At 40.6% G+C, this 66,857-nt stretch overlaps 2 protein-coding genes across 2 annotated transcripts; both read right to left on the bottom strand.

The window, feature by feature from the left end:
• Positions 1-22,998: 22,998 nt before the first annotated feature.
• Positions 22,999-23,596, bottom strand: LOC120359373 (the record flags this gene model as incomplete). The annotated part of the gene is given in 2 exon segments (XM_039456591.1): positions 22,999-23,311; positions 23,313-23,596. Coding segments are annotated over 2 exon segments (552 nt in total), but the record flags the coding sequence as incomplete, so codon positions are not given.
• A 2,425-nt stretch (positions 23,597-26,021) lies between these two features.
• On the bottom strand, positions 26,022-27,296 carry LOC105206921. The gene has a single exon (XM_011176373.3). It carries the CDS (start codon positions 27,294-27,296, stop codon positions 26,022-26,024), a length of 1,275 nt encoding a protein of 424 aa, XP_011174675.3.
• Between the last annotated feature and the right edge of the window lie 39,561 nt (positions 27,297-66,857).

Here is a 66,857-nt window from a genome sequence, read left to right as displayed (position 1 = left end):
GTTCTGGACGCGGCACGCGGACGGACGAATGACGATGACACTCAGGCGGACGTAACAAAGGCTTATATTTACGCGCGGACGAACAAACGGAAAGTCAGAACGCGCGGACGAACAAAGATGGAAAGTCGAACGCGGTGATCGGAACGGTCGGATTTAAACGCGATATTTACAGGCGGTGTTTATTTACAAGTGAAGGACTCCGAGCCGAGTTTCTCGGAATTCGGAATCCCTGTTGACGTACTGGTGCCGTGGCCTTGCCGAAGGCCGCAGCCACGGCCGGTGACGTCGCGCGCGCGGTACGGCCGTACTTTACCTCGAACCCGGTCGCGACGCGTGGCGGTTAGTACCGCGAGACTATACGGTGAAGGCAATCGACTCACGCCAAGATCGCTTGGTGGAGGCGCGGAGCTCCACATCCCGAGTCGTGAGTCGATGCCGTGGCAAGACAGCGGATCGGGAAAGTGCCGGCTAGGATCTCCTGGTGGAGCCCAAGGTGGACTTGAGCCCGTGAACCGGCGGTCTGGGAAGCGGATGGCTAGTTGTCAAGATCCCTTGACGGAAACTAAGTTCTCTTAACTCCGACTAGCGCTCAGGATGTACTTCTTCCTCGGACGGAAGGCGAACGGGCAAAGAAGTCCCGGCTATCGGAGCGGCGGCGCTTATATAGCCGAATCTCGTGGGCAGGGACGGTGCGGGGGTACGGAGCGGTGCAATTACGGAAGGGGAATCCCCGCCACTCGAGATCGGCAGCGATCGCTGCTTCGGTTGCTTTAAGGAGCGCGCGCGCGCGCGGAGATCTCTCGCCGCGCGGATGCGTATACGCGCGCTACGCTGGTTTTGAAGCTTTTGTTGGCGCTGTGCGCCGGTTTCTCGCAGTCTGACGGTTGTTCGGCCGGACAGCCTGGAACGGTGGACTGTCCAAGGGGGGCGCGAAAAGGTCGGTTTGTTACAAACATAGTTAACATGACAATTAACATTCAGTGTTGAATGGATCATCGGTTATCGACATTAAAGTTTAATGATTAAACTTTGTATTCAGACGGTTTGTGATTTTAGCTATTAAAAGAAAAGTAATTACAAAATAATTTCTTACATATATTCGAGTGCATGATTATGATAAATAATGCATTCTGAATACATTCTGTTATACAATATACAGGATGAATAAAAAATCCCTCTTAAATAGCTGGTAAAATAACTATTTCTGAAAAAAAAGTTTCAAAAGTTGTAGAGTTTTAAGTGACGCATTATACTTCAATGATGATGAGACCTTGGATATCATTATTATGTTACGTAAAAGTTACTTTGAAATTTTTAAATAAAAATACGAATTTTTTTATTACAGTTACAGCTGTTATAGCTGACGTCGAAATCTTTTCAGATTATCGTAATGGAATCGTTCTAATCAGTACTTTTGGAATTACGAGGCTTGAAAATTATCTTACCGCTGCTTAGTGGATCAAAAGATAGAAAAGAGAGGACATGATATATAGAATCATCACAGAATTAAATTTTTTTAATGAATACTATATATGGAACATTATTTATGAAGTAATCCACCCTTCCTTCTCAAAAAAGTTTTCCGATCATGTTGAAATTTGTAGCCTTATCAAAAGTGAAATCGTTGCCCAAAGCTTTTAGGTGACAACAATTGAACCCTATACTAATAGAGGCCTGAATTTTTATTATTTAGGCCGTTGCGTCTAATTTCAAACGTCGATAACTTGCAGTAAACTATTCCAATTTTAAAAAACAAGTAAAAGTTTTGAAAACTCTTTTTACGTTTTTTAATATTATGGAATTAGATTTAAAAAAAAATCGAAACTTATGTAAGATTTTTGAAAAACAAAAATAAAAATCGGTTTTTCTAAAATTTAGACATCTTCGATTTTTTTCGCAAATATCTTAAAAAAATAAAGAAAGTAAAAATCATTTCCTTTAAAATGAGACCATGATCAAGATGGACAGCCTTTTAGTTTTCAAGATAGAGCTCTTTATAAGACCAAGCGCGTCATCCACGTTACCAGCTCGGGCGCTGTTACCAGTTCAAGCAGATAATTTAATCAGATTCATTGTTTGTGGCTAATGACTGTAGGTTGACTTTTTCATATATTATAAACATATGTATTTATTTATATACATATCTTGATAGTCACCTGTCTGTGTTGTTGCTGTAATGTTGCCGAAAACAAAGAGCATTAGTGTTCAGCATATTTAGAACAAGGTGTGTGCCTCATTTGCCTTTGATTTGACATCATATGAATTCAGCACGTTTTGCTGCCAATATGCTGCGTATTTGCTGTCAACAGTTTATCGCTATACATAAAGAGCAACATGAGAGCAAGTTGCCGACAACATGTGCTAAGTCATAAATTTTAGCAAAAATTTAACAACATGTTAAAAACGGTTAAATATATGTTTTGTACCCTTTTTTTTAATATATAAAAATAAACAAGTTAATTCTTCTTTCTGCTGAATTGTCACCACCCTGCCAAAAATGTGCGATAAAACCAATTAAAAAAAAGTAATCCAAATCAATCGAGATTTCTGCACCAAAAATACAGTATTAAGACTGATTGAAAATAAGATCGGAATCCAGATAGATTTATTAAAACAGAACACATTAATGTAAACGTAATAAATGTTTAGTTTACAAAAAAGTATTTCTTGTATCTTTTTCGTTAAAAAGAATTAAATTTAAATTAAATATTTAATTTATGTACAAGGTTAAATAACAATACAAATCGTTATTACATATAAAAATATAAAATTTTATGTTGACTAATGTTCCACACACACGTCACGTTTGAAATAATGAGAGTGAGTATTCGTCTCAAGCCTACAACAAGCAAGTCCTAAAAGCTTACGGAAGTATGAGCTGGGGTGTCTGGCCCCTAGATATAATGTCCGTGGCCGCACTCAACTCACCAGAAAATCTCCCGCGGCGTGGCCGCCTAGCGGTGACGCCAGCACTCACTTGTTAAATCTATTTCAATCCAATCTGATAGCCAAGTAAATAATTAATTTACTCCTGTTTATTTATTACATTACACACGCTCGCGCAAACACACAATCACATACGCACACGCGCGCGCACACACACAAATCATTTTCGACATTATGTTTGCCTACAAGATAATAATTAATATATTTAATGTTTTTAACAAATACATGACAAAAGCACAGCATCATTTTCTTTTTTTATTGTCATCACGTTGCTTTTATGTTGTTAAAAATGATTGATAAAGCAAAATGTTTTCCACGAATAGAAGTCATTTTGTTGGCAACAGAATAAGCAACAGTTACTCTCCGTTTGCTTTGAATCTGCTGACATAAAATGTCTTAAATCTGTTCTCATGTCCTTGAATATATAGGACTATGCGTTACGTTTTCAGTAAATACACAGTAACTAGTCAAAAATTCATGCTCAGCATTAAGTTGCCTGATTTTGCAAAACATGCATGACTATCAGGGTATACAAGGTATCTCGTAGCGCTTCATAAATATTTCAGGAAACAAAAAAGGATGAAATTTTAAATTAAAAGTTTCTTCGCCAATTTTGGCTTAAATCATTATTTATCGAGTTATTAACGATTAAAGTTGGTCAATCAGACTGCGCTCAGCCGAAGCGCCCAGAAGTATAATGCCCGAATCACACTAGCGATTGGCGATTGCGTCTGCGTTTGCGTTTTCGCTTGCAATTATTTCTGGACCAAACAGAAAGAAACGACTGGCGATTGCGATTCACGATTACCATTTAACCGTCCGTCTATTTCTCATAATATTAGACGCAAACGCAACCAATCACAGAACACGCTAGTTGTCACGTGATTAAGTGTTCATGTTTGGAAGGTTTGGAAGGAAAATCAACACGTAAAATATTCGCAAATATTTGTTATCATGCCACCGAAGAAAACTGCTGATATATTTTTGAAAGACATTGAATTTACGTTAATTGACTTAATCGAATGTAGACCTATTCTTTGGGATTCTACTTCTGAGCTCTACAAAAGAGCAGATTTGAAAGATGCAACTTGGGAAGAAGTAGCTTGTTCCTTAGGACCTAATTTTTCAGGTAAATATTAAATGTATTATGAAGAAAAAACAAATAGAGAATTTATTTTTATCAATAGCTAATACATGATATGATATATATAATACATAATTGTGCTTAAATGAAAATTAAGAGAGGTTATGTGTACAAATAAACTGCACCTTTTTAAAGTAAAGTTCTTCTTTGTAGGTTCTATTGTAGCAAGTAGATTTAAAAGTGTAAGAGATACTTTCATGTCAAATTTGAGAAGAGTAAAATAATCCAAGAGCAGCGGAAAGGGCACTGCAGAAATGTACATTCCAAAATGGTATTTATACCATTGTTTAAAGTTTTTACACAAGACACTAGTTCAAAGTGCTTCCATCTCTAATATCACTACTTCCTCGAAAAAATTTGATGATTGCATGTCACAAACAAAGCAGATTTCAAGTGAATTATTGACACAATGTCTACCAGAACAAGAAGTTATTGAGGAACCTCCAGTCTTAAATATTTATTACAATGATTTTATGAAAGTAAGTTATTATTGAAATAGCCTCTGCTTTGAGTACATTTGTATATTTTATATGAGTAATTAGTACAATAAAATTATTTGTAATATTTGTTTATCAAATTTTATTCCTGAAATTTATTACAGAAATTTATGATTCAAGCAACGAAAGAATCGACTGATAATTTTACAGATTTATCGGGACCCTCTGTAAATGTTAGCACAGGAAGTTTTAAATAGTTGTTAATAGTTAGTAAATAGTTGTTAAATAGTTGTTATAAACTTTCAGAATATTAACTTTTTCTCATTTCAATCAGCATCTTTTGTGCGTCAATTTTTTCAGCCTGTGTCTACTCCTATCGAAACAACTTGCAAAATGTAACTTCTATCTCAACAACATCAACAAATCCAGTATTTACATTATCTTCCAAAGTGCAAGATAACGGGAATGAAATGTACACAAAACGAGGATCAGTTAAAAGAAAGAATAATGATTATTTATTAATGGAAGAAGCAGTTGGTGTTATTAAAAATTTGTGTCAATAAGATCCACCTCATTCACTTGAATCTAACTCATCTACTGACTCTGCACATAGTACATTGGCGATACTTATTGCAACAAGATTGCGTGAAATGATGTCTGATCAACGTAGACAATGTGAAAATGAATTATTAAAATTGTTGTCTCAGTTTTAATACGTATAATACTATTTTTATTATAACATAATTTTTATATTTGTATAATTTTATATACATATTACTCATACTAAATTTTTTATTTTCCAAAAGCAAAATCTAAAGAAAATTAGAATCCAAATATTATATTTTATTTTTGTTTGCAATAACATTGAACATTTAATGCTTAATTATTTACTAGATTTAATGTAATTAGATATTTTTATGTGTAAATATTTATACAAAAATATTTTAATATATTTAGTTGAAAAATATCTAATTAAAATAAATCTTGTAAGTAACTACGTATATTTCTAATATATATAAAATGTTATTTTTAGGTTTTAAATTTATAACATATATTTTATTTGTTTAGATTTGCAGAAAAATATAATTGGATTAAAAGATAGAGAAACCCTTTAAACATAGAAGCTTTTACTCATGTAAATTGTTTTACCAATATTTTTGTATCTAAAAAAAATAATAAATTATTTTTTTATTTAAACGATAACAATATTATTTATTTATATGTATTTAATTTTGAAATACATGAACTACATAAAATAAAAGATGGAAAAAATTCTACAAAACATTTGCTACTGAATGGCCTGATCTTGCCATGATACTCTTCCAACATTATTAAAATAATTGCATAAAGTTTCTCGCATTTGTATGGCAACAGAAGTATGACAATTGCCTCATTTATGTTGGAAATTCAATAAATCGTGTACTTGTTTCCGCCATTCTCCGTGTTGGATCTGATCTGTCATTTCATTTTCCATATCAATGTATCCTGGTGGAGTATACATTGCACGGCCTACACTGTGAGATCTCAGCATATTATGGAGACAACAAATTGCTAGTACAATGTTACGAGCATATCTGGGTCATATCTCATAGGGGATCTAAGTATGTTGAATCTGCTAGCCATAACTCTAAATGCATTTTCCGCACATTTAGCTCTAGGTAATCTACAATTATTGAATATAAAACGCAATTAAGAATATAAAATGCAACTAATTTATAACAAAAATATGTATTTCTTTACTTCTATTTACCTATAATTATAAATTCTCCTTTCCCTTCTATCTGTACATTGTTCCTTAGGAAAAGGTATAAGCACATTTGTAGATAGAGCAAATCCTTCATCTCCTATGATCACATAAGGAAAATCCTGTTCGGTATTTGGTAGAGGATTTGGTGGAGGTACATTAATATTATTTTTTTCCAAATGCTTTAAATCACATTTGTTCTATTTTCCTTTATCAGGTACTCGTCCATTTGTGCCCACATCAACATATATAAATCTGAGTTGAGCATCCACAAGCCCCAAAAGCACAATACTAAATTATTCCTTATAATTAAAATATGAGGAACCAGGTTTAAATGGAGGATCAAGCAGACAATGTTTGCCATCCATGGCACCCAAGCAATTTGGAAAATTCCATCTGTCCATATAATCATGGGCAATTACTTTCCAAGACAATTCACTATTGGAAAATTTAAGATATTGTTTTTGTAAAACAGAAATTAGAGCACGAGAAATATCCTTTATAATTCCTGATGTAGTACTTTGTCCAAGGCAAAAAGTATAAGATAGTGATTCTTGAGTTTTGCCTACAAATAATAATAAAATTGTTACATAAAAGAAAATAGAAAAAAACAGGAAAATAAACTAAAATATTACACTAAAATAAAATGGGTGGGTGCCGATAGCGCACATTCCGATAGCTCACCAACCAATCATATTGACTTATCTAACCCAACCTACGGAAAATCTCTAGGCATCTGCCATTGTGAGTGGTTTGTGTGCTATCGGGATGTGCGCTATTGGGACCCACCCAAATAAAATATTAATACTAAAATAATTTGTTTGAAATAGACTTGCTTAACAACCTGTTGCCAAGTGACGTAATGTTAGAGCAAGTCTTTCTGCAGGTAAAATGCTTTCCTGAAGATGAGTGTTTTGTCTTTTAATTAATAGACTCATTTTTTTCACGAGATCTTCAAACATTTCGGAATTCATACGAAGACACCTAAAAACATTTGTATTATTTACTGAAAGTGATTACTTAGTAAATTATAATTAATTTACATTTTTCTATTCTATTGATTAAACATAGAAGAAAAGCATATTTTCCTTTATGTAACAATTCATATCTACCTTCGATATTTATTTGGATCTTCTAATTGTAACTCTGTAAAAAGGTTACTGAAACAACCTTGTTGTTGTCTCCTAGCTCCCCATGATTTAATCCACACTCTCTTTTAAGAAATCTTTTTTTTTTCATATTGTAATTTCAAAATTACAAACAAGAATAGCATATATTTTCTTTTTCCTTATGTATCGATCCATGTTTAAAAAAACTCAATCGTTTGATGTTTGCACTAGTGTGATTGAAAAACATTTAATCGTAAACGCAAACGCAGACGCAATCGTCAATCGCTAGTGTGATTCGGCCATAACGTGCCGTAGCGTTTCTTGCGTTTATTGTAAATATTCTCCTGTTCAAAATTTTATCTTAATTTTTCATATTAATAAATCAATAAATTAATTAATTAATCAATCAATCAATAAATGGGTAGATAAATAATTAAATAAATAGATAAATGAGTAAGAATAGATTAGAAATTTGACCAATTTTTGATTATTTTTGATTTTTATTTATTATTTATTTATTTGTTTGTTTAATTCAATTATTCCCAGCAAACACAGAAAATAATAGTTATATATCTTGTATGTGTCACGTTACATAACGAATTTTTACATTCTAGCAATATTATAGTTATGTAAAATTAAATTCTTGATATTACAACATCATAACTTATAACAGTCATATAACTACCATTTATTAAGTTTATATAACAAACATTTTATTTTAATAACATAACTGTTATAAAACTAAATTATTATTATGACTCCTGTATAACAAATATGATACAACTGTTATGTAACTGTTATTTTTCTTATGAGTGGGAAATTACAACTAACATGGACATTACATGTAACGTGCATATTATATTGCGTGTTACTTCCGATTTTATTCTATTATTGCTGTTATGCAACTGTGTTTGCTGGGTTTAATTCACTTGTTCATTCAATTACTTTATTTCCATGGCTAACCTCGTAGCGATGGGGAAAAATTAACTATGAGATGTTTGTCAAGGATATAAAAAAAGATTATTTGAAAAAACATTATCAAAATAAATTGTATAATAAATAATTTGTTAAACATCTTTTTCAGAAAATATTTTGACATGTATCACGCACGATTATTTTGTTTTATTGTCGTAGAAACCGATAAAATTAGTCAATTTTATTTAAAATCAGTTTTTTAAGAAACTGTTTAATTTGTTTGAAGAGAAACTGTTTAACAAATTGCTTTTAAACAATTTATTTTGATTATTTCTTGTTAGCATCCTAATATTGATATGTAACGTACAATTTTATCTTTTTTTTTTACAATCACGATATTATTTTAAATCAGAAATTAAAATTTACAAATAGGTAATTAATTAAATTCTCAATTGTCATTTTCATCTTTTTGTTAAACAACAAACAATTTTTTGTTAAATTTAACATACATATTTTATTATGTATCAAACAGTTCACCCAAATTTTTTTATTAATTTTTTACATAATATTTGTGTTATTTTTTAACATATGTATTTATCTTGAGTTCAATTAACAAAAAAATTTGAATGAACTGTTTGGTATATAATAAAATATGTCTGTTAAACGTAACAAAAAATTGTTTATTGTGTAACGAAAAAATGAAAGTAGCAATTGAGAATTTAATTAATTACGTATTTGTAAATTTTAATTTTTGATTTAAGATAATAACGTGATTGTGAAAAAAAAAAGATAGAATTATACGTTACATACCATTATTAGGATGCTAACAAGAAATTATCAAAATAAATTGTTTATAAGCAATTTGTTAAACAATTTCTTAAAAAACTTATTTTAAATAAAAAACGGACAACTTCATCGGCTTCTACGACAATAAAACGAAATAGTCATGCGTGATACATGTCAAAACATTTTTTGAAGAAGTTGTTTAACAAATTATTAAATAACTAAATAAACAAATAGATTAAATAATTGAATTAAACAAACAAATAAATAAATAAATAATAAATAAAAATTAAAGTAATCAAAAATTAAATAAATTTTCAATTGTAAATTATTCTTACAAATTTACCTATTTATTTGATTATTTATTTATCCATTGATTGATTGATTGATTGATTGATTGATTGATTGATTGATTGATATGAAAAATTCAAATAAAAATTTAATCGGGAGAATGTTTATAGTAAACGCGAGGAGCCCCACGGCACGCTACGCTTCTGGGCGCTACAACTGAGCGCAATCTGATTGATCAACTTTAACCGTTAATAACTTGGTAAATGGTCTGAGCTAAAAGTGATAAAGAAACTTTTAATTCAAAATTTCATTCTCTTTTGCTCCTATATTTATGAAACGTTACGGGACACCCTGTATACTCCCACACAGAACAAAATATGCAATAGATATTTAATAAATATCTGCATATCTATGAAATATCTATATCTATTATGGATATCTATTAGATATGCATTAAATTGCCCACATAACCATATCCATCAAATATCTACTGAAGATATCCACTGGATATCTATGTGTTAGCCACATATCCATATCGACCAAATAACTACAAAGGATATTCATTGGTTATCTCTGTGCTGTTCACATATCCATATCCACCGAATATCTACTGAAAATGTCCACTGGATATCTACGTGTTATCCACATATCTATATTCACCGAATAACTACAAAGGATATTCATTGGTTATCCCTGTGTTGTCCACATATCCATGTCCATCAAATAATTACGGAGGATATCCACTGGACATTCACGTGTTGTCTACATATCCACGTCCACTGAAGAACCACGGAGGATATCTAGTGGATATGCACATGTTGTCTACATATCCACGTCCACTGAATAACTACGGAGGATATACACTGGATATCCAGGTGTTGTCCACATATCCATATCCATCAAATTGTTTTTGAGATTGTGATCCGCCCTATTAGATCAATCATTTTGAATTTTGAAAATCTGTCTTCAAATTCATAATCAGCGACCCAAATAACACTCGGATACAAATTTTCAAAACAATCGATTCGATACAAATAAATGTGACACAAAAGGTTAAAAAATATAAAAAATTCAATTTGCTCTATTTCAGCAAAAAAAGTTGGATTACAGCATTCAAATAATATGCGTTGGAAAGTGTAAGAATAACACTTCGATGTGACATCCAGCTGGATGCTGAAAAAAATTGTTAGACGTTTTATAAGTCGTAAAAAATCTCATTTTTTGCACCTTTAAGTTAGAATATTTCAAAAACTTGACGTGATACTACTAATATAATTTTTAACAAATAATGAATAACATGCATTTGCAACATTTTTTAAATAAATTGTATTGATATAAATTGTATTAATCAATATTTTCATTTTAAATTGCCGCATTTTGACTTATGGCTTTAACCATTCGTTCGACACTCTTATAACGACATTACTAATAACATCCAGACGACTGCTTGATATCGTCGAGTGAACACGTGTTATGTGATCGTAACCTAAAGACGTGTTTCTTCGAGTAATTTTAACGCATCAAATGATTGCAGTGATTAGAGTAGTGTAGGATCAGAATTGATGGTAGGTTGAATATGAAGAAACTTCACAATAAGTTACGGTCGCAGCCCGTTTTGGACTATGCGGTTCACCAGCCGCCATGATACCCTCTGCTCTCCGGCACGCTCGCTCGCAATACATTCTTTCTTCCGATTTCCGTCTCAATACGATCAATACATCGAGATCGTGCGCGTAATTTAAAGGGGATATCTAAGGATCACGTCCTACACTCGGCCATTCTGAATAATCATGCGCCCCGCATGACGCACCATAAAAAAGAACAATACGTCTATCGGCTCTTACGCTTAAATTAGTATCACAAACTCATAATATAGAAAAAAAAACATTGCAAATTAGTTATTACTGGAAATAAAATTAACAAACATCACGTTGCGTCTAAACGACAACTATTTGGTATACAATACAGCTATTAATACTATAATTTTTATTTATGTTTAGCAATGTTCCACGCCTTGATATATTCTGCGCATGTAGAAATATGTGCGGAACCTTCATGATCTCCGACCTTAGTAATAAGTATCGTTAGGTTTTATTTCTTCGATACGGTATGGACCTAAGTATTTTACTCACAGTTTTCTTCCTGGCCCAAGTTGCGTTTGTTTTATCGCAACTAGGTCTCCTACACTATATTTATTTGCTTCTTTTCTCCTAAGATTGTATGTTTTACAGTTTTCTGTTTGTACTTTTAAAATTTGCTCTTTAGCTTTTGCTTGCATTTGCTCGCGTTCTTCCTTAAATTGCGATTGAAATTTTTGCTCCACTAATTCTTGCAATTTTAAATTAGTCTTCTTGCGCATTTTTACTCTAAGCAATAAATCAAAGGGAGTGGAATTTATACTACGATTGTACATGGAATTTAATATTTGTTGAAGTTTACCCGTATATCGGTGTCTCTGTGAAGTTAGCACCTCATTTTTCTGCACCGCAAGTTTTTATGCAAGTTCTATTTGCACCCTCAATAGTTCTAGAGTTCCTGATAGTTTATAACAATAGTTCCGTCGAAATAATATTAAAAATGATAATTTGAAAATATGAGGTGCCAACTTCGCGTGGCACCTCAAGTTTTGAAAAAATTGATTTTGACATTGGAATTCTATAGTTCTCAAAGAGTTCTAGAGTCCCCAATGAGTTTAAACTATAATTCTGGTCATTAAATATTTCAAAAAAATTTTTTAATTTTTTTGTCCCCACCTCAAATTTCAAAAAAATTGTTTTTGACTATGGAATTTTATAGTTCTCGAAGAGTTCTAGAGTTCTCAATAGGTTATATTACCAGTTCCGACCTATATACATATTTAAACAATTGTTTAAATCCGCGGGCTGGCACCGCACTACAAGAGTAAAATATTATCTTGTTCACAGTTCTGGACGAGTTCTTGGCATTTTTTGATAGTACCGCAATAGTTCTAAAGTGTTCTGTAGTTTTGTCAAGAGTTCTCGCCTCTAACCATTTTTTTACTAATTTTTAAACCCCGAGCTGGCTCCGCACTGTAAGAGTCTGTACTCTTGGTGAACTATTTGATGAACTATTGGTGAATTATCGAAAAATGCCAAGAACTCGTCCAGAACTCTCAACAAGGTGGTACTTTACTCTTGCAGTGCGGTGATAGCTCGCGGTTTAAAAATTAGTAAAAAATGGTTAGAGGCGAGAACTTTTGACGAAATTGTAGAAAGCTTGAGAACTATTGGTGAACTATCGAAAAATACTAAAAACTCTTCCAGAACTCTCAACAAGATGATATTTTACTCTTGCAGTGCGGTGCCAGCTTGCGGTTTAAAAATTAGTAAAACAATGGTTAGAGGCGAGAAATCTTGACGAAACTACAGAACACTTTAGAACTATTGCGGAACTATCGAAAAATGCCAAGAACTCGTCCAGAACTCTTAACAAAATGGTACTTTACTCTTGTAATGCGGTGCCAACTTGCGGTTCAAAAATTAGTAAAAAAATGGTTAGAGGCGAGAACTCTTGACGAAACTACAGAACACTTTAGAACTATTGCGGAACTATTGAAAAATGCCAAGAACTCGTCCAGAACTGTGAACAAGATGGTACTTAATTCTTGTAGTATGGTGCCAGTCCGCGGGTTTAAAAATTGTTTAAAAATATATATATAGGTCGGAATTGGTAATATAACCTATTGAGAATTCTAAAACTCTTCGAAAACTATAGAATTCCATAGTCAAAAACAATTTTTTTGAAATTTGAGGTGCGGACAAGAAGTTTAAATTAAAAAATTTTTTAAAAATATTTAATAACCAGAACTATAGTTTAAACTTATTGGGAACTCTAGAACTCATCGAGAACGTGTAACGACCTGTCTTTTTCCGCGCACGGCGTGAGTTCGGCGGACGAGGACGCGGACTGAGGTCGCCAAGAGAACTAGACTGTGGTTATTGGATAAAGAGGCGAATCTTTATTTTGCGAACTGTTGGTACAATATAAAAACGTGGCGTTCTGGCCACGGCGCGCGGACGGACGGATGGCGGTTCGGCGCTCGGACGGACGTAACAAAACTTAGAATTTACGCGCGGACGGACAAACGGAAATCAGAACGCGCGGACGGACAGACGGTATGTATACGCGAGATTCGGAATGGTCGGATTTTAAACGCGGTATCTTACACGGTGTTTATTTACAGGTGCGCGGGATTCCGAGCCGAGATTCTCGGAACTCGGAATCGTTGTTGACGCGCTGGTACTGTGGCCTTGCCGAAAGCCGCGTCCACGGCCGTAGATGACGCGCGCGCGATACAGCTGTACTTCGGCCCGATCGCGACGCGCTGCGGTTAATACCGCGATGTTCGGCGGTGGTAATTGACTCACGTCAAGATCTCTTGGTGGTGGCGCGGAATTCCACACCCCAAGTCGTGAGTCGATACCGAGAAAGGACGGCGGATCGGGATGTGCCGACTACCAGGATCTCCTGGTGGAGCCCAAGATGGACTTGAGCCCGTGAACCGGCGGTCTAGGAAAGCGGATGGCTCGTGTCAAGATCGCTTGACTGAAGCTAAGTTGCTTAACTCCTTTGAGCACTTGGAATATACTTTCTTCTCGGACGGGAGATCGGACGGAGAAGAAGAGCCTCGACTCTAGGAACGGCGGCGCTTATATACCCGAGTCTCGTGGGCAGGGACGGTGCAGGGGTACGGAACGGTACGGAATCGGTGGGGGACTCCCCGCCACACGATATCGGTCCAGCGGCCGCCACTCCGGTCGAGCGCGTGCGCGCGGAGATCTGTCGATGCGCGGATGCGTAAACGCGCGCTACGCCGGTGTTTGCATTCTTATTGGCGCTGTGCGCCGTGTTTTCGCTGTCCGGCGGTTGTTCGGCCTGGAACGGTGGACGGTCCGAGGGGGGAACGGAAAGGCGGTTTATTACAACTATAGAATTCCAATGTCAAAATCAATTTTTTTGAAACTTGAGGTGCCACGCAAGTTGGCACCTCATATTTTCAAATTATCATTTTTAATGTTATTTCAGCGGAACTATTGTTATAAACTATCAGAAACTCTAGAACTATTAAGGGTGCAAATAGAACTTGCATAAAAACTTGCGGTGCAGAAAAATGAGGTGCTAACTTCACAGAGACTATATCGGTACCATTTGGTAGATCCTTAATCGACAACTTGGAAAATACAGATACAATCGTCCTTTAAATTACAAAAATATAGTAAATTACTAGGAATGTTTCGGTTTTACTTAGCTTTCATCAGTCTATTAAATTCAAATATAATACAGTTAGAAGTTTATTTCTTTACAAAAGAATTTTTTTCTTTTTGGTTTGAATATCTAAATAACAATTTTTCCTAAACTATCTTTTAAAATTGTCGTGTGTGTGTCGCATACCGTCTGTGATTTTTTTTGATGGCGAACGGGCAACCTTGTGCATCAGATGTTGTGTGTGTGTGTGTGTGTGTGAGCGCGCGCGCATATGTACATAATAATTGCAATGCCATATATGTATGGCTAGACAAAGAGACTGTTGAGGACTAGAGCAAAAGAGCACATTAATAATATAAAACTTGATCCTTCAAAACACTCAATCATAACAAACCATAGAATATTTTTTAACCATTCTTTCAATTGGAAGAAAATAGAAATTCTTGACAACGAAGAAAATTACCAAAAAAGATTAATTTCGGAAATGATACATATAAAACAACAAACAAACGGACTAAACTCACAGAAAGACACAGAACTCCTTCATGATCGTTATTTTTGTTTACTTGACTCGCTTAAAGATAACACGAATATACGTTAGTGACTTCTGCTTCAACGGTTCTGCCTCACTTGTGCTCCGTCTGTCTCAGCAATAAGACCGTCGACGATGGCGAACATCTATATAATTACTGTTGAATACTTTTTCAAGTAAGCCTTTTAATTTATCTACAGCAAAAAAATTTACAATTCATATAAAACAATAACTCCATCGTCAACATACAGAGAACAAAGGTAGCGAATACTACGCTTGTAAAATAAACTTACACATAAAGCCGTGAGTGATGTCGTAAGTTTTCATCATGTAAGGAAAAAAAAGTTGTGCTGCTTGGAGAACTCAACACTTGCAGACACACACACACTCACACACGCACATACACACACACACACACGCACACGCACACGTATACACACACACACACAGTATCTGATGCATGAGATTGCCCGTTTGCCATCAAAAAAATTACAAACGATATGCGACACGCACACGATAATTTTAAAAGATAGTTTAGGAAAAATTGTTATCTAAAATATCTTTAGATATTCAAAACAAAGAGGAAAAAATTTTTTTGTAAAGAAATAAACTTTTAATTGTATTATATTTGAATTTAATAGGCTGATGAAGGCTAAGTAAAGCCGAAATGTTCCTAATTATTTATTATATTTTTGTAATTTAAATTTTGAATTAAATCGCTTATTTAATTTGGCTTGTTAATTTGACCGTTTAATATTATATTCTGTGTTTCTTCACAATATAAGCGTTTTCCTATGCTTTTTTTTATAATCGTTCTGTTTAGTAAGTCTGAGGACCTACATGATCTGCGTGATAGGTATGTAATGGAATATCCATGGCTTGGAATGGGATGTAAATGTCCCTCCTGTTTACCTTCCTTACGATTCATTAATATGCACGGTACGCAACTAGCAATATACTGTACGACTTTACTCTTTAACTCGCGTATAAAATAATTTTGACGAATAAGTTCCTCCGTTTGCTTTGCAGATACATGCCCTCTCTCATGCATTGCACGAATAACATCGATTTCTAACGCTTTAGGTACCACAAGTAAACTTGGCCATTTTGAAATTTATAAAGTAAATTACCGCTTACGTGATAATTATCATGAGGTTTTTCTTTCGATAACTCTATTAATGCTCTAGTCTCGACATCGCTTTCTTGTTGCTTCTTGATTTGTGGTACGATAAGGTTTTCCGATATCATCATAGTGGGCGGATCCCGATAGCGCACGGGACCGATAGTCCACCACCACTCACAGTGACCAATGCCTAGAATTTTTCCGTTGGTTGGGTTAGATAAATCAAGATGATTGGTTGGTGGGCTATCGCACCGTGCGCTATCGGATCCCGTCCCGTCATAATAGGGTGTCTGCTTAGCGCATCTACATGTCTCATACGTGTTCCCGCTCTGTGTTCTATGACGTAATTGTAATCTTCTAGTAATAAAGCCTATCTAGCGACACGGGTAATTAACTCTTTTTTACTCATAGTATGTTGAAAGGCCGCACAATCTGTGATTATTTTAAATCGTATTCCTAACAGGTACAATCCAAATTTCTTAAGTGCCTTTATTATTGCAAGTAATTCTAGTTCGTAGCTAGTATAATTCCTTTCCTCCTTCTTAGTCTTTTTACTCATATAATGTACTGGAAGTAGTAAATTATCATTAGGTGAACGCTGTATTAAGACAGCTCCGTATCCGTCTATGCACACGTCTGTGTGTAACTCAGTTTCATGTTGCGCATGATATATTTTTAGTTACTGGCTTCTGAGTTAACAATCCTTGCGGTTCTGGATAATCGACAACAGCCTTAATTTTTTCAGGTGAAAGATAAATTTTACCTCCCTCGATAACGCGACCCAAAAATTCTATTGACTTCTTAATAAATTGACACTTTTTAAAATTTATATGTAGTCCGTGATCACTAGCCGTCTTTAACACTATTCGTAAACAATCTAACGCTTTTTACTCATTAGCCGCAGGCACAATTAAATCATCTACATAGAGTAAAACTATCTTTTGTTTAATAAGCTCTCAAAAGGCTGCATTTATGTATCTCTGAAATACTCGCGGTGTTACATAGTCCAAACGGAACTTTCAAAAATTGGTGCTAATCGCCATGTGTGATAAACGCTGTATATTTTCGACTTTCTTTCTCTACCGGCACGTAAAAGAATCCATTTTTTAAGTTTAACTTATTAAATATTAGTGCGTCTTCTAGTTTATCTAATATGTCTTTAATTAGCAGTAACGGTTGTCTTTTTCAATTGCTCTATTAAACTTTCTATAGTCGATACACAGGCGTGGTGATCCATCTTTTTTTTTACAATTACCACCGGGCTTGCATATTTAGACGTATATTCCTCCACTATGCTCTCGTTAAGCCACTCCGCCACTTGCTTCTTGACAACGTCACGTTTCGGCGCGGGTAATCGACGCGGTTTTTGAAAAATAGATTTTTCGTCTTTAGGTATAATACGCATGTTTACGTCAGTCGTCTTGCATTTATTAATCTGATATGTCTTAACAATCTCTTCGACTTTCTCGCGAATATTCGGATCAGTACAACCGATATCTAACGGCTGTTCCTCAATTACGTTAATTTCTGCTAGAAATTTAGTAGGCGACGTCTTGTAAACCGTTATTCCATCTGAATTAATAGTCAATTCCGCCGTAGCTAAAATATCACTACCAACTATAAAACTCATATTTGTGGCTTTATTCGGAACTACATGTATGGTACAAGGAAATTGTTTGCGATCTATCTCGATATCAGTCTCAAAGCTACCTAACAAACATACCTCGTTTTTTCCGAAACCCGACAAATAAATAACGTTACTCGACAATTTTATATCGGGCTTAATTTTATTACAAACGTCTTCGCGCATCACAACATAACTTGACTTCCAGTGTCAATTAATGCCTTTAAATGCGTATTGTTTACAATTATTTGTTTAGACATTCTGTCCGTCGCGGGCAAAGTAATTGTATCAACTATCGACGTTTTTTTATCCGTATTAGTCTCGGCCATTGTGTTACATTGAATTGCCATTGTGTTACATTGAATTGCCGAATTTTGATACTTGAAACATTTTTTTACCTAATTCTTCCTTTTTACAGTCTTTAGATTTGTGTCCTCTTCTACAGCAGTTGTAGCATCACTCCTCGGCATCTTGGTTCTTCTCAGTTTTCTTGACGGTAGTCCATTTCCTCGTCCCCTTTGTTTTCCTCGATGTGTCGTCTTTCTCTCGGATTGTTTTTTCTCTTTCTACCTTCTTCTTATGGATGGTCTCATACACTTTCAATTTTTCTTTAAAGTCTGTTAATTTCTTAGTTCCGTAGTTTATTTTGCATGTCATCCGTGATACCATCAATGATGTACCAAATGAGCGCTTCCGATTCGATTTTACCTCGAGCAGCTATCTCCTTCATTGCGTAATAGTACTTCTGTAACGTCTCCTCCTTTTTTAATTTTCTCTTGACCAACATCTCATGTATTTGTGCGCTATTCACTTTATCGGCAAATTTATTTTGCAGAATCGTCTTTAATTTCCTCTAGGTCTTTATGACTCCTTTACTCTCGATGAGCATCTTAGCTGGACGCGACAATGATTTTTTGGCAAACACTACCTTTTGTAACTCCGTCCAAGCAAACAACTCTGCTGCGTCTTCAAAATCGGATATCCATCTTTCTATCGAATATGCATCCTTACCGCTAAATGGCTTTTGATTTAGCCCTCAACATCTCGATATGTCATTGAAAATTCCATGCGCGTTTGGTTGCCTCCTCGAACCGCACGTGCTCCTTCGTGAGTATTTTCGCCTCTTTCGCCGTTTTCTTCGTCGTTCCGTTCGTCGTCCTCTTCGTCATCCTGTCGGTATCATCTTTGCCATCCCTTTAAGGTGCAAGTGTTCTCATTAATCTGTCTAAATTTCACGCGATTATCTTCTCTTTGTTTCCGTTGTATTCTAATCCCAGAATGTTACAACACGATATTAAGTCGCCGATTGTAAGTCTTCGACCAAATTTGATTTTATCCACATATTGAGGCGTATTTTTTCGAAACGTGAATCTTGAAAAATCTTGAAGACGCTGTTGATTTCGACGACCGCCTTCCTTTCCAAAAATAAATCTGTGCAGTGCCGTGACAGCTGCAGTCGACGATGTACGTATTTTTTGTTTGATTGTCTCAATCTGTGGGGTCTCCATGTTTATGGCGACACTCACGTCTTACTATTGCACACTCAACGTCACGATCCTGGGAAATATCTTATAGCGTCACGTACTTCGTGCTACTATTGGTCGCACGACGTCTCTCGCTCAATGTTGCTACCAATCCTAGGGAATGTCTTGCAGCGCCACGTACCTTGTACTGCTATTGGTCACACGGCGTCTTTCGCTCGATGTCGCTACCGATGCTTCACTTTACTGACGCTCCACCTTCTTTGTTTGACGGTGCAGACGAACACTATCGTCGTCGTCTTTCTTCTCGATACAATCAATACGTCTCGATACAATCAATACGTCGAGGTTGCGCGCATAACTTAAAAGGTTTATCTTATACTTTAGGGATCACATCCTACAGTAGTGATTAATAGTAATTAATAAAGTCGATTGACCGGTTCGTCATGCAGTTCCGCGTTTATCGATCAAGTGCAGAGTAAATAGGGTGAATGTAGTGAAATGTGAAACAACTTCGAGGGACAGATCTGAATAAAGGACAAATTTAAATTAAACTGTCGCATCGTGGAAACAATAAGCTGATCGCCGTGTGTGTGAGTAAACGTGCTTAAACTTGTTCAAAGCCCCCCCCCGTCTCTCTCTCACTCTTTCTCTCTCTCTCCTTCCTTCCTTTCTTGTGCCTTTTAAAAGTGCTACTTTTAACTTGTAAATGATATTGAAGTAATCTCATTTGCATTAAATTTTATTATTTGCAGGCGTACATTCATTATAATAATGTAAACTTGAAGATTTTACAGTCATCCCGATATTTGACGGCCGGATGACAGAGATTGAAATTTGACGAGTTAAATGTAACATAATTAAAGTAACAGAGAGAAAAAGAGAAAATTTCAATAGGAATGTGCTATCTGTGTACTTTTGTCAGTCATTTGAGAGCAAGAGGCACCTCACGGAAACACCCTTGTGTAACAGTGAATTGCGCCACCCCTGTCTACCACTTGTATTCGACCCGTCATACGTTAACTAATTCTTCGTGTAACTTGGAAACTAGGCTTCGAACAAATTTTTGCAAAAAGAAAACTCGTCTCAGAATTTGATTACGAATATGCCAGCCTGTATGTGTGTGTGTGTGTGTGTGTGTGTGTGTGTGTGTGTGTGTGTGTGTGTGTGTGTGTGTGTGTTTGTGTGTTTGTGTGTGTATATAGACAGGGTAGAAGAAAAAATAGCGGAACAGCAAAATATTTTAAAAAGTAAGCATTTAAAAAAAAAGAGTTTCAGATAAAAGTTGTAGGGTTTTAAAAAATTTATTTATTAATATTTTAGTTTGACCGTGGATGGCGTTGCCAAGGTCAGATCAAAATCACATTAATTTTTTTGAATAGAATACTCTATTTTTGATTACAGAATCTAATAGCTGGTGTCAAGATTTTTCCAAAACCGTACAAGAAAGTTTATTTTTGTTGAGTACTTTCCGAATTGTGAGGCTTGAAAACTACAGTGTAGTGTAACTTTCAAGCGTCATAACTTGGGAAATACTTAATGAAAAATAACTTCTAATTGAAATTTATAGGGTTACAATGGTATCACACAATCTACACATAACAATTATTTTGCCATCCTTGGGGGGCGAGAAAAAAAGGGGGGGGGGGATTTTAAATGCAATGTGGGGTCGTGTGAGGGTTTGTTTGAAATGATTTTTCGAGACAAGAACAACGCGATGTCGCGAGGTCTCTACAATTTATTTTGTAGAGTTATGATCATTTAAACATTAAGATTTTGCAGTAGCGTAGGGTCCTCCACTAGGACGTGAGAAAGACTCTCCAGACTTTCCTTTGCGGGCACGTGTAGATAAAAGTGCATGTAGGAAGGCACGTGTGATGTGCTTGTGCATTAGTTAACGACTCCAAACTCCCTCTACTGTGTGTGTATGTGTGTGTGTGTGTGTGTGTGTGTGTGTGTGTGTGTGTGTGTGTGTGTGTGCGCGTGCGTGCGCGTGCGTGTGTATGTGTGTACAAATGTGTTTCACAGAAGAAACAGGGACCCCATGGTTCGTCAATTCCATAGTAACTAACAACTCCAAACCCCCTCTGCTGTGTATGTGTGCGTGCGTGCAAGACCGGGGGTGCGTGTAACCAATTAAGGCAAGTGTCGGAAAATTTATACAACCAATTGTTCAAAATGTGCACCGTTAACTGTTTGACAACAGGATATACGATGATAAAAAGATGAAACGGCATTTTAACTTATAAACACATAACTGGGTCTGAGAGACTCCATATGAAGTTTTGGACGCTTCGTGTGTGAAGACGGAATGAGATAGGAGGTTCGGATCAAGCATAAAAAAAAGTTTAAAGTCTCCTCTTTCAGTTAATACGGTTGATCAACTTTTTTGGACAACTAGACATTGTCTTAATAATTGATGCCTAACACGTATCTTGTTGATGTTGATGAGTGTATTTGATACATAGCTTATTTGCATACGTTGTTAGTAATTCATTATATTTAAAACAACATTTTCCCTTAAAATTGAAAATAAAAATTTTCTTACTGTTTCATTTGCACATTCATGAATTTTTCCCATCACCGCACGTCCCAAAATTTGAACATTTCTGCCTTTGTACATGTGCACATTCTTTTAAAATGATGTCTAATATTATTTTTAACGTGCCATTCTTTACATTTTGCACAACACGTATAGTCTTTTAAAGTTTTTCTACTCTTCTCAGCAGGCCTTTGGCAGACAACTAATGTTCCCGTGTTTAAAGAAAGATCCGTAGGGTGTATAAAATTTTCTTTTTTTCTAATAGTTTCTGTAGCAGCCGTTCGGCCGCCTTTAAAACGCACTCACGCGCTCCGACTAATTCCACGGCGCCACCACTACGCGATGTCCGAACTCACCAGTGCACCCTTTTTTTTTTTGTTCACGGAGGGGAAATGCGTTACCGCATACCCCAGGCCCCGGGGGAAGCCTGGCGGTTATGTGGGGCTCTCCCCCGCCGTCAACGTGACGGTGGGGGCATACCCACTAAAACCCCTCCGGGTGTCCAACTTTGGTCCTTGACTGGGGGGCTCCGGGAACGCGTGCAGCATACTTCCGGAGCCCCCCGGACCAAGTCGGCCGAGGCCGACTCAGCACGCCAGGGGTACCCTGTTGAGGGTCCTCCGGCAGGGCCGTGAGGCCAAGCCGGCCTCAGGTCGGGGGAGAGGGTCACCAGCCCTCCCCCGCCTCTTCCCCGTGGTGTTGCGGGGGCAAAGCCCGGGGATCCGGCCCCCGCCGAATTTCCCGGGCCCCATCGCGCCTCTTGAGGAGGCGCGGGCACCTTCTACTACGTGGTGGAGAGGGGGTTAATCCTTCTTCCACCACCCCGGCGATGCACTGGGGGGGAGCGGTGGCGCATTGTGTCACGCATTAATCGCCCCCCCCGGACCGTCAGGTCGGGTCTGCCTCGCCGGGCTCACTGTTGCGGGGAACCCTCCTCCCGCGGCTGCGCGTCCCGAAAGCGGGGCCGACAACCGCTGGAGAGGAGGGTTGCCCCCTCTCTGCATTGCTGCAGCGGTTTTCATCCTCCCTCTCCTCCGCGATAGTGGGGAGAGAGGAGGCAACCGCCACGGCTCTTCTGCCCTTCCGCCTCCGTACAGCAGGGCCACTAGAGCCCGGAGGACGGGGGGCAGTTCTTCTTCGTCTGGGCGGCCGGGGCGGGAGCCAAGTTGGGTCATGGTCCTCGTCCCTGCCGTCCCTGCCACTATTTGCGTTGCCGGGGGGCATTCGTTCCCCCGGCCGCCTCTCTCTCACCTTCTCGGCCTCCTCCTTCTGCAGCATTACTTGTTCGCAGAAGGAGGAGACCGCTTTCCAGGCACTCTCCCTGCCGACCATTTGGCTAATGATGGCCGGCAGGGAGAGGTCATTACCTATTTCCGCCCTCAGGACTCAGCGCAGCTCTTCCCACGCTGGGCAGCGTGTGCTGCGCGGAGTCCCGGGCGGCACCACAGTGATGGCACCGTGTCGTTGGTTCCTTCTTAATCCTGCATAGGTGTTCACCGAAGCAACCATGCCCGGTGAGCACCTGTGTCGTCCTGTAGGACAGGCCGCCAAACGGGCGGCCCACCCATTCGTCCAGGTGCGGTAGGATGGCCTCCAGGATCCGAGATCCGGCCGCCGGCGGGTTTTCGATGAGATTTCTCTTCCACGCTCTCATCACCCGCCGACGGGCCCTCTCGCTCAGCAACGCGGCGACCCTGGGGGTTACCACTTCCCCCTTGAGGCGGACGGCCTTCGCCCTGGCATAACTCCATGCCTGGGCGTCGGCCGTGTACTCCGCCGGGGGGAGCCCCGCCAGGGCCATAATTGCCGCGTTGGGAGCGGTGCTAAACGCGCGCGTTATCCTACGCGCTAGCCGCCGCTGCACATCGTGCAGAACCTTCTTGATGCGGCGGCTGGCCAGCGCCTCGCGGAACCATACCGGGGCTCCATACAGAACCCCGGACATGACCGCGAGGGCGTACGCGCGTCTAGCACCCACCTTCGGACCCCGGAGGTTGGGCATTAACCCGTTTAGAGCATCAACCCTCTTGTCCAACCGCTGGGCCAGCTTGTCAAAGTGACTAGTAAAGGCCCAGCGACCGTCCAGGTGCAACCCTAGGTACTTAAGGGTTGCACCCACCTGAACGCGGGTGTTGTCCACCAGGACGAAGGCCTGGGGCGGTACTCCGGAGGAGCCATTGTGAAAGAAGATGGCTTCCGACTTCTCCGGGGCCACCCTCAGGCCCAGGCCTTTAATGGCACCAACGACGCAGGCCACAGCCCAGTTGCCCGTGGCAACCGCTCTTCCCCAAGAGGTCCCCCCAGCCACTATGAACGTGTCGTCGGCATAGCCGACGACATGACAGCCGGGGGGGAGAGCCGCGCGGAGCACATTGTCGTATGTGGCGTTCCACAGCAGGGGGCCCAACACGGACCACTGCGGAACGCCACACGACAGGTCCCTCCGCTGCTGGAGTCCGGATTTATCGCGGAACTCCAGCACCCTGTCCCGGAAATAGTCTCGAACGATGGCGGCGAGGTAGGGCGGCAGGCGAAAGTGTTCGCACAGCGCCGCCACTACCTCGCCCCATGGTAGACTATTAAAGGCGTTGGCGATATCCAGGGATATCGCCAACGCCACCATCCCGTCCCCGTTATGGATTCCGAGAGGGATCGGACCTGACGTATAGCGTCGATGGTCGACCGTGCCTCTCGGAACCCATATTGCTCGGGGGACAGTTCGGGACCGTTCCGGGCCATATGCTGGATGATGCGATTGGCAATGATACGCTCAAAGATCTTGCCCGCATCATCCAGCATACAGAGGGGCCTGTACGCGGAGGGACTCTCCGCGGGTTTGCCCTCCTTTCTAAGGAGGACAAGCCGGGCCCTCTTCCACCTCCTGGGGAAAGTTCCTTCACGGAGGCACTTCGTGTATGTCACCAGTGCACCCGTCCGACCGTCACTAGACGCGCTCACACGCCCCGTCTAATTCCGCGGCGCCACCGCTACGCGGCACCCTAACTTAGGAGTCAAACGTGGACAAAATTAGCATATAAAGGACTCTGCAAGCCTCGAGAAATCAGCCTTTGCTCGCCAAATTCCGGCAAGTACTTTTGTACGAAACAGCATTCCGTTGCGCTCCGATGAAATCTTTTGGCAAAAACCTTATCGGCCGACACGTCTTCCTACCGAGTGCCACCGGCCAAGCAAGGATTCCGAAATCGAAGTAGTTTCAATTGAGCCCAGTTCTCGGAAAGTAATCTGTCTATCTCACAACGAGCTCTGCTTTGCGAGTACTGAACAACCTTTTAGAACCGATGTTGAGCTTGGCTCCGTCGATCAGGCAAAAGGTAAAACTACTGGTGTTGAGCTCAGCTTCAACGACGGATTAGCTTCGAAAACCTAGTAGAGGCTTGTAACCATACTACTGCCGTCTCCAAGAAGAACTAGACCGCCGTCACTCTTTCTGAAAGACAAAGACCCGAGACGTTTTTTGCTTGTTTTACTTTCCTGGTTTGTGGACTTTCTTGGTTGGTCCTTGTCACCAGTGGCCAATTCACCTCCTGTCTCGCCGCCAGCAGCTCCGCTCAGCGAGCCTAGGACCGAGCCACTCAGACGTACGCCCAGTAGGTCACCAGGAATTGCTAAACTCCATCTGAGTAGCTGAGGACGTGCACACGCTGTACCAAAGAAAATCATCCATCATGCAGGAAGAAATAGCGTACCAGGAAGCGTGGTAATACTCCAAGACGACCTGCATCCACCGGTCTAGCCTAGATCACACTTCGAGAAACCAAACGACCCTTTTCAGGGCCCCCTCACTGAGCCCCTCACAGTGCACCCTCACCTAAATGCTGCTTTTTCTCTCTGTCTCTCACACTAAAAAAACCTAATTGGATTTAATTAAACTTTTAAGGTTTATGTAAATTGGTGACTTCAAATTTACCAATGTTTCTATAATTTTTTTCTTTCTAAATTGCTTAAAATAAGCACAATATATTAATAATAAATATTAACAAGGTTGGATAGTAATGATGATAATGATAATGATAATGGAGACTGAGGGGGCGGTCCTCGGATCGAAGATCCGCCTACGACACGCAGACTGTTGTCCATTGTGTCACCCTCCAGTCGTTAGCCGCCTATGGGAGCCCCGATTCCCTCCAGAAGAGACTCAGGTCCCTCATAGGTAGTCTGCTACTCTGCCCTGGCTCGGGAAATGCCGAGCCTAGTAATTTTAGTCTTAACCCCGCGTAGGCCGGACAGTCGCAAAGAATGTGGAGACTTGTCTCCTCTTCCTCCCCACAAGCCCTATACTCGGTCATATCGGAACGGCCCAGCCTGTGCATGTGGTAATTGAGGGCTCCATGGCCAGTCAGTATTTGCACCACTAGCCTGGCGTCCCTTCTGCTCAAGGACCTTATGTCCCGGACTAGGCCCTCACTGGGTGTTTCCCCCAGTAGAGCCCCGGCCTGTCGACACTTGGTCCTCAGCTCATTTTTCCAAAACTCGAGGTGCTCGTTCCGCAGCCAGGTCCGAAGCCTCTCCCTGCCAAGGCAAAAAGGGACCCCCAGCACCGGTCCCGGCCCGAACACCTCCATTCTTGATGCGGCCCTGGCGAACCGATCGGCCTCTTCATTGCCTTCAATCCCCGAGTGACCGGTGACCCAGGTCACGATGACTTCTTTGTCTTTCGCCAGCTTCTCCAGTGCATTTCTGCAGTCCCAGACCAGCCGCGAGGTGTAGAACGGAGCTTCGAGTGCCTTGATGGCAGCTTGACTGTCCGAACATATTCTCACGCGCCCACCTGTCTCCTTCACTTCCAGGGCCAGTTGGGCACATCTCAGGATCGCCACAATCTCCGTCTGGAAAACCGTGGCGTACCCATCCAGGGGCAGGCTTTCCGCCACCCTTCTCTGTCGGCAAACAATGCCTGCGCCGGAGCTCGTACCCGTCTTGGAGCCCTCTGTGAACCAGACGTCCCCGTCCCAGGCCTGAACCGGTGCTCCGGGTTCAATCTCGTCCGCGGGCCCTGTGACCTGCACTTTAAAGCGCCTGTCCAGGGCCCGAACTGCTGGCATCCTGTCCTGCCTCATTCTGAAGATGGAGTTGGTCAGCACGCCGCTGGGGAACTTAGTATGCGCAGTCCCCTCCTTCCACTTCAGTTCGCAGGCTAGTCGGTGTGCAGCGATCGCCGCCGCTTCCATCACCACCTGGTGAAGTGGTTCGATCCCGAGCAAAATGCCCATGGCTGCCACCGGCGTGGTTCGCATCGCACCCAGGGCCCCTCTTAGAATCAGAGCCCTGATGTGCTCGAGCGCCACCATCGCCGCTTTCTTCCGCGCCCTAGGCCACCACACAACTGCTGCGTAGGTGAGCCTGGGTCGAAGTATAGCAGTGTAGATCCAACAGACCATCTTGGGCTTCAGCCCCTACGTCTGGCCCACGATTCTCCTGCACATCCAGAAGTAGGAGCACAGACTCTTACAGCGGCTTTCAAGGTGCTCCCTCCAGGACAGCTTCTTATCTAGGATCACTCCCAGATATTTCACTGACTCAGCTGGGGCTAGCCTTGTACCTTCAAAGATGGGCCCCTTTATAGTGCCCACTTTATATTTGCGAGTGAAAACAACAAGCCCCGTTTTCAGCGGATTCACTGACAAACCGGTCCCCCTGCACCACCGCTCTACTATTCCCAGTGCGTTCTGCATGAGCTCCAAGAGAGGCCCGAGAAAGGGTCCTCGCACTAGCAGAGCCACGTCGTCAGCGTAGCCCTGCACGAAGAAGCCCCTCTCACTCAGTCCCTGAAGCAGCCCATCCACCACCAGGCACCATAGCAGTGGAGAGAGTACCCCGCCCTGGGGGCACCCCCTCTCCACCCATCCACTGACCCTCGTTGTTCCCGACGAGGCAACAACTCGTCGCCCTAGCATGCCCCGGATCCACTCTACGAGTTTCTCCGGCACACCTCTGTGCAACGCTTCTTCACACACTACCTTGTGCGGGGTGTTGTTAAAAGCACCCTCTATGTCTAGGAAGGTGCCCACCGCATAGCCGCCCCTCTCCAGTTGCCCCTCAATAAACGACACAGTCGCATGAAGAGCCGTCTCCGTGGAGTAGCCCATGCGGTACGCGTGCTGCGCGCAGTGCAAGGGACGCCGCAGGAGAACAACGTCCCTTACATACGCGTCGACCAGTTTCTCCAGAGTCTTCAGGAGAAACGAAGTCAGACTTATCGGTCTGAAGTCTTTAGCAGAGGAGTAGCTCACTCTTCCCGCTTTTAGGATGAATACCACTCTTGCTAGTTTCCATGCGCTGGGCGTATGGCCCAGAGCCAAACATGCCCTCAAAGTCCTTGTCAGAGGTCCCAGGACCAGCTCCAGCCCCTCCTGTAGAAGAGCCGGAAATACTTGATCTGGTGCCGCCGACTTAAAGGGTTTGAAGGTGTTTATCGCCCATCTCACTTTTCCGGGCTTGACAATGCTGGCCGCTAATCCCCAGTCCGCCTTGCGAGCCCTGCGCGAGCCCGCCGCATCATGGGCGAACAGTTCACCATGCTCTCTGCGAAAGCCCGGAAAGCTGGCCTCCAGCAGGTGCTTCAGACATCGCTCCCCGGTCACCATTGTCCCATCAGGGAGACTAATGGAGTCCAGGACGGCGTCTGGATTTCTGGCTAGGATCCTGCATAGTCTTGCGGTCTCGGGCACGCCCTCTACCGACTCGCAGAACTCTCTCCAGCTCCTTTTCTTTGCCCTTACCACGGAGTATCTGTAGTCTTTCTGGGCCCTTCTGTGAAGTTCCCAGTCCGACTGGCGGCCCGTGTTCCTGGCCCTATTCCAGGCCCTCCGAGCCGCACTTCTGAGCTCCTGCAGCTTGGGACTCCACCAGGAGTTGCCCCTGGAATTCTTAACCGCCCTTTCTGGGCAGTTCCTTTCGTAGCTCTCTACCAGAGCCCTCTGCAGATGATCCACGCAGAGCTCCAGTTCTTCCTCGGTCCCGTGCCTCCTTGGGAAGCCCTCGAGATGGCATTTCAAGTCCACCCGATAGGAGTCCCAATCAGTCCTTCTGGGGTCCCTGAACGTCGTCACTTCACCTCTGGCCCAGGCCAGCTTGAAGTTGATTTGCCTATGGTCTGACAGTGAGGGTTCGCGCGAGACCCTCCATCCGACCACGTCCCTCGATATACACCTAGAACAGACAGTAAGATTGAGAACCTCTCTCCTCACCGCCGTGCAAAAGGTGGGCTCGTTACCTCTGTTGAGAATCTCCAGGTCCGTCGACGCTAGAAATTTTAACAGCCTCCTACCTCTATCGTTGGTATCCGTGCTACCCCAGACCGTGTGGTGCGAGTTAGCATCGCAACCCACTATCAGGGGAAGCCGCTCACTCTGGCAATACTCTATCAGTCTAGTCACCGGTTCCGGCGGCGGTGGGGCCCCCTCGTCATGGGGAAAATACGCGGAGCACACCATCACCCTCCTCCTGCTTCCCAAGGAATCGGCGACATCGAGCTCGACCGCTACCACATCTCTGGAACATAAATGCGGGATTAGTCGAGCGTCAACGGCCTTCACCGTTATGCAGGCTCTGGGCTTTTCGGCTGTTGGAGGCTTAAATAACCTCCCGCATGCTGCCACGCCACTGATACGGCCCCGGACGAGCCAAGGCTCTTGTATCAGTGAAATGGCTGTGTGCGCCGCAGCTTGTTTCCTCGACAAAATCGCCGAGGCCCCTTTGCTGTGGTGCAAATTAATTTGAGTAAAGGTCACCCCGGGACGATCGAACTTTACGATTCGTCCATGGGGGGCCCCTTCTCGCCCTCCCTATCCCCACCTTGGGCCCCACTCACCTTGAAGGTGACTTGGTCGAGCCCGAGGTAGGGCTTGAAGTCCAGTGCCTTCAGCTTGAGGACGCTGGACTCTGGAATCCTGAGAACAAGGTTCCTACCATCCCTGGTAGCCCCTACGTTCTCAGTCATAATCTTCCAGCTCCCGGTGCTGAGCCCAGGATTCTGCCTCTCCAGCCGCTCCAGGACCGGGGCCGGTTCATCGGGAGCCCCGGGGACCCAGACCACGGCCCTGTGCTGCCTTTGAAGCACCTCCGGGCCCACCACCTTGAGCTTGGCGTTTTCCCAGGGAGAGATGCTCCCCATCTGCTCAGCTAGCCAGATTAGGGACGCCTCATCCCTGCCTAAAACTACCGCGGCCCCTCCCATAAGGAAGGTACGACGGAAGCATGGAATGGGTCCTTCCCGGATCCCACTGATTGCCCTGCTGACGGCCAGCTTCAGGAGAGCCAGCCGCTCAGCGGTGATTTCCTCCTAGGGATAACCCTCGGGGATGATAACCCTTGTTAAAGGCTCCACCGCCTCGGCATAGGTCCCACTGCGTTGAGCCCTATGCTTCTTAGCGGGTCCTTCCGCCGAAAGGGGAGTGTCCGTGGAGCCCTTCCGGCGTTTGCCGCCAGCGTGCCCCTCCCTCTCCCTCGGCGTTGCTACTGGGGGGGTCACGGTGCCCGAGGAGGTCCCACACTGAGACCTTTCTCGTTTCCATTTAGCCCTCCTTTTCTCCGCACCAGAGCGGTTCCTCTTGCCAAGGGGGCCCGCCGCTGGCGCGGAGTTTTCCTCTGAGACGGTGGCAGTGGTGCCTCCGGAGCCCGGGCGAGCCCCATCCGCACCCACTGCCCTCGCCTGAGAGCCGGAGCCGACGGTGGTGGCGCCTTCAGAGCCCAGGTGAGCCCCGTCCACAGCCCCCTCCGCCGCTTCCACACTGGAGGTCCCGCGCTGCGAGCCCTCCATCTCCTCTACAACGTCTTTAAGGTACTTTAGAGTTTCCATTTTGGTCCCACGAGTATCTAGGGAAATAACGGTCCGCCCACACAGAGCCCCGGATGCGTGGGTAAGGCTACTTACTCTGGGGTGTCGCCTGGTACCCCAGAGGCATCGTTCAAGACACTGCTCCCTCAGTGCCACGCAGCCGTCGCCACGATAGCTTACAGCTTGGCTTAGGGAGCTGGTCCGCGGTAACGGCCTTCCTGACCCCACGCAGGGTTTTACACCTGGGAGACCAGTTATAACCGCTACTAACCGGGGATATCCCAGACCCACGCAGGATTTCATCCCTGGGGAACCCGGGCCCCTCCGGCCGTTCTCCTATCCGCCACCCGGAGACGCGCCCGGTAGGTAGCTCAACCCCCGGGAGGTTGGATAGTAACTAGTAAAAAAAAATTAAAAATTAACTAATAAGGTTAAAAAATTAATAACTTTCAACTTACAAGGAGATAATCGCAACCTGTAACGGTACGACTTTTCTCGCGATCGCGGATTAGCTCGCCGGTGCCAGGGTCGAGAAAAGAAGAAATTCCGATTTGAAAAGAAATTAACAAAATATTTATTTTAAATAAGTATCTCCTCACACTCCGTGATACAAAAATAAAATTTATTATGAAGGGAAGAAGTTGACACCTTCGGAACTCGTGTTCCCCGGAACGTTTTGTTCACACGCGGAAAGAACTTAAAACTAATTATAACGTACACGCATAGAGAACACGTAGAAAACTTAAACTAAATTATAGCGCTCGCGGTGTCAATTGAAACCTTAAGTCTAAATATGAAGCACGGATCTTACAAACTAACGCTCGAAAAATATTACAAGAAACGCGGACTTAATGCTAACGCAACTTAATGACTAACGCTCGCCTGAGGAAGGGGTTAAGATACGCTCCCTTTGCTAGGAGGGCGCTTGTTCGGACGAAACGCTCGAAACGGAGGAGGATATCCAAGAAAAATCCGGCGAGTATGTTGTAACTTCGGGTAAACGCGTCGTCGCCGACCGAGTAAAATTATTTTAAATTTGCTCTGAAAATAAAACGAAAATTAAGAGTCAACGATACAGGACAGGTAGGTAACGAAACGGGTAACCGAGTACGCCCGGTATCAGAAAGCCGAGAACGCCCGGCACAGGAGGCCGAAGATGGCTTATTTCAGGAAGCCGAGAACACCCGGCACAGGAGTGCGGTACAGAATAACCGAGTACGCCTGATGGCAGGTGGCCGTGAACGGCCTATGTCAGGAAGCCGAGAACGCCCGGCACAGGAGTGCGGATAACCGAGAACCCCCGGTGTCAGGAAGGCGGATAACCAAGAACACCCGGTGTCAGGGGTTTTCAGGAAACCGAGTACACCTGGTATAAGGAAGCCGAGAACACCCAGCCAAGGAGCTCCGAGTACTCCCGGAGTGTCGGTACCGGTGATTTGGAACCGACTGGTTGCTCCTTCCTGGTGTGGCTCCGTATTTATACCCTCTGGCCGCCCACGCAGTCGGAACCACGTGTTTACCCCACTTTTCGGCGCGGACCTACGCGCACGTGCCCGCGCGATGCTACGCGTGACGTCACGCGACCGGGCGCAAGAGCGAGCGAGATGGAGAACGGAACCGACGTCACGTGGCCACGCGCGCGAGTGAGCGAGACGGAGAGTACTGACGTCACGTGATTGGACGTGCGAGTAAAAGAAACGAAACGATATGTTATAATCCGGCGTGCGAGCGAGAAAGAGATATAATTTACCTGCGTAACGATGCTATCGTTACAAACCTGTTACACACGGATTTTGATCTCTCTTGTATAAACCTGTATGACCTGTCTAGTAAAACTTAAGCTTAGAGACTTGGGGTGGGGGAGTTTTGGTAACTATTTTCTTTGTGTGAAAGAAAACCCACATAAATTTTTTTGGTTTTCAAAAGGCAGTTATATTTGTAGTGAAATTTTTGGCATACATGAACTTTAAAAATTTTTTTTACGGAGAACAGGTACACAGATCGACATGATTTTAATACATTAACTTATACTACTGTGTATGTGTGTAAAATTTAAACCGGATCGGATAACCTAAGGCAAAGTTTTCATTTTTGGGGCTTTTTTGTAAAAATCGTGGCGTTAAGCGTCGCCACTGGCGACCCTCGAGGACGTAAGTCAAAAGCCTCCAAACTTAAGCTTTACTAGACAGGTCCTATCCATTTATACAGGAGAGATCAAAATCCGTGTGTAACAGGTTACAACCATCTCCTTATTAGTTAATTTTTAATAATGAAAATCTTAACTGTAATTAGATATTTTTTAAAGACAAACTTTAATTTATTATAATAACTTTTTTCTGAGTTAAAAATATATTTTGTAAAAAAGATTATCATAACATTATTAGGAGAAATGTACAATAAAATGTTATACGTTTCTGTAAAACGTAAAAATATGGTTATCTTTGGCAATAATATGAATTTGTGCATTTTAGGTTCCAATTTATGTACGTTTTTCAAATGGCGTGCAATTTTACTTTACAACTTTTTGCAATAGTAGCAAAAATTCTTTTTTTTTTTTAAGTCTTTTAGGTTGAAAAAGTGGAATACTTAAATTTTATTTTAGGCCCGTATCACCGGCTTCAAGCTACACAGGAGTATCGCTCGGAAACAATTCTTAGAAAATATATGCAATTTATGTACGGAACATTTGATTTCTTTCATATTTTACAATTTCTGTTTCAACTGTAGTTTCTGATGTTGAAGGTAGATATTCAGAAATATTTATTGTATTTGCAAAAGCAATATTATCACATCTGTCATTATCACAAGGAAGGATCATATCAACATTATTATTGTAACTCGCAGAAGTTTTGGCAGTAGCATTATTATCATCTAATATTTTAGAGTGAATGTCAAAAGGAAATATAAGGTCACCATTGATAATAATACCCGTCTCAGAATTATTGCCACTGCCATTATTGTTAATAAATAACTCATTGTTATAAGAATCATGACTACTTATAATATTGATATCATTATCATCTAAAAATTTACAGCCTTCATTATTCCCATCAGACGATATATCATCAAAATTGATATTTGCACAATTGTTGATAATGATTATAATATTTATTATATTAAGATCATTGCCATTACCATGATATGCATTTGCCATTGCATATCATTAACGTTCATGGAATAGTTAACATCTATCACTTTACAACTATTTGGTTCAACATTAGCTATAAAATAAATGCTAGAAATTTTTGTATTGTCTATTATGTTATGATTACTATTGTTACAGGAAGTATATATTATTGTCCATTATATTATGATTACCATTGTTGTAGGAAGTATGTATCAGAAATGTTTTCATCATGGAATTTGCGCCATTAATATCATCAATCCGTTCTAAATTATTTGTTTATTAAAAATATTTTAACGTTCAGATTTCCAGTCTTTTTTCTACTATCTTTATTATCACAGTTATTGATATCACATAAATGCTGTATTATCAGAGTCAGTACGTATCATAGGATTACTAATGTTATTCTCACCATCGTTATTCTCACCACGTATTGTGATCAGATCCATTATCAAAAGATATCGTATTCTTCTCAAAGTCTATGCAGTTAATCGAGCTATTGATATGCTCAAACACACTGCTGACATGCTGTTGTACTTCTTTAGTGACTGCAAGAAACGAAATCATACGTATAAACCTTCACTAATCTACATTTATTAACTTTATTAAAAAATACAAATTTAATATATTTAATGTTAGCTAGTATTTAACATACAAATGCTTACTACTTTGAGCATCAGTCACTAATTTTACATTTTGTAAAACAATTCTTGATGTATGTTTACGACGCACTGTTGAAATTTTATTAATTTTTGCGAGTAAAACCGAATGCCGGGACCACTCCATAAGAGTGCGAGGCGACGGTGCGGATTTGAACGTCAGGCGTGCTACGGTTCGTCCATGGAAAAGCGACAAAGCGAGTGCGGGAGAGGCTGACTAATTGACTGACTGAGCTTTTATTATATTCTAGGGCTTAGCTCTCTAAAAATTACAAAGACAAAGTTATTTAGACAGTTATACAGTGCTTATAATTAAGATAACAAAAGAAAAATATAACTAAAATAAGAAAAATGAACGTGAACATGGCAAACTTAAGAAATCCAATTTAATAATAAAAAGTACAAACTAAATAAAAAAAAATTTTTAAATATATACATTGGAAGAAGACGCAGAAAAAAAATAAAGAAAACAATATATATATATATATATATACATATATATATATATATATATATATATAAAGGTGTGCGAGAAAAGTGCAAGGTATAAAGCTATAGAGTAGAAAAGTAAAGTAAAAAAGTATAGATCGTGAGGCCAGAAGTTTCCACTTCGCCAGCTCCAGTCTTTCCACGTATTTTCTTAAAATTATCTTTTTCAACTCTATCAACCACGTGTTTTATTGTCACTTGCATTGGATATTGTCTATCGGGAAATCTCTCAGCATATAATCTTTCCGCAGGTTTATAGTTGCCTCTAATCTCACCTATGATACGTATCATATCAATGATTTTGTGTGGCGAATAATCTACCATATTGTAGAACTGTTAAAAAAAACTGTCTAGATACTGAGAAAAATGCTATGGTATCAAGAGAAATCAATGTGACCTCTAAAAAAGTTTGATCACACAAAAGAACAAAATAGCTTGACTAGCAGTTTAAAAAAATATTCTTTAAGTCGAACCACGTCTGTGACCTCTAAAAGATTTGATCACAAAAAGGTCAAATTGAATTTTCTTGATACCACAGTATTTTTCCAGTACGTAGACAATTCTTTTTATCAGTTCTGTAATATGGCAGACTATTTGCTACACAAAATCGTTGATATGATACGTATCATAGGTGAGACTAGAGGCAATTATAAGGCTGCGAAAAGATTCAATGTCGAGAGATTTCCTGATAAACGACATCCAACGTGAGTAATAATAAAACACGTGGTTGATAGAGCTGAAAAAGGTAATTTAAAGAGAATACGTAAAAAGACTGGAGTTGGTAAAGTGGAAACGATGGTAACTGTTGCTATTCAAATGGATCCGCGTACTTCTACGAGAAAAATTCAATATCAGCAAGACGTCCAAAATCAACTGCAAATCGCATTTTGCAAAATTATAAATTACATCCGTATCATATTACTTTGACCCAAGAATTGAATAACGGGGATTTTATTCGTCGCGTAAAATTTTCTAATTGGGCTGAAAACCAAATAATACGAGATCCGTTATTCTTTTGTTATATACTTTTTTCTGTTAAACCACATTTAGTAAGAGTGGAAGCGTCAACAGACATAACTGCTACTATTATTCTGAAGGAAATCTACATTGGCAACAGAATGAAGAATTACAATGGTAATGGTCTATTAATGTGTGGGCTGGTATAGTAGGAGATTACGTTATTGGTCTATATTTCTTTCAAGCAAACCTTAACGCGCAAAATTATTTAATTTTTTTGCAAAATTAGTTACCGATCATTTTAAAAACTGTTGATCTTCAAACCCGTAATCGAATATGGTTTATGCAAGACGGGGCGCCCGCTCACAGAGTACGCGACGTCAAAAACTATTTAAATAATGTATTTGGAAGACAATGGATTGGTTTAGGTAGTCAAATTCAGGAGTGGCTTCCTAAATCTTTTGATCTGACGTTATTGGATTTCTTTCTCTGGTAATATGTTAAAGAAAAAGTATACAAGATTGAGCCGACGACTATTAAAAATCTGCAATAACGTATTCGTAACGTGTTCAGAAGCATAACACTAACTATTGTTAATAGTGTTACGTCCTGCGGAGTAACAATTCTTTTCTTTCGAGAGTAGATACATCGTTGCTCGATGCACGTGCAGGGTTGACCAGAAAACGCTAAAGACAAGAGAGGGGGCAACCGAAAAAGCGGGGATACATGCAAAACGTAATTATAAAAATTGGTGTGCCTGACATCATAAATTATTTAAAACTGCCTCCGAGGTTTGCTGACAGGTCAGGTTCACTAGTCAAATAAATAAATTAAAATACTAGGGGTCTTGAGTGCATGACGCTTTTGACACCGGAGACGGGTGGGCTGTGTAGGCGAGCGCCAGAGATAGGAAAGGCCAGGACACCAAATCCTTCACGACCGCAACTTTCTCTCTGCACCAAAAATCTATGTGCATGGCGCAATAAACATGCCAACCTTCACTAAATAAGTGATCTCCTTGCTTGCATTAGCTAGACAAACGTTAAAATTGAAACGTAAAGCCTTTTAAAAGAATAGGGCTCAACGTAAGGCCGAACTTAAGTGGGCAACTTCTAGAGACGCTAGAAATTTGATACCCAGAAATCGTAATTCTCATGACCGGTACTCTCTTGATGCTAAGAATCAGTGCACATGGCACAAATAAACATGTCACAAATATCGAATTGGCGATTCTGTAAAAGTCGTCTACATTTTCTAAATAAAAATAAAATCAATTTATGAGATCGCTTCAAGAAGTAGCGCTTTGTGGCATTATGCGGAAGCGCGTCTCCTTGGCGAACATTAAAGGTAATGGGACACTAAGAACCGAGATTCTGGGAGTGCGTGGGCAGACTTAAACAGAATATCCGGCCCTTAAAAAATGTAAGAATTACGGGCCAAAATTGGTATATAAGCCGCAGCTCCGGAGCAGAGAATTCATTCTTGTTCTATTAGTGGCACAGTCCGTAACAGTTTTGCTGTTCAAGTTTGTAACTCTGCACCTGCAGTTATACCTCGTAGACGTTTGGTGAACGTCTTCACTTCGCGAAGTGACTTGATCAAGTTAGCCGAGTGACCAATTAGTGAGTTTTGCATCGACTAACCGTTCGACGTTGGTTTGCAAGGGGATTGACCACGCCTTGGCTTCTTCACGAACGAAGCCGACGTTCCTCTCTGAGACATTCCATCAAACGGACACTTTCAAGACCAAGGGTCATGATATACACAACTAACATACTACCAACAATAAATCGTTAACAAATTTGTTTCTCTTCTCCTCCACCAATTCCCTATCTTTGTTTTATTTTTTTTATATTTACTTAAATTAACCCTTAGTGCCTAACAATAACCCACGCCGGAACCGAACTCGCTGGGGCACAAAACGCCTCCAAAAAGAGAGAACTAAGAGAGCGCGTCGCCTCCTTGACGAAGCCTACGACAAGTTCCGGGGAATAGGCCGCAGCCAACCTCAAGCTGAGCCGGATCCTCATCAATTACCTCCACTTCCACCCAAAAAGCCTGAAGCCTCTGTGGCCCCTTAGGTTCCTCAACTCAATTGCCCAGTCTCTTTGAATTCCTCCTTACTTTCATACAAAATAACCCCTGACTCCCCTCCTGAATCGGTCTCAACCATCTCTTATTTCTCGGTCCCTCCTCAAGAATTTAGCCCACACAACTCACCCCCGTACTCTCCGGCTAATTCGGTTGTCGCCGAAGAGTACTACAATCACTTCTGCCGCCTAACTCCTCCACAGCCCGATATTTCTCGGATTCTCCCAAGTTTGTTTTGCGCAATTTCCCCTCCCCTTCCCCAAGCATAGAAGAAATCTTGTTCCCTTCTTCTCTAGGACTTCTATGAGAGTGCGGAGAATATTCCGCTCCTTTCTCTTCAACACCTCTTCGAGTATGCAAAAAGTTGGCTATTCCACCTTCTTCAGCACTTCACCACTTCCAAGTGTGCAAAGAATTTTCTATTCCATCTTTTTCGGCATCTCCACATGTGTGCAAAAGATACTCTGTTTGTTCTTTCTCCTTGCATTCTTCGGCACTTCCACGAGAGTGCAAACAGTTCTCTCCACGCATCTCCTTCCCTTTTTCTTTAGCACCTCCTCGAGGGTGCGAGGAGGCGTGCTCACCAGAACCGGAAGAGGTCCCCGCTTTTTCTTTTCCCCCTTCGTCCTTCTCACACGATTTTGAGATCTTCTCACCTCCATCCTCACTGGATCGAGCAATTGATCCAGAATTCTTTACTTTCCCAACATATAACACCCCTCTCCATCCCTATGTCTTTTGTATTGGTCCCGGTTCTGTGGACTTTGAATCACTAAGGGACGCCGTCGCTTGGGCTCCACAGGGCGCGGCTATCCTATTCATTTATCCTGGTCATCTGGACTCCTACTTAGTTCCCGTCACCAGATTCCATTCCATGTTCCCCCCACCTACGGTGCAGATAGAGGAACTGTAACTCACATATACATGTACATTTGCACCAACATAATTGTCAGGATTCTCTGCTCTTAAGCGAACGTCACCAGATACCACAAATTAAAGATGCATAAACATACACGCTACTATACGTATGTGTACAAAGTAAGTTAAGTTTGTCAATATAATTTGGAGAGTTAGTTAAATATCATGTTAGTTAAATATAATACGTTAGTTAAATATAAAATCTTTTTTATAAACACTTTTACAATGTTTAAAATAAACTTTCATAAAATTTAATTGTATAAAATGTTTTTTCCTCATTAAACTAAAATTTTTCTAATTTGAATTGATTTCTTGACCATAAACCCCACCATAATCTCTCTCAATAGATTTCAGCACGTAGTTTGATCCTGGGGAGAACGTTTAAATACGTTGCTCCGAAACAGAACAGAGGAGCACAAACGACAGGTTGGACATCTGTCATTGGATCCTGGTCAACCATTGACACATGACGTGTCTAAAACGTCTACGCGTTCTTCTCGTGTCACACTTTTTTTTGGTAACGGAGAGGAAATGCGTTACCGTATACCCCAGGCCCCGGGGGAGGCCTAGCGGTTGGACTCTCCCCCGCCAACGACGTGTCGACGGGAGCCTACCCACTAAAACCCCTCCGGGTGTCCTGCCCTGGTCCTTACGGGGGAGCTCCGGGAACGCGTGCAGCATACTTCTGGAGCCCTCCCGGACCCGGTCGGCCTAAGGCCGACTCGGCTCGCCAGGAGCGCCTTAACGGTAGGCGCCCCTGGCAGGGCTTTTAGGCCTTGTCAGCCTCAAGTCGGGGGAAGGGGACACTGTCCCACCACCGCCTCTTTCCCTGGTGTTTAGGGGTAAAGCTCGGGGTATACGGCTCCCACCGTAACCCCGAGCCCCTTCGCGCTGCAAAGATGCGGCTCAGAACACCTTACTATCCTTGAGGATGGGGAACACTAGTGTTCCCCATCCCTCCCCGGCGAGGCAGTGGGGGGAGTGACTTTGCGCTATGTCGCAGGATCGCTCCCCCCGGACCGTCAGGTGGGGTCTGCCTTGTCGGGCTCATTAGTGTGAGGGGCCTTCCTCCCACGGCTGCGCGTCCCAAAAGCGGGGCTAGCAGCAGCCGTAGGGAAGGAGGGACACCTCCTCTCCTCGTTCTCGCTCCCCTCCTCCCGTATGGTGGGGAGTAAGGGGGCAGTTGCTACTTTGTTGCCCCTCCGTCTTTTGGCCACCGGGCCACGGAAACCAGGGGTGGCGGGGGGCAATTCTTCTTCTTCTGGGCGGCCGAGGCGGGAGCCAAGGTAGATCGTGGCCTCCGCTCCCGCTGCCTCTGTCGTTGTTGTCGTCGCCGGGGGGCATGCGTCCTCCCGGCCTCCTCTACCGTTGCTTTTCGGCCTCCTCTTTCTGCCGCATAACCTGCTCGCAGAAGAAAGAGACCGCGCCCCACACGCTCTCCCTGCGGACCATCTGTGTGATGATGGTCCGCAGGGAGAGATCGTCTCCAACCTCCTCTCTCAGGACTCCGCGCAGCTCCTCCCACGCTGAACAGACCTCCAGCGTGTGCTGCGCGGAGTCCCGTTCTTTGTCACAATGGTGGCATTTTGTCGTCGACTTCCTCGGGTCACACCCCATAGTACGCGTGCACGAGCTCAGAGTTATGTCTTTCCACCCCTCCCCTAAATCCAGCTTATTGTAAAATAAGAATTTCACTTCTAAAGCCGGACGTAACAATAGAGTGCGTAACAATTTTTATAACAAATTGCGTTTATGTATTCAACAAGGTGGATGTGTCTTTAAACACCTTCAATAAAATACTTAATTATTTTTAAATACGCCCTCCCCCTTTATACACACATACACACACACACACACGCACACACAGGAGAGAGAGTTTGGAGCCATTAAATACCACGGGAGTGACGAACTGGGGTTCTTATCTCTGCTGACACATACGCAAGCACGCACCCACACACACGCACACACGCGCGCGAGCGCGCGAGATGTAAATCTGACCGTGCACTTCTACGTGGTATATCTCAAATAACGCTAATACCGATAGTATCGTAACTTTCAAGCCTCACAACTCGAAAAGTACTCAACAAAGGTAAACTTTCTTGTAGTATTTTGGAAAAGTCTTGAGATAAGCTACAAGAATATGTAATAAAATGTAAGCAGTCTTATTTAAAAAATTAAAGGTGTTCTTCACGTAACCTTTAAGCAACTATTCAAGTTCAAATTAATGACACCATCTTATGACCCCTTTAAAACTATACAACTTTTGTCTGAAACATTTTCTTGTAAAATGCAAAGAAATGGAAATATTTGGGGTGATAGATTAAAATGGGACACCCTGTATAAAAGAGCAATTTTAATATATGTAGATTTTGAATAATTATTTTGTTAATTTTAACAGATGTTGAATATAAGGAAACTTATATTTGTTTGATTGAAATATATAAAGTTTCCTTTGGATTAAATATCAGGTAGAAACACAAATATGTCTTATAAAATAAGTTACATATATGGTCAAATTAATTAAACATTTAGTTTCTATAACTATATTTGCTGTTTAAGGAAGCTTTTATTTGCTCAATTAAAATGTATAAACTTTCTTTTAGATTAAATATTAGGTTGAAATACAAATATGTCTTGTTAAATAGGCTACATATATGGTCAAATTAATTAAACATTTAGTTTTCATAATTAGGTAACAAAACGCCCCTCCACCTCGCGCGCACCGTCACTCCGCTCCGACCGCCCAAGCACTGCGACAGCGAGAATGTGCGCGCACCCAGCTAACCTTTTGGCGCGATCACGCGGCAGCATACGCGCCGTCCGTGGCGTTCCACAACGTTCCCACTCCGAGCCAGCCGATCAAGCACGCGGATTGGTACATCCAGCCGCTTGTTCGGTTATATAAGGCAGTGGGAACACCGAAGGCAGATCTTCCCGGTCCACCGAACCGTCCTGGTCGAGCATACTCGACACTCTCTCGACTCCCTCGAGGATGAGCATACTCGCCTCGTTCGGCACCCTCGACGAGAATCATCATCGTCCTGAGCGGCCGAGAATCCTCGGCTAACCGCAAACTGCTTCCGCATCGAACATCTCCGCCTCAGCCAATCACGGCGAGCATCCTCCTCCTATCACATCCTCGTCCGCGATGAGCATCCTCGTCGAGTCCGTAGGCTAGGCATTCCTGGCCAATTCGCACCGTTCTTGAGGGAAGACTCGCTTCCCAGTAAACTCGTAAACCAGAATATCGTCAGGGCATCCGCGCCCTGACGATCCAATCGGTCTCATCTTGCACGAGACCATTCGAATCGCGGAATCGCCCCGGCGCACCGTCCGATCCGTTTGCACGCCTTGACGCGTTCCGCGACTCCTCGACTTTCACCGGACACCGTGTCTGTTTCACCTCGCGATCAGTATATACCGAGGAAAGTAGACATAAGTACCAAAGCCTCGAGACCGCAGCGTTTGATTTACGTAAAACAATTATCCTTTGTTTATTTCAATTCGGTCTGATTAATTGTAAGCCGGGTATTCTTTCGTTTATTAATCAGCGGCATGTTATATTTCCGCACTTTGACTATTGTTGTTTATTATCAAGAGATATACTTCTGTTTATTTTGGATTATTGTGATTATATCTCCGTTTAGTTAGACTATTGTTTGGTAGCAACGAGCCAATTGTAGCTCCGTGCACTTCAGCTTATTCGTTACAATGCATTTCGCCACCAAATCATCTTCTTCTCATGTATTCTTTAAGTTTCTTTTGAATAAATGTACAGTCTTTATATCAACTTAACGAGTGCAATTATTTCACCAAACCCGGCAATCCGACGAGCTTATCCGCAACCAAACCCCCGATTCTCGACATTGGCCGGAAACCACCAGCGTTACAACTAGATGTGCTGTTCAAGAAAGCTTTCATTTGAAATGTACAACATTTTATTTGGACTAAATATCAGGTTAAGACACAAAAATATTTTCTTGGGTTGCATACACGGTCAAATCAATAAAATATTTAGTTTTTGTAACTACATTAGTATAGTGTATTTAATGTTACGATTATTTATTCTAACTAAATATTTTGTTGAATTAATTTAATTTTTATTTGCATGAATGACATGTTTATTTTTGCTGAGTACATAAATTTTACAATAATAAACAATACTTATCCTCATGTGCAGATAGAGGAAACCAAAATAAAAAGAAAACTTGTATAAAATTTTGCAACTTTGGTTATGAAGATATGAATGGTTATCAAGATAATAAATTATAAAAAATTATGGGAAATGCGTACATTGTTATTAAATTGATATGCCTTATGGCTATGGCCCAGGACGTAGAACATATTTCTTGAGACATACCATACGCACTTTCAGCAATTTTTGTAATTTACTATCTTCATAATGATTATAACGACTGCAAAATATTAGAGAAATTTATCTGCACATGAGGATTGATACGCTTATTATTGTAAATCATGTATCTAGCAAGAACATTTAATTAATGCAAACAAAAATTTAATTAAAATATATATGTACTAATTTGATTTAAATGGATATATTAAAACTTAAAAGAGGCTAACAATTAAGTTATAAATAACCAATATTATCAGTGGTAATTTGTGTGCAAAGACGTCTATGTATGAATCTCCAGTTCATGCAAATTGCGTGTAATTTTTATTAGCTGTTTTTTATTTAATAACAAATTTAATTTGGAAAATTTTTGATTTCTAAAAACCTTTTTTGAATTTCTTATTTTATTTTTTAATGTAAAAAAATTTTCGAGAAAAATCAACTAAAATAATTGAAAGGCTTTGTCCTTTAAAATGAGTCTTGGAAAATTGTTTTACAATTTGTTTTTTTACGAAGTTCAAATATCGACTTCAGCAAAGATTAAATGAGCGTTTAACAGCAAAATTAAAGGATCACCAACAGTTACTCTCCAAAAAAAGTGTAACATGATAAATCAACAAAAATGATAAATCAAATGTTTCAAAACGCATTTTACAGCTTAATGTTACTACATTCACTTTTATTATTGACTTTGAAAACATATATTGATTTTTTACGCATAAAAATAAAAATGCGGCAAAATTTATTATGAATGTTGCAAGTTTATTTGATGTAAATTAAAAATTGCACACAAATGCAATTTGCAGAGTTTGAGAGTCGTAAATCTTTATCTTTAATTTGCATATTTGTTGAGCGTTGTACAATTTTTATTCACCGATTTATTCAACATTGAAAAAAAGGAACCATTTTCGTTTCAGTGTTGCCTAACTCAGTGAAAAAAATCGTACAAAGCTCACAAAAACGCAAATTAAAGGTAAAGATCCACGCTTTCGAATGCTGTTATCTGCATTTGTGTGCGATTTTTATTTCACGCTGTACTGTTTGGCAAAATTTTTATAATATTTTGACTGTTACGTCTGGCAAGAAAATTTTTATTTTCCCGCGCCATCCGTACTAATAATAGCCTAATTAGAATCCGGAAACATCCTCCGAGCAGTTGGATAAATCCCGCATCAGTATCATAAATCGATATCGCTCGATTTCAAATCTCATACGGCTTGGCTACATCGTGCCCCCCCCCCCCCCCTCGACGCGCAACACCCGCGAGCGTCCATCGGCGCGAGACAAACATCGTGCGCGCCGACCCCTCGGCTCGCGACCCCCTCTGATACTGGCAAGCTCCGCGCGTTGGAATTCTATTCATCTTTCCAATTTAATATAAAATATTAAGAACGGCAAATTTATAATTATCGAAACGTGATCCACTCATGGACGCTTCCCACTATTGCGCCATGCAACTCCGATCGAAACAACTCTAAAATCACGGCCAATAAAAATGCCAATTAATTTTGAATCAATTAATCTCCTACGAACGATAATTAAACCTTAACTTTTTATATGTAAAACTATTGCATGTGCTTGGCGCTATCGCCTCGCACACTCTCAATTCTAATATAAATTCTATTAATTTTCTGAGCACTGGATTTCGCGTCGGGGCTTGGTATGCGGTGCCCCTGCGAGTCGCGATCCCCGGAGAAGTCTACAAGCGCTCGCGCGATATAGGCGCAAGCCGCGCGGTTGCGGAACGGGGCGGGCTTCTAAGGGCCACACGTTACGAAAAACTATCGCTCCGAATTTTCCGCGAACCTGAGGAATCGTCCCGCGACACCTCTCGCCCATATCCTTGCCTATATAAGGAGCGAAATCGGAGCTCGAGAGGCAGATCAGTCTTGTTGGTCGAGTGAGATTCGCTATCATCGGCGACCACCAACGTTCAGACCTCCAGGTACGATCTCAGCGACGGGAGGGTTTTACTCCTGACGAAGACGTTGGTCTTCGGGGTGGCCCCGGTCGGATCGCCTCTTTTCCTTTCCCTCCTTTCCACCAAAGATCCTGAGGGTTGAACCTCACCTAGCACTAGCTAGAGTGTGGCCTCACTCGTTTTTCTGCCTCCCTCCCTTTCTTCCGAGCGTTGGAGAAGACTCGCGAAAGCGACTCTCCAACGTCTCCTCTCTCTCTCCCTCTCCTACGGCGTCGAAGAAGACTCGCTAACGCGACTCTTCGACACCGTCCTTCTTCCTTTCCCAACCCGTCGAGGAAGACTCGCTAGCGCGATTCCTCGACGCTTTCACCGTCCCCTCTTTTTCCGTATAATTTCCACCTTTAAGGGAGGCGTTCTAACGAGTGACCACTCCGACCCAGCGGATTCGTCACTCATAACGTACACTTGATTAATAATTTATCTTACTCGTAGATCATTCATACAGAGCTCTCTCTCTCTCTCTCTCTCTCTCTCTCTCGCGTTAAAGTCGTCCATTCGGAAGATTGGTAAGTTACCTGCTCATTTACGCATTCACGTGGCAATCCTTCTCCCATATTAACTCTATCGTGTCTCGCTTGAAGCACATATGGGCAAACGTACGGCACACCGCGCGTACGCCGGCGGCAGAAAGCGCTTCTTTCGCAAGATGATGCGGAAGCATAACTAGGGATCGGCACGTGAACATCCGTTTTACCCGCAGCCCCCATATGTAACCATCTACTATTCTGTAATCACGAAAATATATATACATATTCAGTTTAATCATTACACGCTCTGTCATACATTTAATCCCACGCCAAGCTCAAGCACGCATGTTACAACTCCTGTAGCTTTAATAAAACGCTACTACGTTTTCTAAAACTACTGCTCATTAATCACCTAATAATATATCTTCCTACAATACCTCCTATTTCCCATACAAGGGATTTGTCGCGTATCCGGCCGTGTTATCGCACGATTCGGAGCCGCGACTGGTGACAGCTGCCTTAACACCAAAACTAACCAATGGGAAAGATCTGCGTCCCGGGATCGCAACATCGCGAATCCGCGGACGTAACGTTGACATTTGTCGAATATTTTTTACAAAGTGTGCAAAGCTACACGGTATAAAATAAAAATTCCACAAAATGCGCTTTACAGCATTTAAAAGCGTGTTTGAGCGTACTTTGAGAAGTGACAGACTTCTTCATATTTTGACGTTATAAATTATGTACGAAATTTAAGAAAAATCAGAATCGGACGTTTATTCGGATCCTCTCTCAGAGTATTGTTTTATCTCAATTACAAAATAAACTGACTTGCCAGATAATGTTAACATTTCTATAAATTTATTGAATTAAAATTATTTTCTAATACAGATTATTTTAAAAAATAATTGTTTAAAGAGATTTACAAGTTTCATTATTTAATTAAAATTATGTCTCGACGTAAAGTAATAGTCCCATAAATTGAAGCTGTATTGCCGTGATGACATAATTTTAATTTATTATTAAAAATCTTAGTTTTTTTAAATCTTATTATTTTTCAAACGAATCTTTGTATCTGAGTAATTTTCTTTATGCAATTAAAAATTAAAACAGCGCGCAATCAACCGTAGTATCCCGTATATCGCCCGTATAGGCGCATAGCAGAAGACACCGAGTTTCTCCATGGTAGCATGTCGATTCGTGCCTTCTCTCTTGACTCAGCTTCGAGCAAGGAAAATGCGTTATCGTAACTCTCCCCCCCCCCACTACTTTCTGCCCGCACCCCGATCTCCGCTGCGCTGCCGCAAAACACGTACGTGCGCGGCTTCGCGTGTGTGCGACAGCCGAGCGTCAGCGCGGAGGTACACTATTTCTGCCAGTGAGTGTACAAGTATAAAATGCGTATTATGAGACAACAGATGGTGCACCAATGCAGTGTGTAGTAGAGTCCCTAGAAGTAGAGAGTTTGGACATCTGTTCCTAAAATGTCGGTGATGAATATGTCAGTGTATGTACGTGAGCTTTATGTATGTGTATGTTTATCATTGTGTGCACTTGAACGTGTAGTATGCTGTTATCGCATTGGCTAAAGAGGATTAAACAAGGATCCGTATTGGTGCTGCCATTTTAGGTGCACAATCACGTGCATCCAATCATGGAACCCCGAGATGTCCAGACTCTCTATTTCTAGGGACTCTAGTGTGTAGTATAAAGATTTGACGTAGATGCCATTTTGTTGTGCCATCAACGCGCACAAGTAATAAATTAAAAAAGTGTTTACATAGTATTGTTTTGCTGTGTTCAATATGTTGAAATTTGTGCCAAATAAAGAGCATTCGCGGACAGTGTTAATTTTTTATTTTTATTCGAAAAAACTGCTGCTGAATCATATCGATTGCTTCGAAAAGCTTATGGTGAACATGCTCTATCGCAAGATACATGTGAACGATAGTTTTGACATTTCAAAAGTGGTGATTTCGATGTTGCAGACAAGGAACACGGAAAATCACCAAAAAAATACGAAGATGTAGAATTGCAAGCATTGTTAAACAAAGACAATTTATAAACACAAAAACAACTCGCAGAGCAATTAGTCAACAAGCTGTTTTCAATTGCCTACGAAAGATGGGAAAGATTCAGAAGGTTGGCAGATAAATACCATATGAGTTGAACGAGAGAGATGGAGAGGCGCAAAAATACATGTGAAATTTTGCTCGAACGGCACAAAAAAAGTCGTTTTTGCATCGTATTGTTACTGGAGATGAAAAGTGGACATATTTTGAAAATCCCAAGCGCAAAAATTATGAGTAGACCCAGGCGCACCATCCACATCAACCGCAAGACCGAATCGTTTTAGCAGACAGACGATGCTCTGTATGGAACCAGAAAGAGGTGGTCTATTATGAGTTGTTAAAGCCTGGTGAACTGGTTAATACCAAACGCTACCAACAACAATTGATCGATTTAAATCGTTTGCTACTCGAAAAACGACCAGAATATCGAAAAAGGCAACACAAGATCATTTTTTCCATGACAATGCTCCCCATCACATACCAGTTTGCAACACGTTGGAAGCACTCACATGGGAAGTGCTAGTCCATGCAGCTTACTCATCAGACTTGGCTCCTTCCGATTACCACTTGTTTGAATCGATAGGTCACGCACTTGCTGAGCAGCGTTTTAGTTCGTACGAAGATGTAAAAAAATGGCTCGATGAATGGTTCGCGGTAAAAGGGGAAGATTTTTACTGGCGTGGTATCCACAAAACCCAAAAGATAGGAAAAATGTACAACTACCAATGGAGCATACTTTGAATAAATTACTTTTTATCGTTCTTCTGAATTTAATGTGTTTTTTTTTTTAAAGAATCCGCACTTTATACTTGTACACCTGGTATGCTTGGTTTCTAAAAAGCATACGATCACTTTAAACGTCTGAACAAAAAAGTGCTAGACTTAGAAAGTTGTGCCCATTAAGACTTTTCTTCGGGACGTCGAGAACAATAACATACTTCAATTGCAGTCAATTTAACAGAGGGCCATTTTCTATAAGGATTGTGCGGGGTCATTTTATCAGTAATTCTACATGAATGAAATGTATTAAAATCTACATGGAAGTATCTACGTAAAGTTCATGTGGATCAAGTCGATGAAATATTATCCATAAATTTTACATAATACATTTGGAAAAAACTTGAAATCCACATACCTGTTCTTATTGGAAGCTCACCATATTCTAATTTTGTGAACTCCTGAAGTATAATCTTGTTTCATAGTTTACTTTCCTGTATATAGTTATAAATTTAATTATTTTAAATTATTTTCTCGATCTGCTGTTATCTTATGAGCATGGTATTTAAATTATATATTTTTTTATTTTTATAATACATACTTTAAAATATTAATTAGAATAAAAATGACAAGATTAAAAATCGAACTATCTCACAAATTGAAGTATGGCAAATTTTATACTCGAAAATAAGTATGACCAGTTAGAGTTAAAAAATTATATTGTAAAACTACTACTTTAGGTAACTTTGATACTGATGAGGTACAATCATACTATACTACAACATTTTTAAATTATTTTAATAAATTTTTCTACCTTTAAGATAGGGGTGGGCAAAATATATTAACCCTTAAACACATCGATCCTGTAAAATACAAAAACACATTTTCGGGTCTGTGAGACTTTTTCGATTTTAAAAAACTATAACTTTGATTACAATTAATATTTTTCTACATTTTTTTTTTAAATAAACGTTCAGAATCTTAGGAGCGTGACTGCACAATCGGCATTGCCAAAAAATAATTTATAGTGAAGTTATAAAGAAAAAACCATTAAACAAAAATGAGAAATTGTTAAAAAATCCACTTTTCCTTCAAAAAATCATATCTTTGCAACAAAAAACTTTCAAAGACTTTCAAATACGGCGTTTTAAAGCTAAAGAGTCACATTTTCAAAATAAAATTTAGCAAAGTTTTTTTAAAAAGTAAAATTTCTTTTAAAAGGTATAATTGTGTAACATGGAAAATATAAAATATTTTGGGGCATTTAAAAATCCACTTTTCTAAAAAAAATTATATTTTTGCAACAAAAAACTTTTAAAGATTTTACAATTTTAGTTTTAAAGCTAAAGATTCATACTTTCAAAAAAAAAGTATATCATTGTCATTTCTATTAAAAAATGTACTTATGTAACAAGGCGAATATGAGGTATTTTTGATTGAATCGTACCTAAAATTGAAAATTGATGTGTTTCATGATATATTTCGGAACAACTCCCTTTTATACAGCATTTTATAGTATTCCAACTTTAGACAGAGTATATGCAAGTAACATCCGCAAACCGACCTGTAATTCAAACGTATTTTGTCCAGCTTTTTTATGTAAAATATTCACAAAAAAAGTTACTTACACACTATATGGGTCGCACTGACCCTAACAAAACTTTGCTGCCGTGCCGTTCGAATTTTAGTTGACCAAAAAAGTAGATCAACCATGTCAATCGAAAGAGGTTTCAAATTTTTTTTACGTTTTAGTCCGAACCTCCTATCTCATTCCGTTTTCACACAGGAAGCGTTCGGAACTTTATACGTATGGGGCCTCTCAGACTCACTTACGTGTTTAAGGGTTAAAAATTGTATTTAAATACAAAATATAAAATACTTTCAAAGTATGTTTTTAAATATAAAATACAAAATACTTTTTCCAATTTTATGTAAAATTATTTAATGTTAATAATCTTTTTATATATACTTTATTTTTCTCGTTGAAACTTTGGTTTTGATTGCGTTTTAATTTCAAAGTTAAACTTAGAAATTGTGTAACATATACAGGGTGTCCGGGAACTAGGGAACCTACCTTTTAGAGAATATAAAAGAGATAAAAAGGGACAAAAAATCTTATACCATTTTGCGATATTCGCTATAATTATTGATTTATAAAATAAAACATCTAAGCCAATGTGCGGTGACGCTGCGCTATTGCGCCTAGCTCGTAGGCAACGGCGCGCGGTGGTAAAAGTGACGCGTTTTTATCTGAATTGGCACGGCGCGACGGTTTAAATTTGTCTCACCGCGTGTACATACTCTACAAATATCAAGTGTGTTATTTTAGCTGAAGCTTCTCCTTACACATTTGATAAATAACACATTTGATTTTTGCAGTATATGTACACGCGGTATGGCGGATACAGACCGTTGCGCCGTGTAAATTCACACAACGACGCGTCACTTGTCCCGCCCCGTGCCGTTGCCTACGAGCTAGGCGCGATGGCGCGGTGTCACCGCACATTGGCTTAGACGTTTTATTTTATAACTTGATAGTTATTGTGAATATCGCAAAATAGTATAAGACTTTTTTGTCCCTTTCCATCTCCTCTATATTCTCAAAGAGGTAGGCTTCCTAGTTCCCGGACACCCTGTATATTAAAAGTTATTTAATTTTGGGTATTTATTATTGCCTTTTAAACAATAACGTCTCAGAAGATCTGCGAGCAAACTGCGCGCTGGAGAGCTAATAAACAATGAAAACAATGGCAAATGAAAACAATCTCTCTACTGAACTAGACAAACATAAAGATGCATTATAACAAAAAATGCTTTTTTTTACATCTGAATAGTTATCTAAACTTGCTTTTGTTTTTAACATTGAAAAATAATATCAGCTGCAGTTTAGAGCAGGATTCACATTAATCAATCATGCTGTTATTTAAGATAAAAAAAGCTATCTTCTTCCTTGCTGGAAGATTGATTAGCAGATTGTATATTTTTGGTGGCGAATTGATCTATCGCATTTATGCACAGTTTCTACCCTGCATTTTGCAGATTCTGGTTAATTTTTTGGTAGCCACTTAAGTATAAATTGTAGATGTACACAGGCAGCGATTACTTTGTTCACAATGGGAATAGGTGACAAAGTAAAATATTTGTAAAGTCTTTTTAATAATTGCCCATTTAAATAAACAATCAAACTTGGTGAATATTGCACATTTGTTTCTGATAACTGCTGGAGCTGCATTAAAAAAAATAATAAAGTTGGCATAAGTGCACTATAAAAACAATTATTTTTGGTTGCAAAGTATCTAAAGACGATGCAATCGGCTTCATTAATTATTTTATCACCTGTGGTGTTTATCTTTTGAGAAATAAATTGTAAGATATGCTCATACATAACAATAAGTTGAGTCAACAATGGTGCGATTTTAACTTTTATAAAAAATATTTTTATATAATTATAATGTATTTAGAAATAAAATTTAAAATACAAAATACTCTAAAAAATTATTTAAATAAAAATACAAAATACTGTAAAGAAAATTGTATATAAATACAAATGTATATAAATACAAAATACAAAATGTATTTAAATATGTATTTCAAATACATGTATTTTAAATACTGCCCACCCCTGGTTTGAGAAAAAAATTTTTTTAATCCTCGGAAAAATTGAAAGAAGAAAGGATTTTTTTTGAGCCTTTAAAACTATATTTTGAACAAATTACGAGCCCCAACTGAAACTTTCACTCAGGATGATAACCTTGACAACATATGTCAAGATCAAGGTGATCGGAGCTGAGTCCCTTATACTAAATGATTACCTCAATAACATTTACGTTTATAAAATTACTAAAATTACGAAATACACAAATTATATTCATATTATAAAACTTTACTTTGACATATTATAAAGCTTTACTTTGACATATGAATAAACAATTTATGTATCAATTACAATATATTTTATGAATCTTCAAGTAAAACGTGATTCAATTCTCCCGACTCTCAATAAATATTGTTTAAACTATGTTTAATCATGCAAATTAGATGAATTGATACTGTATTACGGCATTATGTTATTATTATAATATTCCTATTATAAATGCATTGAAAAATCTCGATGGTTTAATATTAAAGTTTTCCTATTTCTAATAACATTCAAAATACGCTATTAAGATTTTGTATAATGGCCGTAGCATGCTTCAAAAATATGAGAAGTTAAAAATAAAATAATTTTCTTATAAATAGGTAATGCGCCTGACAGACAATATGTCGATGATCTTTGAAACAATGGACTTAATGCATGCATCACCTGCCACAGTATCTCGATGTGGTATGATCTACCTGGAACCGATTGCTCTTGGTTGGCGACCTTTTTTTAAGTCATGGATTCAACAATTAAATCCTCTGTGGTCAACAGGTCGCGAAGAAGTGATTGATGAATTATTTCACTGGTTAATGGATCCTTGTTTAGAATTTATTAAAAAAGAATGCCGGACTACTATTAGCGCTGGACAGATTCATCGCTCTGTGTCAACTACATCCATTTTTCAACTGCTCATAGAGAATGCTGTTGAAGAGAATCCTAAGACATTTGATCAATATCTTCTAGCTTGGTTCCAGGCAGCTATAATCGTTTCGATGGTGTGGGGTGCGGCCGGCACCTTAGATCGAGAATCACGATGTAAATTTGATACATTTTACCTGAGTATGTGGAAAGGCGATCGTCAAGAATCGCCCTTACCTACTAGTATAACTTCTGATCTTATTTCCCTACCAAGCGAAGATCCGATTCACGATCAATATTACAGGTTAGAATTTATAAAAGTAATATTAGAATACTAAAATGTAATCAGCAATTAAGACATTCCAGACTAATGACCAGAAAAATTACTATATTTTACAAATTTTTTTTCATAGAAAGAAATAAACCATTGAGTTGAAATTTTGATACTCTATTTTTTAATATAAAAACTCTTGAAACATTTTTTAATTTTACAAATGTTTTTACAAAATAAGACGTTACATTTGGCTCTATCAAGATTGCATGCTTGAATGGCGTAGGAGATTTGATCAAAATTGTTTATTTAACAGACAGATCAAAAGGATAATTGATTAGTACGAGTATCATCCATATCAGTTTTAAATTGGGACGCTCCCGGGTTAAATGGTCAAAGATAGGAGTTGATGAAGGACTCTCGAAATTTCAAATAATTGAGTCTCGCCAAGAAGGCTAATGAGAGTCAGCGCGGGTATAGGTGCGCAAATGTTTATTTCTTGTCGACGACAATTTTCGACGTGTTACTTTATATCTAATTACAGTAATTCCGAAACTGTAATTACTGGAATTACTGTAATTAGATATAAAGTAACACGTCAAAAATTTTCGTCGACAAGAAATAAACATTTGCGCACCTATACCCACGCTGACCCTCTTGACGACATTCAATTATTTAAATGGTCAAAATTGAAATGTGCATTTAGGACCTTAAAACAAAACAAAATTTCTCTAGAAGTTTGTTCAAAAAGGTTTTGTGTTGAGTTATACAGGATAATTTATGATCTCTTTGTAGAACTCAGAGGACACGTAGTGAACGTGAATGATTGAAGTAGTTTTGATGTACACTGTATATGTGATGATAAAAAAAGATTTACAACAAGTGGCGTTTGCAAATACGCTTCGGGACGACACGTGCTCTTTTCATCTGATGAACAAAATGAAGTATGTGAAAGGGCGGAAACGCCAGCACACTTGAGCTGACCACGGGCAAAAGAAAAACAATAGTCAATAGTTAAGCACGCGATTTATACAAAGCACGCGGATTATACAATTTGTAACAAACCGCCTTTTTGCCACCCTCCACGGACCGACCATTGTCCGAGAATGCCCGGTCAAACATCCGCCAGGTGAAGAGTTTCGTGCCCATAATGCAATTCAAACGCACGTACGCGAGCACCGAGGCATCCGTCACTCCGCTCCAACCGTCTAAGCATCACGACATGGTAGACCACGTGCCCGCACCAAGCTAATCTCTCGGCGCGATCACGCGACAGCACGCGCGCCAGCCGTGGCGTTCCGCAACGTTCCCACTCCGGGCCAGCCGACCAAGCGCGTGGATTGGTGCGTCCAACCGCGTGCTCGAACATATGAGCCAGCAGTAAGAACACCAAAAACAAATCTTCCCGATCCACCGACCCGTCAAGTATACTGGACGCGTTTCCGTCTATCTCGAGGACGAGCATACTCGCCTTATCCCGTATTTTCGACAAAAATCTTCGTCGTCTTGAGCAGTTGAGAATCCTCGGCCAACCGGTAACCGCTTTTTCGGCGAGCATCCTCGTCACAGCCAATCACGGCAAGCATCCTCGCCGAATTCAGCGGCCGAGCATTCTCGTTGAGCTTGCAAGCCAAGTATACCTGGCCAATCAGTTCCGTCTTCGAGCATACTTGTGGAAAGCAAACCCGTCGAGCATCCTTAACACCAACCGGGCCACTTTGTAAACCAAAATACTGATTGGGCATCTGCGCTCTGACAGCACGATAGGCTCATTTGCACGAGGTTGCTTTAATAAACCGCAGAACCGCTAAACCGGCACACCGACCAAACTGCGTTCGCCGCGCCGATTGCTATACGCAACACCCGTCGACAACGCGTTCCGCGATTCATCGTCATTCACCGGACGCCGTGTTTGTATAACCTCGCGAAACTTTAATACATAGATGTATAGATAGCCAGAACTTCGAGACAGTTATATTTTCGACAATTATGTTTTCGTTTGTTTGATTTATTTCGAGGCAATTATATTTCCGTTTGTATAATCATTTTGAGGCAATTATGTTTCTGTTTGTTTGATTTATCTCGAGCTAATTATATTTCCGTTTAATTAAGTTATATGTCGGACTAATTATATTTACAATTCGTTAAATCTGATCACTTTGAGTCAATTATAGTCTCGTTTAGTTAAGTGGATCATTTTAGGACAATTATCTTTCCGTTTAATTCCGTCTGATCATTGCAAGACAATCATCTTTTTGTTCGCTTACTACGAGGTAACAGTCTATTTAATTGATTAAGTCTACTATTTAGTCCTTTCATGTATTTTAAGTTCTAAATAAATACACAATCGTTATTTTCATACATCTAACTCAAAGTGCGATTATTTTAAACGAACCTGGTAATCCGACGAGTTTATCCTAACCGGATCTTTGATTCCCCGACACCGCCCAAACCCACTATCGTTACAAGGGAGTTTGGTTAAATATGTAGGTGGCCGTATTAACAACTTTTATCCATAGATAGGTAGGTAACATTTTTGCATAGACCGAGTATTTTCTACAATAGTACGGTTACCTCGCTCAGCAAATCCATTTTCTTCTGGAGTATATGGGACTGTAAATTCACATATAATGAAGTGAGAAAATTCTTCATGTTTCGGTTAGAATGTTCTCTTCCATTATCTACTCGAAAACATTTGATAGTTCTACCAAATTGAGTTGCTAGCAATTGTTTATATTCTATGAACTTATCAAGGACTTCGTCTTTGTGACGGAAAAAATACACTGCGATAGCCAGTACAATCGTCTTTAAAGAGCAGATAATATTTAAATCCTACAATGGAATTCTGTGAAATAGGTCCACAGACGTCAGTATGAATTACTTCTTCAGGCGCAGAATTTCTTTTATCTTGCTTGTTGAATTTGAGACGATGCGGCTTACCATAACGACACGCTTTGCAGAAGAAATAATCCACATTACTTACAAGGAAGGTTTGCGAACCCGTAAATTCAAAAAATTCTGAAATTCTGTATACACATAAAAGAGTTTATCCATAACACAAAAATATTTTTTGTTTGTGCCCAATTTTAGTTTAAAGGGGTGAACACCTCTTTGAAAAAAATTGGTTTTTTTCTTTCAAAGCGTATATCGTCAAAACTATAAGAGATGGAGAAAAACGTTCCAAATAAAAGTTGAATAGATTGAAGGATACTTTATAACAGCAAAAAAATTTTTTTTCAATTTTGGTTATACTTTCCCTTACAACTAACCTATTTTTTTTTTATTTTTATTTTTTTATAAGCAAAATAAAGCTTATTTTGTAACAAATTCAACGGTATACGATAAAGTTATGATGCAACATTTCCATTTTCTAAAAATAATTAAAAACCATGGAAATGTCCCTTTTCGATTGTGACGAGCGTTTAATACGTTGTAGTACAAATCAAAATAAGGGACACGTGTTTTTTTATGCATGCCCAATTTCTTTTAAGGGGTAAAACCACGGGAGTGCAGGCAGTATCTAAAAGCAGGAAACAACCGGGCCAGACAGGATCGGGGATAAATGTATGCGCGCGCATATATAGCGAGTGAGACGTGATCACGTGATTAACCTAAGAAGAAGAGAAGCAAGAAAACTGTGACTATGTGGCAACGGTAAGAACGGTCAGAACGGCAAGTTGCAACTACTGAAAGCTAGAAAGTGATTAAAGTGATCAGGCACAAATTCTGTTTTGGCATACGCTATATAATTGGTTTATGTTCTTGCCTATTATGTTAAGCGAGAATTTATTAAAACGTTTGGAAGATCTTATATCATCGCCTTCCTCTTGTTCAAGTCTGTGAGGTTAAGTTACCATACAAACTTGCATATCGGTATGTATCAAAAGTTACATACGCTACTTGCAGATATATTCATTAAATATTACATATTTTTTTATTTTTAACTATTTTTATTAGCTCTAGATTATGTACAAATACGAGTATAAGCTATATATCATATAGTAAAGTACCCATATAATAAAATATTCTTTTCATCCTGTTTATGTTCTTTCAGAGAATTTTGCAGGAAAAAATTATCGGACCAAGAATTTGCTAGGAAATTTCCAAGGCTAAATTGTAATGTACAATTTGTGTGTTACACAAAATAAAAAAGTAGAAGTTTTACAGCCAATGCATACATTGCAAAACCTGACTCATTTGCTTCATACCCAAATTAGTGATCTCAGAAGGTAATTTATAATAATTTTACTAATCTTAATTGTACTAATCTTAATGAGACATTCTTTTCATCCTATTTATGTTCTTTCGGAGATTTTTGCGGGTACAGATATCGGACCAAAAATTTGCTAAAAAAGTTGCAAGACTAAATAGTAATGTACTACATTTGTGCCTTACGCAAAATACAAAACTAGAAGTTTTGCACCCAATGCATACATTGCAAAATCTGCATTTACTAAATACTGAAATTAGTGATCTTGGAAGGTAATTTATAATAATTTTACTACTTTTAACAGATAGAATAAAATAAAATTCACAAGTTTACAATTGCATATCTGTGTGTGTTATAGAATTGGACCAATGGAAGTTAATTTGTCTGTAAGAGCACAACTTCACAATCGGTTAGTTCTCGACTACTCAAGATATGAAATGTAGTGAAGAAAAGTATGTGATATAATGTATGTGATATTATATGATACGTGATATTATGTGATATATGATTTTATGTGATATACTCGTAGTAGGACTCGACGATTATATTGTTGCTTATTTGGATACGTTAATTTTTGTTATTTGCAAGAAACTAACTTTGTATTTTTATGGAATCAATTAAAAGATCTTGGTTTTAAATTTTTAAATATGAGGAATCTAAATCAAGATCCAATAGAAAATTTATTTTGCCAAATTCGTCAACATAGGTTTGCAAATTCTAATCCTACTTGTCATCAATTTATAGATGCCCTAAAAACCGTAATATTAAATAATCTTGTTGCACCGGTCTCCAAATCTGCAAATTGTGAAAGCGACAATTGTGAAAATTTAAACATTCTTCGATATTTTTTAAATAATGCTTATGATAGTGATATCGTTCACAAGGGCGAAAGTGAACCCATTAACGACTATACTCTTCAATGGGTTGATTTCAAAGAATTGAACGCTGATGCTTTTTAAGCTCTTTCTTACATAACTAGTTATCTTAGAAAAAAAGAAAAATAAAACTTTCTGATGAAAATTGTTCAAATTGTCAAACAGATTTGTTTTGTACACAACAAGAATAGCATCATATGTACACAGTTTTTAAAGAATTATCAGAAAAAGATTTATTGACATATCCAAGTAATAAGGTGATTACTTTAATACAACACGTACACGATCAATTATTTCACTATTGCAATGAAGCATTCCAATAAAAGTTCTTATCACATGAACATGGTAATGAACTTATTTTGACAGCTGACCCAACGGCTATCGTAACATCTTGTTATTAAATTGATATTTTGTTGAAAACATTAATTGTGCATATGTAATGTACAAATATGTTTCCTATAGTAGTAATTTCTTAATATAAATGTCATTGCGTATTTATATGACAACCTCAATGTCAAGAGGTACCCTTGTGGTACCTTTGTCATGTCACCATGCCTGAGCGCGCGAAATGTCAGCTCAGTGATTCGTAAATTTTAATCGCGAATAATTTGAAAACCATTATACCCTCGACAATTTTGTATTAGGATTTTCTTCTTAGAATTTTTCAAAGAATCCGCTTTTAAAATGGGATGCGAGCTTTCTGGGACACCCTGTATATACTACATGATTCTATATATATATATATGTAACGTTGCCGTTTTTCTCTCGCGCGGACTAGCTCGTCGGAGCGGTGCGATCGAAAGGGCTCGCACGGGAAGAGAGGAAAGAGTCGGGCGTGTTGAAATGATGAGTCGGCGGTATGTGTGTGATATAATCTACGTGTGCTTTTTATTCACTAAGTTCGGACGAGTACAGACGTTTTGCGCGCGGGCGGACAAAGTACATGAATTCGGCGCGCGGACGGACAGATCTTTGTGAACGCGGCTATCTACAGTTCGGTTATATACAGATGATTCGCGAGGAGTCGCCAGGCGACGGAACGCGAGCGATGCTTGGATGCGGGCGCGGCCTACCCGCGGTATAGTGATACGCGCAGGGCGGAGCTTCGTGACGCGATGTGGCGATGCGCGAATAGGTAGGGCGGCCGTGGCCGCGTGCGTGCCGATGACGATGGCGGCTAGGATGCCACGAAACACGCCGAGTACCTCGGCCGAAACTCCGTGTCGGCGATTCCGTTTGCTTGCGTTTCGTGGAGGACCGGACGTAACCGCGGCTCGGGAGCCGGTCGGGAGTCCTCCTCTCGCCAAGGACGAGAGTTGGACGCTCGGGCTCGCGAGGATGCGGAGGATGAGGAACGGTGCGGGAATTTGCGGAGTACCTCCGCCATGGCCAAGAAATCTTCGACTACTTTTTATTCCCAGGATTGTCAGGCGCAGCGGATCAGCGGGTGATGCTGGCTGACGGGAAACAGGTGACTCTCTCGGAGCACGCGGCCCTATATATACCCGGCGACTCCGTTTGCCTCCGACATTTTCGGCGCTTGACGGCGGGGTCGCCGGAGTGGGACGAACGCGCGCTCCTTCGTGTGCGCGTGCGCGCCGACTTGACGCGCGCGATGGCTCGACACGGTCTTGTTGTGCGAAGTTCTCATTATCTTTTATATTTGGGTGCCCGAGGCACCCCCGGTTATAGCCCGGCGGCTCTCTTTCTCCGGCTGTCGGTGGCCGGGGACGATGCATGACATTGTTCGGGGGTGTGCATCGTTACATATATATATATATATATATATATATATATATATATATATATATATATATATATATATATTGTCACGTATTTTTATCCCACGCCGGAGAGCAGCGCCGGAATACGCGATCAAACACCGGAATTACGCGCGAGACACGCGTGAGCGACGATATAACCAATAGATACCACCAATCGCGAATTTGGGCGCCAGACGCGATTATACCGGTCGCGTCGCCGGGTACACTATTTAACGCTAGACGCGGAGGCACACCACGCGATAGCTTCGCAGAACGAAACACGAAATCGTCGCTCGCACGCGGCCAGCTAGCTCCTCTAACCGGTAGAGGGGCGGGGTAGCGGAGACAGGGACGAAGCGGCTCTCTTACTGGAGGAGACGGGTAAGCGAGAAATCAAGCAAGATCAGGCCGATATAACAGACAGAAATAACATGTATTGTAGCATATGACAGAGACAGAGTAGAACCAAACGCGAAGGAATTATCAGTCGAAGCAAGCAAAGAACGGAAAAGATGAAGAGAGTTGACGAAAACGAATAAACGGAACGCGAAAATTTTCTTAAATACTACAATGCTTACGCTAGCGGCGCGAACAATGGCGGTTGGTCCCGCGCGGAACGAGACAGCCAATCACGCGCGCTCGGAACAGCGCGGCGAGAACACACTCGTCGAACTTTCGCTAACGGACAGTAATTAACTCAAAAGCAATACAACCAAAGATACCCGGTGACGGCAATGCCGTCGTCGCGGTCACGATGCACAATTCTCTCGAAGACGCGCGACACGACAACGCACCGATAACGCGGGCGGTCGTGTGATCACGGCCGTAACACGACTCGCGCACGTGCGCGAGGGCTTTGCGGCTTCCCGGGAAGCCGGTCGTCCGCGAGCTTCTACGGCGGGACAGCCAACGTACACGCGGCAGCCGACAGCTGGGTGCCTCGACAAGGTCTCACGCTTGAGGTGGAGAGCCGACCAAACACTAAAAAGGTGCGTTCTATCGCCACGCGGCGGACGCACCTGCACACTAACCCAATGGCTCCACCTCAGAGCGCGAGTCAGCCGGCACCGGCAGCTCGTGGCTTTACACCGTCTCTAGAGGGTCACCTCGACGACGATCCTGTCCTCCGTTGGTCCCGTGGACGTCTCCGCAGGAATCGCCAGGGCGGGCACAGTTCCGATAGCCAAAATCCGGTAGCTCGCTCGCCGATAACTCTCGCTCGGATTCGTCCCGCACGCGCTCAGTTCGCCGGGTCGCACGCAAAAGCCGAGAGGATCGCGCTCGATACGCGATCGATGAGCGCTACCCCTCCTACAGGGTGCGCGATATCCTTGCGCCTAGCGGCGCGGCCTATCAGCGGCCGCCCTTATCTAGCCGTGACGTCACGGCAGCGCAGTGTCGGGTCTCCGCAGGTGTCGTGCGGTCCCCGTCGGCATCCGATATCCTCGTCGCTCTCGTCGTCCTCGCGGACGACAGCAGCAGAGATTTCCCGCGACGATTCTTCGCCGCTACCCTTCTCGACGGACAGCCGGCATTCGACGGCCCTTGTCCTGGCCGTTCGTCCGCCTTGGCCTGTCCCTCCGCTGCGCCAATTGCGAGCCTCTTTTGCGTGGCGCATATCTGTCACCACGTCGAGTCTCGTCCTTCTCTCCGCCGTCGGTTTTCCGTCCGCCGGCCCTGGACGATCGCCTTCTCCTTGTCCTGCTGCTGCCCATCCTCCTCGCTGCTGCTGGTCCTTAGGCGACGTTTGTCAAGGTGCCCGCGGATACATGAAATAAGCCGCGAATAAATAAATGAAATCAATACGCGCCGCAGTCCCGCCGGAGATTTCGCTCTCTCGCTGAGTGCCCGACCCGGTCTTACGCGCCTCCTTGCGCTATGCTCAGGCGGAGGACGAAGTGGCGAGGCAGATAAAACTGCCACGTCACAATATATATATATATATAGAATCATGTAGTATCAAAGCCAGGCCGCTTGGATTGCGTCGATGGCTTGTGTTCCCACCGTTTCCATCGTTTAACATGAAGTTGCAGTCCCATGGTTAAAACACCACTTAAAAAAAAATCGGTTTTTTTTTTAAAGAGTGTATTGTTGAAACTATAAAAGATAGAAAAAAATATACTGAATAAAAGTTAAATAGCTCGAAGAGTACTTTACAACAATAAATGAAGAAAATTTTTTAAAATTATTTTTTATACTTTACCTACCACCTCACAATTGTTTTTAAAAATTTTCAAATATTTTAATAACAGAAATAAAGCTTATTTATATACGAATTTAACCATACATAACAAAGTATCCTTCCGATGTACTATTTGCAAAAAATAATAACAAACTCTTTATATTTGCACGCTACACGTACCTGTTCGTGCGCTCGATTTTTCCGCGCTGGTACGGATTCGTCTCACACGTATCGCTAATTATGTATTACGCGAAAGAGCGTTAAAAACAAATCAGTATAGTACAATAAATAATAAAATAAGAATTTTTTAAATAATAATAATAATAATAATAATTTAAGTAATAAAATAATAATGAGTTTCTTGAACTCGACTGCGAAAATCAGTCAAATATTGTTGGCAATGTCGAATTGTACAATACCTAATATTGTACAATTGAAAACAAGTTATTAATGCTTTTCGCCAGTCGTAGAAAAAGTGAGTAAAGATTTTCCTCTTCTTCAGTACAAAAAAGGGATACTTGAACAACACGAATATTTTTATTCTTATCTATACGCAGTTGCGTAGAACAAGCAAGCAAAATGCAACTTCTTTTTATACATTTTCTTATACGTATCACCATTTTTGATAGTTATTTCGCCAAAAAGAAAATGGACATTTTCTTTAACGAGTGATTTCATTCCCGAAAGCTGTAATTTGGTCTGAGCAAAAAATAATTTTGTGAACTGTTCTATTTGTACATAATATTTTTATGTTTACTGAATTTTCGAGTTGCCCAACATTCGTCAGTAAAATACATTGGCCATTGTAATCAACTGTTTTAAAGTCAAAATTAAGAAAGATGTAACAAACCGTTTTCCGACACCCCCCTCTCCTTTTCCTCCCCCGGACCGTCCACCGTCCAAGCCGTCTGGCCGAATATCCGTCAAACGGCGAAAATTGGATAGCGCCAAATAATTAACCAGATCATTAGCGAGCGCTCAAACGCACATGCATCTCCGTGCACACGCGATCTTATTCCGTCGCGATCCGTGCGCGCATGATCCGTCCGAGATACTCGAGATTGAGTGATGGGAATGCTGCCTCCGTACCGTTCCGCTTGCTCTCCGCACATCCCCTTCTTTTGACTCTCGAGTATATAAAAACTGCGATTGCCGAGCAAATCGGTTTTTTCTGCTTCTGACCGGTTTGCCGAGAAAAAGAGCCCTAGGTCAAAATCGAGATCGAGCGCCGGTCTCTGCCAAGTCAATTGACTATTGACTTCCCGAAAGCGATCTGATCCGATCCGTTCTGTTCCGACGTCCTCGCCGCTACCACAGGTTCAAGATAGTTTGTGCCCCGTCAAACCTCTTAACGCCAGGCAATCCTTTACCGCATCCTGAGTCCGGCACTGCCACGCGTAAGGGGGTACGGAGTTCTGTGTCTCCATCAAACTCACTTGGCATGGAGTAGTGCCAACCGGCGATTACACTTGCGGTATTAAGCGCCTCGCGCGATCAACACCGGAAAAGATACACGGATCCGTGTACGCGTCGCGTTCCCGCCGCGCTCGGCGCCGCGCCACAAAGCTATTATACGGCCACGACAACGAGGCCGCCGTCTCGAAAATCCGTGACGATACGATCTCGGAAAGAATCCTGACGTTCTTCCGCGAAACGTGTCTCGCAATATTGTAAATAGCCAACTCCGTATTTTTTTTCTGGTCGCAAATATATATCGTCACGTCCGTCCGTTTGCGCGTTTAGATTATCTTGTATCATATTTTCTTATTTCGTTGTTATTATCCGTTTCGTTTACTTTGTGTTTAATTTCTTTTCTGTTACGTCGTATGATCGTAATTTTTTCTTGTGTTACATTTTTAAGTTCATTTAATAAACACCTATTATTGTTATAACTAGAACACAAGTCTAATTTTTTTGGCGACAATTCGCGTCCTCGTTCTCGTCCGACCACTGACCGTGTACGAAGCGAAATCGTTACAAAACGATACTTTGCAAAAATAATAATTTATCTATTTCTAACTTGTTTTTAATTGTACGAAGTATTAGGTACATACTTTGACATCGCCAACATTATTTGACTGATTTTAGCAGTCGAGTTCAAAAACTCATTATTATTTTATTACTACAATTATTACTATTATTATTATTATTATTAAAAAAAACTTTTATTTCAATATACATTTTACTATACTGATTAGTCTTTAACATTCTTTCGTGTAATTCTACGCGATTAGCGATACGTATGAGACGAATTCGTTCCAGCGGAAAAATCGAGCGCACGAATAGACACGTATAGCATGGATATTATATATATATATATATATATATATATATATATATATATGTATATATATATATATATATATATACAGGGTGATTCAGAATAACCCGTTGTCTTTTAAGGGACGTATTCCTGGTCGAATTCTAAAACGATTTTTCCTTTGCCAAAAATTTGTCAGACGCTTAGATTTTAAAATATCAGCCGATTAAGTTAGCGTATCAAGGGTCGAATACAGATGGTACGCAGGGGCTGCACACTCACCGTTACGTGCGAGTGTGTCGTGAGGTGCCTGCTGCGCTCAACTGATACAACACAAGTATTTCTCCTTTCTCACTTTCTTTCTCTCTCTCTCTCTCTCTCTCTCTCTCTATCACATCACAATGCTAGCTTTAACTTAAAAATGTAATTAATTTTTATCTTAATTTTAATGATTTTAATAAGAGAAGTGCCAGGAAATTCTTTGTACAGTCAAAGAATTGAACAAAGAATTGCACGAAATCTACAAAAGTATTTACATCTCGAGTTTTTAGAAACAGTAGTACTTTTTTTGTTACAGAGAGAGGGGGGGGGAGGGAGAGAGAGAGAGAAAGCAAACGCACGTGCGCGCGTGCTTGCGTAAACAAGTTTGGACATGCATTTACTTACGTATTATTCTGTACAGCGATCAATTAGTTGTCTCCACAATGAGACAGACCAAAGTTTCCTTGATCCTCTCGTAAATTATCACTTTAATATAATACACAATTTATTCACTTGATCAATAAAACTTGAGTAACTAATTAACGATCACTTCGAGTAACGATCACTGTAAATAATTATTAGTTATTCGGCGTGCGAAAATATGTAGCTCGATAAAACCCGTGTTTACGCGCGACAACACGTGTTTACTCGACAACAGGAAAGAGCCGACTGATTTTATGGGATACGTTATGATCGAATATGAATGCGTGATTGGTCGAACAGAAGTTAAAACGCGGCAATTTAAAAGTAAAGTAGTGATTAATATTGTTTTTAATAATAAAATTTATTGAAAAATATTTTTCTATTTATTTTATTAAAATTATTTTTTTATATCAAGAGATTCTACACTGAGAAAAAAAGTTATTAAATTTTAATAAATATTTGTTTGAATACTTGCAATGACATAATTTATTAAATGTAATTAAATATCTAATTTCGTGCAATTCTTTGTTCGATTCTTCGACTGTATAAAGAATTTCCTGGCACTTCTCTTATTAAAATCATTAAAATTAAGTAGAAAATTAATTACATTTTTAAGTTAAAGCTAGCATTGTGATGTGACAGAGAGAGAGAGAGAGAGAGAGAGAGAGAGAGAGAGAGAGAGAGAGAGTGAGAGAGTGAGAGGGGAGAAAGACTTGTGTGTTGTATTAGCTGAGCACAGCAGGCATCATACCCGCGCGTAACGGTGAATGCGCCGCCCCTGCGTACCATCTGTATTCGACCCGTGATACGCTAACTTAATCGGGTGATATTTCAAAATCTAAACGTCTGACAAATTTTTGGCAAAGAAAAAATCGTCTTAGAATTCGACCAGGATTACGTCCCTTGAAAGACAACGGGTTATTCTGAATCACCCTGTATATACAGGGTAGTCAAAAAGTATCGGACCCCTCCAATATTTCCGTTCCCTTGCATTTTACAAGAAAATGTTTCAGACAAAAGTTGTAGGGTTTAAAAAGATCTATTTACTGATCTTATCAGTTTGACCTTGGATGGCGTCGCCAAGGTCAGATCGAAATTACATTAACTTTTTTAAATGGAACACCTAACTTTTTATTGCATATTCTTGTAGCTTATCTGGAGACCTTTCCAAAACATTACAAGAAAGTTTAGTTTCGTTGAGTACTTTCCGAGTTGTGAGGCTTGAAAGCTACAGTGTACTGTAGTGTGGGTCCAGCCACTCTTGCCTTAACTGGCCGGACACACGCCACACTTGCCTTAACTGGCCGGACACACGCCACACTTGCCTTAACTGGCCGGACACACGCCACACTTGCCTTAACTGGCCGGACCCACACGCCACTCTTGCCTTAACTGGCTGAACTCACACTACAGTACACTGTAGCTTTCAAGCCTCACAACTCGGAAAGTACGCAACGAAAATAAACTTTCTTGTAGTGCTTTGGAAAGGTCTCGAGATAAGCTACAAGAATATGTAATAAATAGTTAGGTGTTCCATTTAAAAAAGTTAATGTAATTTCGATCTGACCTTGGCGACGCCATCCAAGGTCAAACT

The sequence above is a fragment of the Solenopsis invicta genome, chromosome 13, assembly GCF_016802725.1.
Source record: "Solenopsis invicta isolate M01_SB chromosome 13, UNIL_Sinv_3.0, whole genome shotgun sequence".
NCBI classification, from domain to species: domain Eukaryota; kingdom Metazoa; phylum Arthropoda; class Insecta; order Hymenoptera; family Formicidae; genus Solenopsis; species Solenopsis invicta.
Note: the sequence above shows the minus strand (reverse complement) of the source record. Positions and strands in the feature narration are given on the sequence as shown.

Bases quoted from the DNA above. Each gene is read 5' to 3' on its own strand.
- LOC105206921 (XM_011176373.3), bottom strand. From the start codon at position 27,296: ATGGTCTGTTGGATCTACACTGCTATACTTCGACCCAGGCTCACCTAC.